Below are 72089 nucleotides of genomic sequence, written 5' to 3' on the forward strand. Positions count from 1 at the left end.
AATTATCCACCTAACTTCCATACATGTCACAACTTGATACACACCAGGGGGAGGGAATGCAGAGTTGCTCACATTTCTCCTTTTCTCACCGGGCTTATGGCTCCCTGCGAGCCTTTGTCACACGTTCAGTCTAACGTGTTGAGACCCTTCCCCAGCTGGTAGCACTTCAGTGCTGCTCTTTTGTGGTGACAACTTGAGTATGCCAGGGTGTGCTGCTGTAATCCTTTCATACAGACTTGTAACTGTTAGAAGCTCTTGTTCACTAGGCCATTAGTTATTTTTGGAGTCACACCGAGTTTACTTTATTTCCTTCTTGGTCGTGTACCTATGTGCAGTTTTCTACATGCAATAGCGTTCAGCAAAACCTTCAACGTGGGAAGAGTTATCAGAAAGGGCAACCTGATGCTTAATTCCAAAGATGGCTTGCCTGTGCCACAGGCAAATGATTCATCTTAATGGGTACCAGGTAACTGTCTTGAAAAAAAATATCCCCAAAACAACAACCCACAAACCTAACCAAAGTTAAATTAATGTAATTCTGTTCTAGGAACACACATTTTCCACTGAATTAAATTTATCAAAACAGATTATCAAAACTTTATAATTAACTTCCCAGCAAATAGGAATTAGCATATATTATATGAGTACTGTGCATTAATCAAATATTATTTAGTGAGGCACCCACCTATGCACGCCCAGGAATTACAAAGTTAATGAAAGACTGCAGCACATGAAACTGTAACTAATTAAGCAAGACACAAAAAATTCTGTAGCTGTTTGAATGTTAGATTTTGCTCATTATCATATTTACATGCTAAGTTTATTCCAGTACTTAAGTTTGGCAAACTGAGCTGTTTAAAGTGAACTTTCTGTCTGCTGTACAGATTTATACTGACTTGACTTCTTTATGTGTTTTTCAACCTCTGTATTTTAAGTCAGAAAGTGTAAACACCGAAAGGGTTTTGGCTGAAAAGGGGAGAATTAGAGTCAACAATGGAACTCCACACCAGTGGAATAGCACCGGTGCTATGCAGCTCCCTGAAGGGTTTGTAGCTGTGTGGCACACACCAGTTGTATTCCAGGGTCTCCAGTGCTGGTTCTGCAGCCCAGGAAGAGCCTCAGCAGCTCTGGAGCTGGGCAGTGCCAAGGACTTACTGGCTGGCCATGCCCAGTACTAAAGCTACATTCAGCCTGCTTTTCAGGCACCACACTGCAGTACCTGTGGAGCTTTTTGTTTGCTTTGGAGACAAAAAAACACATTGAGAGAAGGTATCACAAAGTGTTTAGACCCTGGGCAGGCTGAATTAGCTATTTCCATGGACTGCAGAAGGAAACACGCAGGCAGTTAAGTGCCTAACACCCAGGCTGCTAACAGGCTGCTGCAAGTGGGGTGGACTCAAAGAAGTGCCACGGCCCAGGGCCTAAAGTGTAATTGAAATTAATGGGCTCCACTTGGGAGCCTTTTAGTGATCATTCACTGATTGCATGTCATTTAACTGCTGTGATTCTACAATATAGCACTTTCCACTCTTACACAGGCATGCATACTTAGAAGTGAAGATGCAAATAATAATTCCCCTTTTTAGAGGAATAAACAAGGGGGGTACAAACATCTGGATGGTTTCTATAGCATTTTCCAGGGATAGAAAAGTGGTTGTTTCAGAGGTGCATGGAGTAAAGGAGATCTAATGTAGCTCTGCAAAACCAAAGCCTGGGTTGCAAAGATCTTGAACAATATTTTATTTTTTTTTTAAAAAGCAGTTCTGTAGCTATTAAAATGAGAAGCTACTCAAATTTGTATCTCTGTCTGTGGACTGAATTGTATTATACACTCCAGCATAAAAAAAGGGTGTAAGTTATGACCCTAGATTACCACTTTTTTGTGTGTGTGATGCTTTAAGTAGGCTTTAAGAGAATCATGTGAAACTATTAATAAAATATTTAAGACAAAGAGAGGCTGCTGTAAGCCTGCTCTAGAAAATGCATAAAGGAAAAAGAAAAACACAATTATATAGACAATTATCTGTGGTTATTAAACATAAATTCAGATGAAAAATCAGCATTGCTCGTATCCTTGTTTTTTCCTCACGATCTTCTCCATGAAATGCTCTGCCTGGTTTTAATTAAACCTGCAAACTGAAGACTGTTTGTTTCTTTTCTCTTCTTTTTCTTTAAAAAATAATTGTTGTTGATTATAGAACATATGTTGTTTATTTAGAATGCTAGCTCTTGCTGTTCTGATGTATGTGAGCTTGCTTTCTGTACACTCTGAGCTTGTGAGTGTTGAGGATTTTTTGTTCTCCTACTGAAATGTCTTTGGGAAGTGAAGCCTATCACTTGAAATGCATCTCTGCTGCTAATCCAGCAGAAGTGTGGTGAATAGCAGACTCCTGTGGTGGCACTGAGAAGGCTGGAACATCCCATCTGCCTCACCCACAGAACAAAACTGATTCATGGTCACATCACAGATTTGGGGGGAGAGGGGAGAGAGTGCTTTCAGTTTACTTTCCTGAGAGTTCTGCTTTTCAATCTGATTCTTAAACAAGCTGTTTCATCAACAGGACTGTCTGTGTGTGGGGAGGGGAGAAGACTTTCTAGAGCAGTTGGAAGCTCTACTAGAGTGACCTGATGGGGTAAGACTGTCTAAGGCAGATGGAAGCTCTACTTCAGTGACTCTTACTGGGAGTATTTTGTTTAGTTTTGTTTTGTTGGGAGTATTTTGGTTTTGTTTTAAGAGATCAGCTCTTTCTTATTTCTAAAATACCTAACTGGACTCCAAAAGAAATAGAAAGTTGACCAAAACCCAGCATGAGTTGTCCCCAAAGAAGTGCATGTCAAAAGTCTCCTCTTCAGTTGGAAGCTGAGTTTGGGGAGTGCAGTGTTAAGTGCAAGCAGAACTGAAGGCTGTGCTCACCAAGTGCATTTTTTTCTGAATGTATTTTAAATTACAAGAGGAAACTTCCAAGTGCTTTTATTTCCATATCTGTTTCATGTGTAGAACTTTCATTCCTATGGCTGGAACACGGTAAGTTTCTCACAAGAGAGGTCTGAGCACACAACTGTTTCCTGTCACCTGCTGGTTTATTTTTTCAAGCCTTGTGGAAGTTGGTGTGTGAAGTTTTCCTAAGATGCAACTGGAATCGTGCTTATGAAGGCTGACAGGGTCCAAAGAAAGGGCTCATCACTAATGTGACATCCCGACAGGAAATGATGAAAAGGTCAGTGAGTAACTTTCTGCCTGTTATATATTGCTTACTCTTAATAAATTCATTAAAATAATGACATAGGAAGTTAAGAAAAGCTCCCATACAAGGGTCTCCTCAAACACAGAAGGCAGATTAAATCCACAGCACAGGTACTGAGCAGAAGTTCTGTTCCCGTGACATTTAACACAATCCTCTCAGGCTACAGTATGTGTGCTGTGGATACAACCTCTACAGATTAATAAAACCCAATGAAATATTTACCCTAATTGCACTTCAGCCTCTTTCTTTTAATCATGTTTAATAGATCTAGCAGCAAGTATTGCTTCCCACTGGTGGTTTTCTCATTAGCACACTATTGGAAATAAAATCTGAAGACGAAGGTTAGCCACTAAAGCAGCAGAGAATTTAAGGTAATGTTTATTGGGCTTTTACATAGGACATTCACATAACCTGGGTAGGAAGAGCTCTACCAGAGAATCCCTGAGGTTGGCATAGACCTCTGCAGATTGTACAGTCCCTGCTCAGAGCAAGGGCAGCTACAGAACACTGTCCAGCTGGGTTTTGAATATCTCTGAGGACAGAGACTGCAACCTCTCTGGGTAACCTGCTCCAATGTTAGATGCCTCTCACCATAAATAAGTCTTTTCCTAATGTTTAAACAGAATTTTTTCCAGTTCAGTTTCTCGTATGAGAGGTGCTCCAAGTACCTAATCATCTTCATGGCCCTTTGCTGCATTCTCTCCAGCATGGCCATGTCTCCTTCCTACTTGGGAGCCCACAGCTGCACAGTGCAGCGCTATGGCCTCACCGGGGATGAGCAGACAGGAAGGACCACTACCCTTGACCCACTTGCCATGCTCTCATAGCTAAAACCAGAATGTTGTTCACTTGGGGGTTTTCTGTTGCAAGGGCACACTGATGGCTGGTGATCAGTTTGGTGTCTACCAGGATTCCCAGGGCCTTTTCTGCCAAGACATTTTCCAAGGGGTTGTCCCTGCAAAGTGTGCTGGTTCCTGTCTTCTAAAGGATCTCCTGGAATGGGGGATGTTTCACTTCAGTATAAAGTCTCTCTCCCAGCGTGGACAGAGTTGAAAGAACATTTTCATTTCCAGTAGCCCTTTGAAGGTTGTAATTGTATTGCCACAGGAGTTTTCATGCTGACCCAGTGCTGCCTTCTTGCTCCCTTCTATCTATAAAACAGAACCTCATAAAGTTTTTGAGTCACTTCACATCACTGGGGAGAGTCCATTCATGTTACTGTCTGCAAAGCAGAAGTGTAACACATTATCCTGGAACGTCTGACCAGGTCCTTCTAAGAGATGTCTGAATAGCTTTATTCTCACAGAAAGCAAGCAGGGAGGGTTTTTTTTCCTGAACTTCAAAGCCTCTCCTTTCCTTAATGTTTTGTATTCAGTGACAACCATACCACATTTGCTCCTGGACTTGGGAGATGTGCAGAAAGAATGAGCAAGTGACAAGGAGAAAAGTAAATTAGTATCTGGATTTGATTCAGTTGTCTCACAAGTGAAGTTGTAAACAAATGTGGAATTTAAAGGAGGATTAAACATTTGTTATTTATTCCATTCCTTGTGTTCAATATCAATAGCTTCATCCCAGAGAGAACAATGTAAATATGGGACAGATCAGGATTAGAACAGGATCAATATTCAGACCAGGAGACCAGCAGTATGCCCTTGCATTAACTCCCAGAATCCACTATTTGATGGTGCCATAGAAGTAATGAATTTTGACTGGATTTGTTTCTTTTTTTCCCCCCAGTGTGTGCGGACTGGGTGAAAAACTCACTGCTGCTATTGGGAGGTAAGAGGATATATCCTGAGTCGTGCGTATATGTATTTGTTTGTGTGTATATGCAATTTACAGGTTAGAAATGTGCATGAGGAGAGCCTCCAACAATACTTAAAAGTTTCCTTACCACAAATTCAAGACCTGTTTATCAGTTACCCATGGAGGTACAAAGGAGAGACTCAGCTGTACTGAATCACTTTTGGATATTATTCTTCATAGTGGCAAAATTTGGATGTCTGTTTTGACTCTTAGCTTACTTAGCAGCCAGTACCTCTGACTTCATCTTGTAACTTTCAAGGAAGAAAAGACACCAAGGAATTTAGTGAAACTTGTAGTGCTGCAGAAAGGTAAACTTCAGGCCAGGTTCATCTCTTGTTCTCAAATCCTCTCAGCATTAAAATTGATGAAGAGATGATTTATCAGGATGAGGAGTATTCAACCATGACATGCAGAAATTCAGAGCTCCATGTATGTCCTCGTTTGTCTTTGTCTTTAGTCATTCGTCATTTATGATCATTACAGTTTTATGCAGCAGGGGTTCAGGCTGTGTTTTGAAATAGCTCACATCCCACATTTGTAGAACCCCATTTAGAATCTCTGAAAGTAGGCATTTCTTTAAGACAGACACTTAATGAGGCTCTTTGTAGTCCCAAATTATGACTTACATTTGTGTGGGCATCCTGTCTTTATTTCTTCTTTCAGTGAAAGCCTTCTTTTCCCCTCCTCTTTTCTTCCCCCCCCCTCTTTTCCTAATTAGGAAAGCAAAATGCACTTTTTTGTCTCTTTCTTTGTCTTTGCCTTTTTTTTTGTCCCCGGAGAACAAAGTGCTTGAAAATAACTTGAATTGTCTACTGCTGTAAATTTTCATAGTACTTTTTATTAGGGTTAATCAGCTGATAAGAATCAATGCAGTTGATCATCTGATTAGCTGAACTAAATTGTAATTAGGTGCTAATGAAGATCATTTGTAAGCATAGGCATGCATATAATTCTTAAGTTTGATTTCTAAAGGCTTGACGGTCTGCTGTTTCTCTAATGTTTGTTTTCCTCTTTGTTTTAGTAACACAGGAGGGTTTGGAAGGGACCTTTAAAGGTCATTTGGCCCCAGCCCCCTTGTGTGAGCAGGGACGTCTCAAACTAGATTAGGTTGCTCAGAGTCCCATCCACTTGTGCTGGTATGGCTGAATGCTGTATTTCCTTCTTGGTTTTAAATAGCAGTAAGCAAAGATATCTGGGCTGGTTTGTAAGGATGCTGGGAAAGGGCTGTGGTTATCTAAAGATCTGTTTGAGATTTGTTTCACTCTCTGATGGATAAGGTGGGTAGAAAACTGGCTGCACCACTGGGTTTTCCAATGGCTATGATCAGGAGTGCAAACTCTAGCTGCCAGCTGGTCACTTGGAGTCTCTTTTAGGAATTTATACTGGGGCCAGAACTGCTCAATGTTACTGAGAGTGTGAATGTTGTGAGAGGGCCCTCTCAGCTACTTTGTGCTTGGCATCTGCTTGGAGGCCGTGTTTGGAAGGCAGGACTGCTGTCCAGAGGGACCATGATAAGCTGGGGAAAATGAGTGGCAAGAGTCTCATAAGTTGCAGCAAGAGAAAATGCAGTCTTGCCTCAGGGATGTGTAGAAAGCCATTTAGTTGCACCAGAGGTGGCTGTGCAACCGGCTGAAAAGGAGAAGCCAAAGTGAACATCTGAGCCATCATAATTTAGGCATTTTGCTCTCTTGTAGTCCCTAGTTCAAAGTAAGTAACATTTATATAGAGAGCTTTGTCAACAAAGAACTACAACAGTCTTGGGGCAATTTTATGTCATTTAGAAGCAAAATGATAGAACCAAATCAAGCCTAAAGAGAGAAAAGCCTCAAATCCCATTCAAATCCAATGCACTCTTATTTCACTCACACAAACAAGGTTTCTTGTGCTTAAAATTAAAGGTCATTAACATTGGTTTGCTTGCTTGTTTTTAATTTAAAATAATGATGTAGAAGTTTTAATTCTTCGCCATCCAACATTTGAGCCTTACAGAAATGCACACAAAAATCTCATTTGGCCCAGGATTGTCTGGTAATGGCTCCAATCAGAGACTTGCATTACGGTCTCATTAACTCCTGCAAAAACTTCTGCTTCTTTCACTTGCACCAATTGCTCTTTGTTAAGATAAAGGGGTGGGTTGCTGTAACTTCTTAATGGCTGTTTCTCACTGGGAAAACAATGAAGATATTGAATTGTTCTGTTCAGCATAGTTACAGTTCAGCAAAATTACTCTTAAACATAGTTCCTTGCTTTCAATAATTTGAAACTGCTTGAAAGCAACCCCACACCATTTCAGAGGATCCCACCCCTCCTTGGTATGGGTTGAGGTACTGCTCTGTCAATAAAGCAATAATAAAATAACTGGGAAAAGTAGCAAAGCAATTTTGCTATCATTACGAATGGTTCAGATCAACTGCCAGCTTAGGCATTGACCTTGGGAAGCACTTCCATAGGAATGTGGGGTGATTAGATACAACTTGCCAAACAAAACAATAGTTTATGATCTTAACAAATTAAATTGCCTCATTGTAACTGTAAAAGATGGACCACAAAAAAAAAATCAAGACAATAAATGCAAGTAGCTCTTCAGGTCATGTCTTTATTAATAGCATGTCATTAAGCAAACTAAGAAGCGTTAACTGTGCCATATTTAGAGATGAAGTGGGAGCAGAACCTCATTAGCTCTAACAGGAAATCTCGGGCAGAGGAGAGCAGGGCTGGGAGCACTTCACTAAGTACATCTGAATAGTCCATCCTTATTAAAGGGTCATGTAGAGAAACAAGGCACCTGAAGTACTGCAATGTATGGGGCTGGCTTAGAGCCTTGTAGAGGGACTACAGAGCTCCTTCCATCCTCCAGCTACCCCTTTGCCTGTGTGACTTGAAAAGGTCTAACGTTTGAAAGGCTGCAAGTAATTATTTGTCCAGGATGAACCTGGACTGCTCAAGAGAATAACTTCTGTGTGGGACAACCTTTGCGCCCTCCCTCTCTGGATCTGGTCTGGTATCCTCATCTCCCCACCCCCCTTTCTTAAATAGTGTCCTCTTCCAGTTTCTCGCTACATGATGCTCAGCCCTTGGATCATCTCTGTGGCCTCCTCTGGACTTGCTCCAACAGCTCTGTGTGCCTCTTATGCTGGGGACACCAGACCTGGATGCGATATTCGAGGTGGGGTCTCAGCAGAGCAGTGTAAATGTCAAGCTGCCCTACTTCTGCATGGGGCTATGAAAACCAGCAGGGTCCCAGCAGTTTGAAAAGTATGAATTCCACTAAAGTTGTGTCCCCCTTCCCCTCCTCTGAAATGTAAACAAGTCATTTAAACATTTAGAAATTATTATTTTAGCCTCACTTCAATGAGACACCAACCATAAAGGCAAGGAAAACGTGAGTATTTCTAAGGCAAAATACTCAGCTACTTAATTTATCACACACTGGCATATTTTAGTTCAGCTCTGTCTGACTACACATTGTCCTACCTATAAATAAAGTCGTTAGATTGCCCAGAGAGGCTTCCAAACGTGTCTATAATCAGCAGTGTTATAATCCTAACACTTTCTGTATTGGTAGTTTGATCTATACAAACACAAATACAATAGTAGAGGGATTTTAAAAGTCAAATAAATGTCACTGGAGTGCAGTAGTAAATGTGTCCAAGGAACGTGCTACCTTAATTGAAAATTCAAATTACTGAGCGTTGCTGCTTTTCAATAAAACATTCAGTGCTGCTGAATGAAAAATCAATAGCTGTTTTATAGAGCATTTTTCCTAAGCTGTAGGCAAGCACTCAATTCCCCTTCAAAAGATTTTCATTCTTCTATCTTTAGCATTTGCATCTCTTCCTCTCTCTGTCTCCGCGACAGAGCAGTCTTTGGTTCCTTTTGTAAACCAAAACGTTGCTGACTGGTGAGAAGCAGAGCATGTGGCATCCAAATTTGGTAGTCATTGTTGTGGTTTGCAGCCATTACAAAGTCAGGTGCCTGGATACTTCTATTTTTTCCAAGTGAACAATTAATTTAGACTGTGTCTGCTGAGGTTTCAGGAAATACTCCAGTTCATATTTGGGTAGGGTAGGATTTAATTTTAAGGCAGGAGCGCTGACATTCTTGGAGGATAACTCGGGATTTGCCCTTGTTACTCAGAGAGGAAAAACACTTTGAAAAAGGAACAAACATGCAAAGCTTCAACTGGAGATGGTAAAAATGTGCTGGAGATTTGTAGGCTGATCAGAAACTGCAGAGCTCTTACAGCAGAAGTCTTTGTGGATCGAAGTCTGTCCATGATGCTTGACAGAATCTGAGTGCACTCCTGTTTGCTTTGAGCTTTCACCTGTACATCTGACAGTCTTCCATCTGGGCAGGCTCTGGCAGCCAAGGACCAGCTCCGTGGCACTTTGCCCTTTCTGTTTCCACTCGCTTCTTTCAGGAGGCAGCATGGAAACCCCATCTTGGTGTTCTGCTGCACACAAAGCAGAAATGGTACCTGCTACCTTTTTGCCTTGTGCTGGCTACCTTCTGCCCCTAAACGAGGGGAGAGTTGGAGAGACAGTGACAGTGACGCTTGGTACCAATCAAACCTGCAGCTTTGAGGCTTGGTGAAAGGACATCCAGCACCTCTCAGGTGTTTCTGCCCCAGCTCTGTTTCAGCACTCTGTGCTCTGATTTCCAGCATGGAAGCTATTGCAACATTCTGTACCAAAGTGATGAGGAAAGCATTTCAGATTTGCCACACAACGTGCAGCAAGGAGAGCTGTCATGGTGCGGACCGCGATGGACATAGGCTGCTGGGGATGGGGGGCTGGGTCAAAATTATATTCATCTGAGGATAAGTATATAACAGGTCATTAAATTCCAGCATACAAATCACAGCTGTTGCCTGTAGCTGGTACTTGAATACCTAATGTCACTACATATGGCACAGCCTGAAGTTTGTGTATGTTGTACAGTCTTAAAGCTTTTAGAATCCATTCTAAGCAGCCATTGTTTTCCACAAGAGCAGAGAGCAATGACACTAAGTGTTGCTTAAAGTGCAGGCTCCCAGGGCAACCTGCCTTGCTAAAAGGCCAGGGAGGAGCTTTAATTTAAGTTTGCAGATTCAAATAATTCCTTGGAACATGGATGAAAATTGTGTATGCCAATACAGACTTGTTCATTTAAATGGAACTTGTCCTTTAGTAGCATTTCACTGATGTGACTTAGCAACAAGGATCATTAGCCTCTGAGCTAAAAATGAGAATGAGGAAAGAGCCAGATCAAAGTGTGCATTACAGCAGGAAAACCACTGCTGACATGTGTGCTGAACGGACTTTTGCTTCTCTATCTCAGCCTTGTCATCGTCCCCAGTACCACCAGCAGCTGCCCTTTATTTTGTTGATATTTTTTTCTTTCCAGCAGCTTGTCAAATTAACAAATGCTTGTTGAAAAGCATCTGCAGACTTAGAAAAATACCAAAGTGTTATGGTGATGTAGAGACTGGGCATGTGAGCTGATGCTGAAACTCTCCTCTGCCTAGTAAAGCACAAACAAACTACAACTAGTCACCTAGCTGCAGGATCTGATCTGTGTTTGTGATAAGACATTTAGATTCTGGAAGCTTTTTCAGTATCTCACAGAAGTTTGCCTTCAGCTGGCTGAAAATGTGAGCTTGATTTTTGTCTCATCAGTGAAAGTCAATGAGTGCTGAAAGCAGTGAGTCTGTTATTCTGTTCACTGCATAGCATCCCTGTCCTCAAGTGACTTCTGACTTTTTCAGTCAACACATGATGCTTCTCTATTTGATCTAAGCATATCCATGAGTGACAAGCAGAGACCAAATCAAGCACAGTCCTCATCTACCACACCTTTCCACCACAGACTGCTTTCAGCACAGTCTGTGTTGTCCATGTGCATCCTGGTTTGGTGCATGGCTCTTTGGACACTTACATGCCATGATAACCTTTCTGGTTCAACTATCAGAATCAGACAGAAGGAGTTCCGGTTACCTGGCTTCCTGCAGTCTTGGGCAAGTGTCCTTGCCATCTGACTATTGAGCATCCTGGTTTAAGTGTTGTGTTTAAACCAAAGAATGGGATGGACACAATCTGCAACATCCTGCAGTTCTAGTCCATTGCTGGCCTAGTGTAGGGGATTTGCAGCTGGTGTGCACTCAGACTTCTTAAGAGTTCTGCTTGGTGTCATTCATAAAGGAAGAGGAATGTGAGATGGGGAGGGCTCCAGGAGGCAGGGACATTATGAAGGGTTTGGTCTTACTGTGGCATGAAACTGGGATGTGACTGGAGCATCTTCTGAGAGCTGGGAGCTGTTCTAGCATCTCATAGTACAGACAGAACATTGTTCTCCTTTTCTGCATAGCTTGTTTCATTTCATAGCATTTCTGTAGCTCCTAATTCTGTTCTGAATGAGGATGTGTGACAAAAGTTATTTGGAAAAGCAGCACTTGAACAGAAGACTTTCTAGGTGGCCCAGGCTCCCAGGAGTTAGCAGTCATGACTGGGATGTGAATAGTTGGCAACAGTGAGGTAAAAATGGTTAAACCCCCAATTGAATTCAGAGTGGGTGCTGTTACCAGTGAGACAGGAGATGCTGTCTGGAGGGCTCTATTATTTATGGGTCGTCTTGGGACTTGGCTTAACCTTGAAGAATTTCACTGAAGTCAATGACTTTGTAATTTCAGTCTTTTTTCAAACATCTTTCAGAAGATGTTGCTGTGGAATAGCAAGAGATACAAAAATAACAGTAATGCCAGGCCTCCTCACAAAGGATTTAGTAAGTTTGGAGAAGGAACTAGCAGAAGAACATGAAAAAAAGTTAAATCAACATTTTATTGCTTTTCCTCCTCAGACAAAGGACCAAGAAATGTTAAGATTTCTCACATATTTTTTTTGAAGTTCCTAAAATCCAGATTTATTTTCTTTATCGTGCCATAGGTTTTGTCTATTTATGATGTCTGTCTCAAGCAGGGTAACTGAGAAATGTTAAAAGCCCAGATTGGTTAGAACATGTTCCCCCAGAGTGCCATAAATCCTGGCATTTGAATGCTCTATTCTGTTACCTTGCACTAAGCAGGGAAACGAATGGCTCCTGTGAATACAAAATCTTATTCTTAAACAATGCTGAACGGCTTCTTCAAAATTAATTTCAGGCAAGACAAATGATATTGAGGAGCCAAGCCAACCCCCCCATGACCTCCCCTGGAGGCTGTTTCCAAACTGCCACTGCTACTGCTTGTAAAGCAAATCATGGGATCTGTCAGAGAGCAAGCCAAATAGCCGAGGCAGAGAGCCAGATTCGGATGCTGGAGGCGTTCCAGATTTTGCTATCTCTGTCAGATGTTTACTGATAATCTTCCATGTGTGGATAGAAGGCTTCAGGAAAGAATTTCTGCCACAGCAAAGCTACCCAAATACGATGCTGGAGAGTATTGCCCTGTGTCAGGTGCCTTTCAAACCCCACACTCATATGTGCTGGCATGGCAGATTGAAGAGAGGGGCAAAGGAGAAGCCCCACTGCTGGATGTTAGTGGCCATGGATTCTGAGGTAAACAGCCACTCAGCAACTCAGGTGTGACTAAATTGGTTGCTTATTACTTTGGTACTTTCTGAGCCTTATGGAATAGGTTGATAGCTGTTTGTGTCCTTATTTTCTATTCTGTACCAAATATGGAAAGGGGAAGAAAGGAGCCTTGGTGGGTTTGTGACCTTGCCCATTCCAGGAGTTCTTTTATTCCCCGTTCTGCGGAGAAAAGGGGGCTCTACTCAATGCCACATAACCCTTGCACATTTCAGGGGAGGGAATAGTTTGATAAACCCAAATGTTCCTCCTCTCTGTTAAACAGTTATTTTTTTCTCTTTCACATTGAAGTATGTGAGGCATTACAGCTGATTTAAAAACCTGACCGTGGCTTTATTCTGCCTGATTTGAAAACAAACAGAACAAAACGTGCTAAAATGCGTTGTTAATGTCAGGGGTGTCACAGCAGACCACATGCAGCTTTTAATTAGACACATGCAATTCTCTTTAAGCTGGTTGGCCCACACAGAGTTAAATGAGAACAGAGTTTGACCTTCTGACTGCAGAGCGCTAAATGCTGCAGCACTCCAGACAGTGTAATACACGACACGCTGCTCACCTTCCCGCGGAATCCAGCCCATTGTCTCCGCTGCCAACTGGATCAAAGGAACATTTGGAAAGGTGTGTTAAACAGTAGCCAGCTCCCATTCTCTTAATTATGCAGCTTTCACCAGTATGCAGCTCTAAATCATCCTTGCCCAGGGGTGGTATAATTACTGCTGAATAGCCTCATGCTGAATAACTTAATATACTAGAGGCAATAATTATTCCCAGAATGTGTGTGTTCCACTTTGCTGTTTACTTGTGTTCTTCAGAAAAAAATTATCCCGTGACTTAAATACTCTTTAGGGCAGCTCTGGCTCTTGCCTTGAATATATTGGTCACAAGCTCAGCCCTTTGAGAGTAAGCTAAAAGACTTCCTTAGAAGAATGAAATGGTAATGGAATAAATATCTTCAGTAGCTCTGGAGAACATATTTTTAATTCTGTTACGGTCGTGCTGTTCATTTTAGTTTAATCTCTACTGCCAACACATTTCTTTTGAATTGCTGAAAACTCTTTCTTCTCAAAAAGAAGAAAGCTGAACTTACCAACCCCAGTAACCAAAGATCACTTTTATCTTTCATCTTTTAATAACCCATTATAGTTTACATCTGCAGCTAGAGAACTGTCATCAGATCCAGTGCTACACGTTGCCCCATTTTATTTCAGTCCCTGTTTGTGCCTGGTGCGAATGGGAGCAGTTGGTTGATGTTCTCCACCCCTCTCCATTTAACTGCTTTTATTCCACATGTGGGACACTGGTTGTAGAGAATGTGATGGGAAGTCTGGGAGGGGTCTGCTGCCATTTCTGCATTCCCAGACTTTTCACTCATGTATCTAAAAGGTTTTCCTAAAGAATATCCCTCAAAGGCTCCTGCAGGAATATTTCCTCCAGAAGAGGGATGTTAGCATTGCAGAGTGGTATTAATATTAACTCTCCTGAGGGTTTTGCAACTGAAAATCTTTGAAAATGCTAACTTACTATTTAACCTAATTTTAATTATTTAACATCTGTATCACAGCAAAGTGATTTGGAAAATGTTGCCTTCTCTGCATTGGGAATGGCCAGGTTTGAGCTGTAAAAAAAGTAGTATTGATCTGTCAGTTCTTATTTACCTGATAGTCTGGCCTCAGTGTCCTACACTGTTTATCTTGAGATGTAACCTTTGGGTCTCATGGTGAATGGATAATTAAATTGTGCTTAATTTTGTTTGCTGCTGTCTGGCTTCAGGATGTGAAAGAAACCTAGCTGACAGGAAAGGCTGGGAACAAAGAGTTAAGTCTATATGGGCTCAAGCTAAGCAATCTGAATGTGGCCCCTGTGATCTTCGCACTGCATATTTGCCCGAGGTGCAAAGCTCTTTGTGTATGATCGCAGGCTGCTTTTCCGTGCATGTTAAATGTTGCAGCAAACAGTTAAACTCCTGAGAATCAGTGGGGAACGAGTTATATTATTTCAGCAGGCACTCATTCTGAAACATATTTGCTTATAACCTTATCTGGAGGAAGGCTGCCCTGGTTCTGAAATCTCTAATGTTATTTTATTACCCTCACATTCAGACACGCATACAAATCTGACAAGCAGCAAATCCATTGGCTGAAAGCAACTTCCACTTTAGCAGCTGTATCTATTTTGGTGTATTGTCTTGGAGGCTATGTCAATGAGCCTCCCGATTCAAGTATTCAGTATTCAAGTGCTGAAGTGTTTTTGGTAGGGTTTTTTTGATTGGAAGCAGGCTAATATTAATCTTCAGTTATCAAAAAGTCTAATTCATAACCTATTTCCCCCAAGTCCCCAGTAAAAAGAACTTACTTCTTATAAGTCAGACAAAAATTCATTTTCACTTGCTGAAGTATGATTATTTTTTTTTCCCAGACAAAATTACTGCCCCCAGAAGAGGATATGAAACTAAAGAACTTAAGTGTCTGATGTTATGGTATGTGAAAACAAAATCACCCTCTGCACCTTGGAGACAAGACCTGCCAGATGAAAAATCAAATAAACTAATTAGTGCTGAGCAAAGGACATATTATATATTATGGCTCTCTGGGCTAATTTCTCCCCTTCTTTTACTACTCATTCTATAAAACTCCTTAAGTCAGTGGGACATAAGGCTCTGTACTCAGAGCAAGGTCAATGAAACCAGACTCTTTCAGGATATAATGAATGGAGACAGAATTCTCCAAGGGATCTTCCTAATGTATGTCAGGAGCACAAGAGATCACAGAGTAGTGATTATGAAATGGACCTGCAGGATTGTGGTTTTTTTCCTTCCCCCAGCTGCTGTTTCCATATTTGTTTCTTGTACATTTCTAACCCAAATATGAAGTTTTGATAGGAAGTGCTCATTATCTAGCTGCTTTTCCATAGGAAAAAGGTAAAGGTGAATAGACAGGAAAAAAATATGAATCAGGGATATGTTCCTGTTAGTGTAAAAGCTGGAAGTGATGAGCAGCTATGACTTGCATTATTCCTTACGTTACAGAGATCCATTGTTTGTTTTATCTGATTGCACAATGCCTCCAGGCAGGTGGTCTGAATGTACAGAAAGAGGGAGTCCAGCAGCACTCCTGGAACTCTGTTCTGAAAGCAGATGTTTGGCTACAGTTACTCACTGCAGAGTGCCTGCCTTCAGAAGTAGTGTTTTGTCAGCCTTTGTCTGCAGAGAGTTCTGGTGGAAGTCCTTCAGCTGCAGGTAAGTGTGTCTGGTACTGCTTAGAAATCCTGGGGTTCATTCCCACATGGAAATTACTGTAATGAAGCCTCCACTGAGCACAATTATTCTGAGATCTTGAATTGATAGGCTAAATACTGTGTGTTAATGGCATCACTAGACAGCAGTCTGAGTGCAATGGTTTAAAGAGTTTTGGTTTTCTTCTAGGTTGTCTGTGCCAAAAAGTTTTTATTGATCAATTTGTGGTGTGGGGAAGTAATCAAAACAAACAAACCACCACCTCACCCCCCCATTAAAAAAAGGATGAGTAGCACAAACCCCCAAAGCTAGGGCTTCAAGACTATTGCATATTTTCTCTTACAATCCATATAGAAACTCTCAGTGGCTGCATGTTTTGGGTGCATAAATGCTCATTGAGCCTGAAGGTTAAAGCCATGTAAAAGCAGGCAGGCAAACAGAGGTGTCTAGATCAGATTAATGCAGATTATCATTAGGTTTCAGAGATGTGCTTGACCCATCCAAATCTCATCACTCTCTAGAATTATTTTTATTCCTTTGGGTTTATTTCATGCATTAGAAGCATGACTCATCCGTCCTGAGCATGAGGAAGAGATCTGCTTTATTTATACAAAGCACAAAGTGGTAATCTGGAGGAAGCAAACATATTGGCTCTTCAGGAACATTTCTGATTTATGGCTGAAGACAAATCCAGCAACAAAAGGATGGAGCTTGCTGTTGGTGCTTGTGTAAGGGGATTAATACAGCACTGCTGGAGCTATTTTTTTGCATCTTTGTGCTTTCTATTTTGGTGAAGGGCAGGAGAACAAAATATTTGCTTTAGCATAACCTTGTCAGTGGTTTGCTGGGCTGCCGTCAGCCGCCAAGGCGTGCGAGCTACCACGCTGTAGTCTGTCTCTAATGATTTTTGATGTGGTTACCCTTAAGAAGCTATTTTTCTGTGAAGTGCTAGAAGATTTTATATCCCGAAGCATCTCTACTTTCCCCATTCATAACTAAGTTGGAGCACTCAATTTTGAAGTAATAGTTAGTGTGATTTATTATTTACCATGGCAGCAATGAAGAAATGTATTTGAAAAGGAGCCAGTAGCAAATTACAATCGATTTGCACAATATAACAAATAAAATGTTTTAGGGAGGCAGACTTGCTGCTCCAAGTGATGTGTGATCCATAATAATATCCCCAAGATGTCTGCTTCTTTATTTCTGTCCACAATTCATTAATCATCTTCCTAGAAAAGAAAAGGAAAAAAAACCAAGGCAACTGCACCATTCCCTCCCCCTCCCCCTCTCCAGTTCAGACATCTGAGAAAGTGCTGATTATGGTTCTGCAGTTTCTAGCCCTTCAGAATGCTGTTGTTTAGGTAAAATACACCTAAAGAACTTCAAGGAGTCCCTTCAGGTGCCCTTGGAATGAAAGCAGGTAAAATTACTTGTCCTGTGCTGGAATTGTAACAGTGATTATGATGATGGACTGCAGTTACCTGATGTGGTGAGTGGTGGCTGTCAACAAATACAGAAACTGAAGTGACTAATGACGCACAAATAATTAAATCCATCCTCAAATAATATGTGTTGTTAGAGATTCTTACAGCTGTAAGTCACTAGAGGCAGACATTCACGTTCGGTTTCCAAGGAGGTAAAGCAGTGTATTTTTATAACAACTGAAAAAACAGCTTGTATAGAATCTCTCTGCTGTGCTTCTCTTTGGTTTTCTACCCCAAAAGCTGTTATGTTTGCAGTTCAGTTAACACAGCATGACTGCTGTGTTCTGTGGGGTTTGGGGAAGGACACTGGGAAGAAGTGCCAGGAACGTTACAGCTACATCTTTTGAGTTAGTCCTTAATATCTTTATTCAGCTATGAGATCTTCTTATTCCCTTGCCTTGGTGTTTTCCTGGCTGCAGGTGTATTCCTGAGGAAGGAAAAATAGCAGAAACAAAAAATGCCTGAGCTACAAAATCTTTTTAGCCCAGAGATAATAATGTGCCTAAATGAGATGGGCAACTAAGTACTGAGTATCAAACTTTGTTGAATCCTCTGCTTCTCACTGTGTGATTTTCTCAGACTGTGCTGGACGTTTCTCTGCATCCCTTAGATAACATAGATGAATTGCAGAGGGATGAATGTTCTGCCTCTGGTAAAGTATAAATGAAAGATTAGATCTGCAAAGATGTTTAGGCATGTAAAGATGCAGATAAATGTTGACAGGATCATCAGGAATCCCATGTTTAGACAAGCGAGTTTATTCAGAATTAAGTGCATTATCCTTGTAATTCACTTCTGAAAATATCATCCATCAGCAGGCTGGGTGCTTAAATGTCACTGTAAATCTGGCCCAGGCTGTTCTCATTGGTTGTCTGAGGCCGAGGAAGCAGTGTGCAGAAGTTCCTGAATCCAGTGACAGAGTTACTGGCTTATTTTAGCCTAGAAGAAAGCACAGGCTTGTTCCCGAGCGTAGCTCTTTGCTGTAGAGATCACTCTGCCAAAAACACAGAGCAGTGCACTAAGTTATCTAAAAAGCCTCAGGAATTTCTTGACCAGACAGCACAATCTGTTAAGCTGGTTCTTTGATATGCTATCAGCAGACAGAGAGCAATCTGCTCGTGTCCATTGCCTCTATTACTCTCCCAGACTGTGGCTGGGTTGCTATTCCCTCAGTTAGTTTTCTATGCGTATCCATGCATCCAGTAATCCTTAATGGATTTCCCTTCCACCAGCTCGTGCAATCTATCCTGAAGCAGTGCAGAGTCGGTATGAAAATGCAGGGTTAGCACCCTTGCATCAATCAAACCCATCTGGAAACTGAACAATGTGACATTAGTGCCAATTAGTTAAACCAAAAGGCTTAACCACTTCTCCTTGCTGTATTGTGCTGCTTAAAGGATGAAAACACCGACCAGGCAGCACATCAAGACTATTAACTAGCAAGTAGAGTAAACCAAGATGCAGTCCAGCTGATGGAACAAATAAAAGCTCTGCCAAAGCCTGTAAGAATGGTTGCTGGAACAGGAGTGGATTCACAGTGGTTTTTTGTGATAAAAGTAAGCACAAGAATTATATATTAATATAATAGCTGCTATTTAGGGTCTTTATTAGAGGTGGTTCAGGAGAAACAATGTGGAAAGAAACCGCATCAAAGGGCACAAGACCACCGGAGCAATATCTCCCTAATCTTCTCAATGTCTTCCTAATTTTCTTAATCATTGAATTTCTGTTTGCATTAAAAACAATCTTTCCTAAGATGAAGGTCAGCACAGAATTTTTGTTATTTGCTTTTGGAGAACTTCTTTGCTTTTTTTTCCCAACTCTTTCATGTTGGAATTAAACTCTGCCACTTGGCCAAGGCAGGCAGGCAGCTAATTAGCCAAAAAATGGGCTTTGAGAGCTCTTGGGAAAAAAAATAATTCACACTTCTGTAACTAAAATGATTGCTGAGGATATGGTATTGATTTGATAGTTTTGCAGCTGAAAATGTTTGCTAATTGGAGAACCAATTCTGTGGGTTTATTCCCAGCACAGAAGCAAGAAATTTCTGGAGCAAGCATCAAGAGCTTACACTTACCGAAGGAAAAATGAATCAAATAAAACCCCAGGATGTGATACTGGATGAAGAAGCAACCTGGAAGGCACTCTGTGGGTACTCTAAAACTGCCCTATGCATGGACAGGTAGAAATAGTCATCACAATTAGTTAAATCATGAATAACAAGGAATGCTGGCAGGCAATTACAGCAGGCCAAGCTACTGTCTTCATCAGGATGGTCCATGGGGTATGATTGCTACAGTTGTTGGAATGCCTGACCTTCTGATGTGTTGCCCTTGCTCTCACAGAATCATCTCTTCTGGCAAATGGTTATGATAGAAAGGTAAAGGAGATGACTACAATTGTTAAATGTTTCCTTTTTAAACCTTAAAAGTTTCAACAAATTTCTGAGCAATAAGCTTAGATGATTCTTTTCAATGGGTGCCTCTTACTCAGCTCCTTCCAGATAGCTTCATTTGTTTCCCTGAGCAGTGTGAGCCCTGTGTTGATGTTATATTCATGTAGAAGAAACCACAGCTCCTCTCTTTCAGATGTCATCCCAACAGCAATAAGTGTTCAGTGATCTGCAGGAGCTGAGTACTTGCAGGCTGCTGTTAACTGCTGACAAATGACACCAACCCCTTCCTTACATGTGTGTGTGCCTGTCTTGGAATTTTCTTAGGGTTTTGGGGGGGTATATTTAAAAAAAAAAATAAATAATGAATTCCTCTCTGTTCCCAATCAGATGCTGACATTTCTGACAAAGTGCCAGCCACCCTCTCAGGTGTTGTCAATACGTAAGTGTCCAGCAGTACGAGGAGGAAAAAGAGCTATGGTAAATTCCCTAGGAACAATATGTTGCCAGCCCATCCCTTCCTTCCTTTAAAGAAAATCTGTGGAGCTGTGAGATGCTTACCAGGAAGAACACATACAACAGAGAAGCCTGAATAAGTAAGAGAGTGCTTGTTCCCTCCAGTGTCTGTGTCTTGTGCCATTTCATATTCTTTTCATGTTGTTCCCTCCATCCCTACTGCCTCCTTCCTTTCCTTAGTTGCTCTGACTTTTCTCCCCTTCCTTTTTCCTGGCCTTTCTTCTTCTGGAAGAGTGTAACTTCTGTTCTACTTGTTCACTTGTGCTCATTCATTTTTTCTTTCCTTCACTGTTTCTTGACCCTGTAGACCTTCTTTCCTCTACCCCAGAGATAGTTTCTCATTTCTCTGATTTCACCCCCCTCTGATCTATGTGCCCCTTCTTCTGTCTCTAATTCTTTCTATGTCTTTGACACATGCACTGTCTGACTGATCCCCTTCCTCTGTTCTCTGTTCTGCCTCTCTTCTTCCTTTTCCTGGCCTGATTAACTTCCTTCTATGGCCTCCAGACAACTGGTTTCATTCTTTTCTGTCTGCCAGAGCACAAAGCTGGCACATCCAGCCCCATCCCCTGCTCCCAGCTTTTGGACTTCTTCCCTTCCACTACCTCACTGGGCTGCACCTACAGCTGCTTTGGTTTATTCTAGTTAAAGGGCAAAAAGGAGACAGGGTCACTCCAAAGCACAGCCTCTCTCAGAGAAGGCTGCTCTGCTGAAGTACCACTGCTGCTCAGTGGGCTCTCCCTGTCCATCAGAGCATGCAGGGGCTGGCTGTGAGGGAGGGAGGATTCGGAGCTGGTGCCTGCTGTGCTCTGATTATCCTGCACTTCCCAGAGCTGTGAGAAGCAGAGCATAATTAGATCAGCAATGAAGCTTTTTACAGTTTGAAATCATTTGTTAGTCCCACTGATGGTTTTGTATAGTGGAGGGTTGGGTTTATGTAGAAAGTGAATTGTTGAATTATGATCTGTCAGTCATAATAATTAGCCCTAGTAGTTGAAATCTCACCTTCACAGGTAAAGCCCTCTCCAATGTGAAGTTCCATACTGGGTCCCAGGTGTCACTGCAATCTCTATGCCTCTGACACTGATGGACTGTGAAGCAGAATGGCTGTGTCTGTACCAGCCTGTGAGCACTCCTGTTCTTGCTGCTAAATTGTTAATTGCAGTGTTTGCAGCTCGTGAGGACTCAACCAGCATCCCTTCTTCAGGGACTAGCACAGGCCAGGAGCCACCCCTTGCTAGGCTGTTGGGATGGGACTAGCCTGCTCTGGGAACAGAATTTAGCTGAATGGAAACAAGCTGTGCCTGGCAGTTGGCCCAAGAGGCTGACAATGCTTCCCAGGTTATTTGCTGCACTGCTGTGTGTAGCCAAGTCTCATCTCTTAGTTTCTTAACCTTTTCATTCTAATATTTGTTGCTCCTATTTGTACCACAGCTGTACTGATTCACATCAAAGGCAGCTCTAACCCTGTGCCCTCTCTCTAGTAGTTACCACCCTGGACACTCAGAGCAGATGTCATTGACATGTTCCTCAAATAACCCTGGAGGTCTTCTCCAGGTGATTGACTGACCTTTGACTGAACTCACACAGGTTTTCTGTATGCACAACACCTTCCTGACTCTGTGAGATGCCTTAGTTCTTGTGTGCAAGAAGCAATAAGGGGTTGACTGCTGCCCATACTGTCATTTATGAATGTATTAAGGAGTGCAGACTGTTGGGGATGTCTACTCTTTATATCTGACTATTTCTGCTCATCTCTTAAACAGAAAATGTATGGATTTTTGATTTGAGTTTCACTGAATGCTGGTGATTGTGAAAAACTGAAAAAAGAGTGTGTTATTTTTAATCTGGTCAAGCCCATTCTGTAGCATTCTGTGGACTTGAACTCAGGCAGATCATTCATGAAGGCCATTGTGTGCCTGGAATTCCTGACTAGCAGAGAGAAGGATTTAAATAATCCAATAACCAGAGAATTTTCTAACAGCTGAATCAATTCCTCACTCACTTCACTGTAGCAGTGTAGTAGGAGGATCTATTACTTAATGTCATTTATGAGCTTTGTTAAATGGGTGGAGTAAGCAGCACTGCACCCATGTGAAACCTGTATAATGTGTATATATACCAAAGAGCTTTGTCTTTTTCCCTTGTAACAGTGAATGTGTAAATGGTTTTGTTTGGATGCTAGTTCACTTTGATCCCTCTCATCCATCTCACAGCAGTGAAATTCCATAAATGCTGTTAATTTACGTCAGCTCAGGTGGAAAAAAAGGCAATTGTAAGAAAGGCAAAAGGTTGGTTGCTTGGTTTTTTTAGTTCCTTACATAAAATCCAGGGGGGGTTGAGTAAGAATTCCCTCCTGCCCTCTGTTTCTTCATTGTGCCTTTGGAATGGGAAAGGCCTGTTGCTGACAGAGGGCTTTCCCACGTTCTTCTACAGGCAGGTTATAAATAGAGCCTATGTTCTTAGGTACTGAAATAAGAAGCTTGTTGTGTTTTGTTTTGTTGTATTTTTCCCTGAGGATAACATCAAGAAACTTAGTTTAATATGACTGGGGATGTTATTTTCCTTGCACATTACCAATTTTGCAGATGCTTGTACCAATGCTCTCTCTGAAACCTTTGCAGTCTAAGAAGGCATGTTGCTCTCTTTATCAGGAACACATCTGTGCATAGTGTGCTTATCCTTGACCCATCTCCTTCATCTTACCTGCAGGGAGATGAGTTATGCAAACTATTCATTTTGCTCAGAAGTTAGAAGAAGTTGCTTGGATGCATTGGTGCAATTCTATGTTCTGTGTATCTAAGGAGTTAAAAATTCAAGCTGACAATGTAAACCAGTTTGTTTTCTCAGCAATTATTTCAATTCTCCATATTCTTTAAGTCCTGCTTATTCTCTGAGGCAGATTCCCATGTGATCTTGCCTCTGAAGTAATTAATATGCTAGTGTTTAAGGCAGAAAGCATTTGCAGGCTGCTAACATACAAGATGATAATGTAGAAAATTATCAGCAGATCTTTACTCAATTTTTTGTTTCTGTGAGATTATTGTCAGAGTGCTCTGGTTACAAGGCTGTGGTTGAGAAGTCTTTATTCTAGCCTCAGTTGTCTGTTTGCTGGCAAGAACAAGTTTCTGACTTCTGCCCACCTACCTGCTCCCATTTTTGTAGCTCTAGGTGCTCTCTCACAATGCCTCCTACATAGCACAGCAGTAACAACTCCTCCCTGACAGGTTTACAAGGTGCTTCCAAGACCAACTTGCATTCCAAGCAGACAATTATAGACAAAGGTGGTAACTTTGTTTAATGCCTTATATTGGAACAGTCTTCAATGTTATAAGCTTGAATACAGGTTTATTGGTTTCCTCCGGGGAAATCAGGCACCTTGGCCACTTGGATTTTACTTTCCTTACAAGGAGCTGCATGGTAGTTTGAAAATATTTTGTGTAAACTCAGTGCAAATAATCCTATAATGGCTTAGGTTGGAAGGGACCTCAGAGATCATCTGCTCCAACCTCCCTGCCATGGGCAGGCACACCTCGCAACTCAATTTAGTTGCTCAAGGCTTCATCCAGCCTGGCCTTCAACACTCCCAGGCAGGAGGCATCCACAGCGTTCTTGGGCAGCCTGTTCCAGAGTCTCACCACCCCCCTACTGAAGAACTTCTTCCTCAGCTCCAGCCTAACCCTGCTGTCCCTCAGCTTCAAACCATTCCCCCTTGTCCTTTCTCTAGACACCCTGATGAAAAGTCTCTCTGCAGCCTTCCTGTAGGATCCCTTCAGGTACTGGAGGGTAGCTCTAAGGTCCCTCTGGAGTTTTCTCTTCTCCAGCCTGAACAACCCCCATTCCCTCAGCCTATCCTCATAGTAGAGGTGTTCTAGGCCCTGGATCATTTTTGTGGCCCTCCTTTGGACTCACTCCAGCAGCTCTGTGTCCTTCTCATGATGGGGACACCAGAACTGGAGGCAGGATTAGAGGTGAGGTTTCAGCAGAGCAGGGTCAAGGGGCAGAATCCCCTCTCTTGCCCCGTTGGCCATGCTCCTCTGGATGCAGCCTAGGATACAATTTGCCCTTTGTATGTTAAGTCTCTAAGCTGATGTCCAAGCTAATCACCATGAGGTGTGTGCATAACTCCCTGCATTCATATTTTAAATAACCTGTCATGGTTTATATCTCAGCCTGCACACACCTATTTAAGAAACATGATAATGTGCTAAGAGCCCATGTTTAAATAATATTCTAGATGTAATGGCAACAGAAGAAAAGCAGGGAAACAGAAATAAGGCTGCCACATCATTTTAATCTGCTCTGCAGTAAATTCCATTGAGATGTCAGATCAGGTCACAGTTACAAATGAGCTACAGAATCAGTGCATGGCAAATGAGTTAATGAAAGGCTGATAGTAGCTGATGCTTTTGTCACTTTTACCATAACTTAAATAAAGGGAGGTGAGCTTTTTTTAATTAAGAGAGACTTAATATGTTCTTATACATTTTCATTGTGTTGATTCTGATGTGCACTTCGTGGAGATGTAAATTCTGTCTTCTTTTGGTGGCAATTAAAGTGTTGGTCATCATTCCACGGAGAAGTCCAACTGCCAGATGGAGTGGCCTCTTTTCAGTGGAGCAGCAATCTATGCCTTTGTTCAAGAACTCCTATTACCTTCTGATCTTGGAGTTCACGTAGTAATTATCTTATTCTTAAGTTAAGCAGCATTTATTTTCTCTGGAGCAAACTGACCTGCAGTTCCAACTGTGCTAACAAAGGTCTGGCAGAACATTCTACACTTTCTTGTCTGAAGCACCTCAGACTTTTCACTTATGGAAGTCAGAAGTTTCTGATCCAAATTCACAGGAAAGGGACTGAGTCTAAAGTTTTTAGCTTCAGCTTCATCCAAATAAAACAGTTTTAGTAATCATTTTCTTTTAGGCCTTTTCCCTCCCCCTTTTTCCTGTGCAGTGCTGAGGTAATCAAACCCTTTTCACTAGATTCAAAGACACAGATTGCATTGGGTTGGAAGGGACCCTCCGAGGTCCAACCCCCCTGCAGTCAGCAGGGACACCTCCAACTAGATCAGGCTGCCTATGGCCACACTGAGTCTGATCTTAAATGTCTCCAGGGATGGGGCCTCAAACACATCCCTGGTCAGCCTGTTCCAGTAGATCTTTTACCTAAAAATAATATTAACATTTAAAAATTACTTCCATGGAGAACAGGAGCAACCTAGTCAGTAAAGCTCAATCCAATCTTGATCTTTAAACATCCATGAAGAGCACCCAAACAACTGTTGGTTGGGAACAACATTTGGAAAGAAAAAGGAGTTTCCAGGTTATTTTACCACCAAATTAATGCAGGCTTCAGGTCACACTTCTGCCATGAATTCATAAGAGAGGGGACAGGTACCTGAGCCCTTTAGAGAAGTGCAGACCTGACATCAGGAGTGCCTCTTTCTTCTTTGCTTGTGTAGCTCCAGTTCAGGTTCTGCTATGCCAGCCTCTCAGTGTCACAGGAACTGCTTGAAGAAGCCAATTTCTTACAACAGAAGCTTTCTGACAGACCTGGGAGTGAAAAAGAAAGAAGTTGGAGGGAGAGACCCCATTTATTTCTAGCACATAGGAAGACAGGGAAGACTTTCCTTAACATCTGAAGACCAATGAAAAATTAACCTTAAAGGTCCTCCCCAGGGAGGCAGGGAAAGAGCAGGACCATGGAGAACAGATGCTCAACAGGGCTGAAGTGTGGTTATTGTCTGAAACAGGATGAACCTTGCAAAGCCTGTGCCCCTTCAGATCCCTCAAAGAGCTAAGGGCTCTGAATATTTGTATTAATTTGTTTCCTTGCTATCCAGCTCACGTGCCCTTACTGATTGAGTTGTTTGAATCTTTGAGCTTGATTATCACTATTATATCAAAGGAACAGGAAGACATATGTGCCTAATATAAAATTAGAGGACATCACCTCTCTTCTGTGCTGAATAGATGTCACCTAGCCAGCACCAGATGGAGAAGCACCATCAATCCAGTCCTGGCTCACTCAAAAAAATAAGAATGTTTCCAGACACATTTTGTTTGAAATTCCAGGTCCTTCTCTTAGTCCTAAAAGCCCTCCTTGATCTTTGTCCAAGCTCCTGAAGATTCGAGAGGGTCCATATCCTCTTTGGCTTTAGCTGAAATTGTTCTTAGGCAGCTTTTCCTCACCAGCACTGAAACCTGCTATTCTGGATTAGTTTTGCAATTAGCAATTTGGCAACTTCCTTCATCTAAAGACGCCACAGATGCTGCAAACTCATTGAATCAGAACTAAAGATTCATTTTCTTTGTGCTTTGAACTGCTAATATATCATTTCAGTCCTTTATTGATGGTCCTACGAGTATATCTCTAGGTGATAACAAACACCACTATCAATTTCTACTGGATACTGTTTTATTTCTTGCTTTAGAAGTTGGACAGGTAGCAGACAGTTAATGTTTTGGGTTTTTTTTCAAATTGAAATTTTCATACATTTCATGATCTTCAAAGAAAAACCCCCCAAAACCCCTTTTTAAATCTATTTTGCAACAGTTAGCCTCTTCATGATTTATTGTAGTCATATGTAGGTTTTAAATCTTGCCAGAAGCAATCCCCAAAGCATTTGCTACTTGGTTCTAAGAATCATTTGCCAAACCCAGGCAGTGCTCAGAAGTCCCAGGAGCTTAATGAAAGACTCTGTGATGCTGCTACCAAAACTGTGTAGGAGGTTTGGCAGTTGCTGTTCACCTTAGCGATGAATCAACCGGTTTGTAGAGGGGGGGAAAAAACATGCATCCGTGCCTTTGAACTATGCCTTTGTTTCATAATCAGGGCTCTATACTGTGAACAATTTAGAATGTCTATATTGATTAAACCTTAGGAGTCATCACTTTAAATTCTGTCTGGTGTTCTGCAAGCTATAATGAACATTACCAAATGCACGGCGCCTTCTGGGAAACACCTTGAGATTATCAACTTTAATTTCCCCTAGGAAGTTCTTACAGCAGTGCAATCAAGTTAACTTTTACTCTCTGTAATAGAATAAGATTTAATCTACAGTTTTCCAACCACCACCATTTCCTAATTTTCCTCTTTTTCAAAAAGCAGGGGTTTTGCTCTGCTTTTTTCCCCACGGTGCAGCTAATGAGTGTCCTCTCCTTGTTAGCATGCTGACTGTGTAGAGAGCAGCTTAACCCCTATGGGTGGGAAGGAATTTATGTAAATATTGCAATTAATTTTTTTCCTCCATCATAACAGGTGACCTTTAATCTGGTGTCTACGGAGTCCCCTAATCTCTGAGATTGTAATTGTGTGATGAAGATGCAAGGCTTCATGAAAGAACAGCAGATCATAAGAAAATAGTAATTTGTGTGTGTGTGTAAACCATGATTTTCCAATTACTGCTCTCAGCTGGGACAGAAAAACATCTAGCTTGTGATATGTCCTGATCCAAAATTAATCCTTTTGTAACTGTGTCTTTTTTGATGAAAGACTACTTTTTCTTTCTTCCAGGCAAAATCCTCAACCCCCTGTGGTAATTTTAATGTCAGTTGTAGGTTGGGGTTTTTTTTCCCCTCTTTCCCAGCATATTATTAAAGTATAAACACATTGGCAAATGTAGTTGTGACTAATAGGGAAGAGTGTCTGGATAAATAATCATTAGCAGGATTTTATAAACATTGCTTTGAGAGTGAAGTGTATCTGGTACACACGAAAACACGAGTCCCTGAATAGAATGCAGCAGGTCCAGGAGTGGGCTGGAGCACTTCTGCTATGAGAACAGGCTGAGGGAGCTGGGGGTGTTCAGCCTGGAGAGGAGAAGATTCTGGGCAGACCTAATAGCAGCCTGCCCATACCTGAAGGGGGCTACAAGAAGCTATTGCTTTCTTCTGCTTATTTTAGCTTTCCTCTGGTTTTGCTTCCAATTCCTCAACACTTGCTTTTATTTCTCAACATTGTTAATAGTAGGAAAATGTGCTCCCCAGTTATGCTTTTTTATTGAAATAGTTTTCAGATGCTAATGCAGAGCAGTGTGAGTCTGGGATGCTGCTGGGTATTTTAAGCTTGCAATATCAGCAATGGAGAGCAGATATAGCCCTAACTTAAAATACTTCTGAAAGCAGGAGGTCAAAACTATTCTGCCAGTGGTCTATTAGTGCAATGGTACCTGGTAGGTTAGCTCTGTGTTTGCTGATCTGTGTGAAGCTCTCCTGAGAGCACAGTTCATCAGTGCTTTTGTCTTTCTGCTTACAGCAGTGGTCTCAGGAACCCTCCAGACAAAAGCAGACAAATGAAAACAGATGAAGGTAAGCACTGGATCCAGTTTCTCGATTAGTTCACACCTTTGCTCTGGAAGGAGTTTGTTCCCTTCTCCATGCTGCACCCTCAGAGCGACATTTACATTTTCAAGGCGTAAATCTTTCTGCTTTTCCAGGAAGCAGCATTCAGCCCCTGGTCAGTGCATTGCCTAACACCACTCATTTGCACAGGATGAAAAAACTATTCCCATTTCAGACTAGGGGAAAACCAAAGCAAATCTGAACTTTGCATGAAACAGAGCTTACAATTCTCTACTTGGGAGTTGCTTTTTATTTTGGGGTGTTAAATCTGGGCATTAAAGAACTACATTTTAAAAAATTGTAATCTACTTTCAACCTCTAAACATTTGAGTAGCTTCTGCTGTGCTACTATGAAACCTTTTAATTGAATCTAACAATTGAGTTTGAATCATTTTTTTTCTATCTTTGCAACAAAATTTCCTTGGCATTGATATGGTCTCATTGAACATGAAGAAAATAATTATGTACTGTTTGCTTTCTTAGTAAATTCCAAGGGGGAAATTCAGCTCAGAAAATGCCAAATGATCTTCTTTATTTCCTTGAAATCTAGTCTGCTAAGAAACTATAATTAAGACAAGAACAGCTCCTGTAAACTGTGAATGAGATCAGCTCACTTCCCACACTTAGAATTAGAAGGTAATCCTTTGAAAGGTTGACATATTCAGGCACTTTTCAATTTCCTTGGCGTGGGTTATGTCAAGAGAGGATAGCACAGGAATTGAAAGAAATCCATGTCGTTCCCACTCCTGAATGAAAGAAGAGTGAGAAATATCCTGTGAGGGATCAGCTGGAGATGTTTCAGGAGAACCAAGGGAGAAGAAAGACACAGAAGCAAAAAGAGGAAAAGACTTTAAGTAAACGAAATGTCACTAGCTGTTTAAGATGGCTGCGAGCTGAACGTGGAGGAGGAAAGAGAATTCATTCTCTATTCTCCTTCAAGGAGAGCAGTGGAGATTTAGATTGGTTTAGGTGGAGTGAAGGGAATGGGTACCTGTTGGGAGAGACACATCTGAAGACACCTTGTAAATAAAATGCTTTAATGAGTACAGAAATGAGATGTAGAGAAGAATTGAAAAAGTAAGTGACAACAAAAATATGGCAAAGAATCTGTTTAAAGATGAGTGGAGTTCTGCTTTCTTGTGTGGCAAAAGGGAAAGAACTGCAAAGGCAGCAGGAAGGTTGCTTTGCCCAGTTTCTCCATATTGACATAGCCAGGGAGAGATGGAAGCATAAAGATAACCAAAAGCAGTGGGAAGGTTGCTGGGTTTACAAGCCTGTGATTTAAATCCAGAGCTAAGAGTTGTGAATGTCCATTTAGGAAAGTGGCAGCAATGAAAAAGGACTCTCTAACACTGGAGGTGTAGCAGTCATCAGGCTACCACAAGCTGTGGTGGGTAGTCATTGGCAGCAAGGTGCAATAGGACAGCACCAGCCAAATGACACAGACACAGCTCCAAAAGTAGGAGGGAGACCTATTTGTAGGAGAGGGCAATTCAACAGGCAGAGCTCGTGCCTGGTTTGTGAGTGATAAAGGACTACTTTTCCTAGCACCAGCACAGAAATGGTCTACCAGGACCCCTCCCTTATGCAAAAGTTGATGTCTCTTGGTGGATACAGTCCAGAAGACTTCAGGTATGTACTTGCTGTCCTTGAGTAATTCTTTCCTGAAAATATTTGCTTCCTTGCTCTCCAGTCCTTGTAGCTGTTTGCTAAAAATAAAAGGACTTGCTGATGAATACGAGTTTCATAAATGTCAGGGCAGTTTTGCAGTATGAATTTAAAATGCAGCTTGAACTAAAATAATTGATCCTTGGTAGGTTGTTCGTGTTGTTTATGTAGGTCTCCAGTCACTTGAGGTACACTTAAGCTTTTTAACTGGTGCTTAGTCCATTCAAATGAGTAAATTAATCTCTTGGGTAGCAGCAATGCAGCATACCTGGGGTCACAGTGCATGGAGTTATTTTTTCACTGCTATCTACGGATTGTCTTGACACGCAGCATATACCCACAGGGTCAGAAGAATTGCCCTTTGATTACATGTACAATAATCTGGATCTCCCAAGGTATTCAAGTGGTTAATTAAATATCAAGTAATTGCTAAAACTACTAAGTGACATTTAATTAGTATGTTAATTGATATCAAATTTGCTCTCACTATCTTGTTTTATGTTAATAAAATCCCTAAACATTTCTTTGAAGTAGATTAGGAAACAATGTACTTGAAATGTACTAATGCAACAGAGCCTTAAGCATTACTTCTGCTCTTGGAGCACAGCTTTTGACTTAAATTTTTATCCCAGCTGTGTTACTTTTCCTATCTTTCTACTTTGTGCTAAGAGTATCTTATATTTAGTAGCATAGACCTTTATTGGAATGGATTTTGACTTCTCTAAGCCTCTAATCCCTTAGACATCTACCTAAAATGTGATAACTGTTAAAAGAAATCTAGGGCTGCCTCTCTTGCCTGCAGCACCCACTGAGCACAGCAAGGCACACGGGGAGTGCACAGCGCCTCCATCCGACCAATGTGAGTGATGGATTTCTGCAGTGCCTCCCCATGCGGCATGCAGAAATCTGTGCTTCATGTGTGATGCAAAATTGCCATTAAAATAGTCACTGACTGCTCACTCTGCAGCAGCAAAATGCTGCCTTAGCACTGGTTTGCACAAGGAAAGGTGTTCTCCTCCTCCTCTCCACGAACCTCCCCAGGAAACAGCCCTGCTTTACCTTTCAGCTGGAGCCTCCAAAATTTCCACTTCTTTCTTTGCCTGAAGAGTCCAATTACAATACAGAAAACAGATGTGTTAGGCTTTGGTCCAAAAAAAAGAGCGACTGAACTCCAGGCTGACAAGAGCCCAGAGCTTGTCCTTCCTTCCAAGCACCGAAGCATTCCCAATGGCCTCATCAAGAACAGGTGAACAGACCCAAGTTGAATCTACTAAGCAAAAAAGTTGTTTTCATAATGTTTAATTTGAGAGCAGGCTGAAAAAAAATCCTCCATGCATATTCATGTGAGTTTTCAAATGAGTTCCTTTCAGCTGTGCTCATGCCTTTTGTGTGTCAGCTTTCTGTGGAGCTCCTTTTGCGTTTCGGTGGTGCCAGCGCGCAGAAAGAGTTGGGTTTGCATTCAGGATCACAAAAAGCAAAGTCTAATTTATTCTCCACGAACATTCACACCCAGTTACTTCAGAAGAGTCCAGCTGGGGTCTGGAAACAACGATGTGTGGCCACACACAACTAAACTGCGTAGCTCTGATCCCGATCCTTCCCAAGTTCAAAATCTGGACTACCCATGTAAGCAATATAAACACTGCAAGGGGAAGTGGGTTGAAGAGGGACTGTCAGAGGACTTGGAATTACAAAGAGAGAAAATCGTGATCTGTTTATTCATGGATATGTCACAGGGAAAAAAGAAGACAAAAAAAAAAGAGTCAAAAATTGGCAAAATAAATTATTCATTACAAAGTAGTCAGCTCTGCTTGTGTGTCATCCAAATACTGCTGCAGGACTAAGAACGCAGGCAATTATCACAACAGGCAAAATGCAACACTGATTTTTCAACTGTTTATTGATATATTTATTTGCATTTCCATGGTTTCTTATGTATGACATTGGTTTAGTTGATTAATAGTTTCACACAAGATATTTTGACCACCACCTTGAAAAGAGAGACCTGGACATGCTGGAAGGTGTCCAGAGAAGGGCCATGAGGATGAGCAGAGGGTTGGAGCTGCTCTGTTGTGAGGACAGACTTAGAGAGTTGAGGTTGTGCAGTCTGGAGTGGAGAAGGCTCTGAGACCTTTTTGTGCCCTTCCAGTGTCTGAAGGAGGCTACAAGAAAGTTGGGGAAGGACTTTCTAGGGTGTCAAATAGTGATAGGACTGTGGGGAATGGAGCAAAACTAGAACTGGGTAGGTTCAGATTGGATGTTAGAAAGAAGTTGTTCCCCATGAGAGTGGTGAAAGACTGGCACAGGTTGCCCAGGGAGGTGGTGGAAGCCTCATCCCTGGGAGTTTTTAAGGCCAGGCTGGATGTGGCTCTGAGCAATCTGATCTGGTGTGAGGTGTCCCTGCCCATGGCAGGGGGGTTGGAACTGGATGATCCTTGAGGTCCCTTCCAACCCTGACAGTTCTAGGATTCTGTGATTTTCTTTTAAGTTTTCCCTTCCAATGTATTGTGATAATCCACATCAACTAATGTAAAGCTTTTAACAACACTGTAACATTTTAAACCTTCTATCATACAAAGTGTTACGTTGCTGTTATTTGCATTTGTGAGTAGCCTTTCTCTCAGTTCAGAACATCCTCTGCAAAGGCGAAGCTAGCGGTACAGCTCACATACACTGTAATGATGACACACCTGACTGCAAACATGAACAGTCCACGTGAAGAGCAGCGCATTTAGAAGTTGTGTAGACTTAAATTCTTGAAAAATAATGTACAGGTGGGGAAAAAATCAGAATGGACATATTTGGTCATAAAAATCTTCAAGCCAACTTGTCATTGTGGATAAAAGAATTGCTACCACTTTAAGCCCCTTTCTGCCTTGTCCTTTGGCCCTCTCAGACAGTCACCTCCAAAAGGATTTAAACATCTGCCCCAACTGCCCTAGTAGCAGATATAGCTGGTAGCAGTCTTTATCACCAGCAAACATTCTCTGATCTCCCAGCATCTGCATCGTATTTTCTTTTCTTTTGCTTTCCTTCTCATCTTATTCAATGTCTTGCCTTTGCCTCGAGCCCTTGTGGAGCTCCCTCAACCTCTCATGTCTCCATCCAGTTCCAGCGTGCCTGACAGCTGTCTTTCTGCCTCCATGCTTCCCAAGCACCGAGGGAGGCAATCTATCACAGTACACCAAGGCTCTTCTCTTTCAGACAAAGTGGTTCCAAGCCATTGACAAATCATTAGGCAAATGACTGCGTTTTGAACGCCCTGTAGGAATTCAGTGGAAGCTGCTGCTGCACACAAAAGTGAGGCACAGCTAATCAGCTGCTTACCACAAAGAAGCAGCTCCTGCTGACTGGGGACCTTGTGTGGTGCAATCAGCAGCAGCTCCTTGCAGCACACCCCAGGAGTTCCACAGAGCATGAGCCCAGAACCAGACCAGACAAGGGGCACAGGGCACCGAGGCCTCCTTTAGACAGCGTCTGTGACAGTGAGACCACAACAAAACCTGCTTCTGTGTGTGATGAGTGACCCTTTGCCTTCAGACAGGAGCCTGAAGCTCGTTGCTCACTAAGGCAAGAGGCACAGAGGGAATCTTGTTTCTGCATCAGGACCTGCTTCTGGCTGTTCAGCTGTTCAGCTCCATGCTCACTGTTCTTCTCTATCCACTTTGAAGCATTTTATGGCTGCATCTTCATGCTCTTGTAATTTCCAAACCTTATTAGATGCATTTTACCTATCATGCTCCCTACTGATTCAAAGCAGCATTATTGAGTGCTGCATATGCTTTTATGGGTAACAGAGCAAATAAGCATTGCAGTTACCAAAGCCTCCTGGTAACAAAAGGATGTGTTACTGTGACAGAGAGATAGCAGTTCTTCAATCCACATGTCATTATTTTATCCTTTGTAAAAGAATATAAGCCAGAGTTCACTTCATTCACTCAGGTTTGGATTTACTTTAAAAAAAACCCAAACTCCTTTTAGTCTTCCTCTAGAAAAGATTAATGATTGATTATGAATTTTGCATTCCTAAGTATTCTGATAAGGGCTGGAGTATGAGAAATGTCTGAGTTATGTTTGCTGGTTGCCTTGAGTATAGTTTTGGACATGCTTCTAGTAAACTACTTGCTTAAAGCTATGGGCTGCAACTGCTCCAGTGCTGGTGTCAATGCTCTACAGCATCAGTGGTGTTTCAATTCATGCAGCAGTAGAGAAGTGACCAGCTCTCCCCAAGAGCTCCAGTGCGGGTGTCAATGCTCTACAGCATCAGTGGTGTTTCAATTCATGCAGCAGTAGAGAAGTGACCAGCTCTCCCCAAGAGCTCCAGTGCTGGTGTCAATGCTCTACAGCATCAGTGGTGTTTCAATTCATGCAGCAGTAGAGAAGTGACCAGCTCTCCCCAAGAGCTCAGGCAGCGGTTTGCTTGTTTTCTGCATGGCTAATATGATTTCAGTTGTTTCAATTACATTTGCTCAGGCATGAAATGCATTAGAGATCATGCAGCTAATTAAGAAGGCATGTGCTTCTCTTGAGATATCTGCCCAGCAAGGTAAGTCTAAGCCCACCAGTTCAGAACTGGCAATGCTGAGAGGTGAAGTGCACAGCTGTGTGGTGACATTGGCCTTACCGCCCTGCCAGCAACACCACAGCTGTGACAGTGCCCAGCTGTGATGCATATGCTTGTGGGCAGGTGAGGGAAAGGCGTACAATGATTTTGAAAGGAGGGACACCACATTTTGAGTCACCTATGTCTGAAAAGATAACCAAAACTATCAGTTGCAGAGCTATGGATCTGCAGTGTATTACTGCTACAGCAGCCATGCCCAGGCAGAACTGTTGTCACCTGTGCTTTCACACGTAACGTGTGGTACCTTGTTTAGTCCATTAAATACAGAGAAATACTGAGTCTGGCAACCACTAAGCACTAGAGATAGAACTGGTTTATAAATGATGATTTTTTTATCTTCAGTGTGTCCTATAACTGTGTGTAATTAATAATATATTTTACTTACACCAAGTTCTGAGACATCTTAATAGTTTAGGAGATTCAATGCTTAGTTTATTCGGTACATGAATGTGCTGAGTGTCTCTCTCTGTGTAGATGTTTGTATAATCTTCTAATCTTTAGCTTTTCCTAATGTGCTCTTTTTTTTCCCCCAATGCATGCCTCTGCAAACTGCACAAATTTACATTTCACATCTACCCACATGAATAAGAGCAGTGACCTCCCCATGTACATAAATATATGTATGCACAAAAACTTGGGAGTGAAAAGTTGACATTCAAAGGTGGTAGAGTGGGAGTCTTCAGATGGGAAACTGTCATGTATGGCCAGTGAGGAGTGACCAAGTGACCCACCAAATTTAGAGAGAGCTCCTGAGAGTTGTTTTCATGGATGAGGTGAGTTATGGCTTCCCTTCTAGTTGTATACTTCCTTAAAAATTATAAATAATTGAAGAAATTTACCATCAAAATCTTCATGAAGCCAAATGAAAGGAAGATCTGACAGAATCACATCTCAGCATGTGTTAGAGGCATTCCCCTCAAGCATTTCAGTTACAGAAAGAGCAGATACCTGGCATTTGGCCTAAGAGAAGGCCTAACAATAAGGATGTTCCCCTGCACTTCTGAAAGTATCTGCACAGAAGCCTGGTTTCCCCTGCTGATCTCTCTCTGCTTTAAAAAAAGAATTGTCTGCTCTCTGGGGCTGCTAATCTGGTTTGTTTCATGGGCATCAGACTCCTGCTACAGAAAAAACACACAGCTTTGAGATGAGCCCTCCTGAGGTCCCAGCTAAACTACTGAGGAAACCTGAGCAAAGGGATGCTCTTTTGTACTGCTCTTTCACGTCTGCAAGCATTTCTGCTTTAATTCATTACCTTTACTTCTGCCGTGCTGAGTATTATTATAGTCTAGTGAGTTCCTGGAAGTGGGAAATGCCAAAGAAACAGGTGTCAGACTTCAAAAGAAGCATTTGTCAAGACTTAATGTTCTGAAGCTAAAGGTGACAGCTCCACCTAAATGAGCTCTTCTCAACAGGATTTGTTTCCTTAATAAAAAAATAATCATAGAAAGTAAAGTGCAAATCCAGTGGCCTAGGGAGTAGAAGTCTTCAAAAATGTTGAATCATTTGACATGATATCTTGATTTAAAGCCTCTTCCTGCTGCAGTGCTCAAAATCCAAGTTTGTTTGTGGATAAGATAATTTGTGACCTATAAAGGTGCAGGTCTGCAGCACAAAGCTGTCTGTGTATGTGCATGGGGCTGGTTGGCACTTGATTATCTTCTGGTAAGGGTAGAGTCTAGAATGAGAACACTACAGGAAGTGCCAGATATCAGTAGATAAACAATCCTAATACAAGCCAAACAATCGTAGAATGGTTTGGGTTGGAAGGGACCCCCAAAGGTCATCTAGTCCAACCTGTGGTCAGAAGGGACATCCTCCACTAGACCAGGTTGTTCAGACCATTGTCAAGCCTGACCCTGAATATCTCCAGGATGGAGCCTCAACTGCCTTCCTGGACGACCTGTGCCAATGTTCCAGCACCCTCATGCAGAGCTTGTTCCTAACATCCAACCTAAATCTGCTCTTCTCTCCTTTCAAACCATTGCCCCTTGTCTTATCACTGCAGGCCTTTGTGAACAGTCTCTCTGCAGCCTTCTTGTAGTCCCCTTCAGGTACAGGCAGGCTGCTATTAGGTCTCCCCAGAGCCTCTCTTCTCTTCTCCAGGCTGAACAACCCCAGCTCCATCAGCCTGTCCTTGTAGCAGAGGTTGTTCAGCCCCCTGGGCATCTTTTGTGGCACTCCTCTGGACCTGTTCCATCAGCCCTATGTCCTTCTTGTGTTGAGAGCTCCAGAGCTGTACACAGAACAAATATGTCATTTGTGTCCACCTCTCCATCCCCCCCAAAAAATTAAAATTTCAGGTAATAAATACTCTGATTGGGATGCTTCCTGAGGAACAGAGGTAAAAAGGAAGGCTATATGAGCCACACACCTGTGCACCCTACCTGTTAACTTTCTTGCCATGTTTATACTATGTGCATAAATAGCTTTGAAGCTGGAAGTTTATCCATCTGCTTCTTAGTGCATGGACACTGGGACTATGAAATTAGAGGCAAGAGATGTAAGTAGCATTATACAGTGTTCCAGAGAGCTGTTAGTGGATTAAAACTTAGTGCTTTTACTTCTGATTTAAAGTCTGTTAGCACAGTGAGTGGTGGCTGCTTTGCAGCTCCTGAAAGTCTGGTGGTGGAGAGTAGAGCTGTTCAACAGCAGTGTGTATTAGTGACACGAGGACATGGCCTTTTTATCATTGTGTCATTTTCTGTGCTCATTGATCAAAACAGAGAGTGAGCATCTTTGCTTGAAAGCAGTATTTTCTCCTTGTCTCTTCTTGACTAATTGCATGCACACAAGCTCTGTGAAGGGGAAGTCCAAGAGCAGCTGTGTGCTCCTCCATTCCTCTGTTTACTATTATTGCTTTTCAAATATCTGCTCCCATTAGTCTTATTTGTTAACCTTCAGCAATAGTTCCCTACCATACTTAGCTATATCCTTGGTCCTTTTACAAAGGGGAGAGTTAAAAAAAGTAACTTGTCTGGCTGTGACACCAATTTTACCTGAGATTATGGTATGGTGTTTTTTGGGTGTGCTTCATGCTGACATCTACTGCTGCTGTCATTCAACCCCATGCTTCTCAAATCTCTTCTCACTTTATTGTGGTTTTTGCAGGTTTACTTCTGAAGGATGTGCTTTACCTGTCTTCCATACAGTACTGGTTAGGAATATCAACACAGGGCTAAGTGTTTCCATCTCAGAGGAGCATTTTGTTCAGTCTTTCCCATGAGTGTTGTATGGGACTGGCCAGTCCACACGCAGGATGTAACAAAGGCAGTATTAGCAGATGAGGAGATCTGGCTCTGCTCCTTCAAGGAGAGAAGAAGAGATTGTGGCATCTTCCAACAAGCTGATTGCAGAGACTTGGCTGTTTGCTTTTCACTAATAGCAGCTGACATAGTATTTTATATTAGGGAGACCTATCTTTTCTATCAGCTCCAGCAAACACTGCTTTGTCTGTTCAGGCATCCGCTAATTAAAAGGCATTGAGTATGATGGAAACAGTCAAATGAAACGTGCTCACAGTGTGCATTTTCCCAGTATGTTTGGATTTATCCACCAGAAAAAAATAATCTAGTATGATTCTTTATCACCAGCAATTCAGTAATCAGCTGTGCATGCTGGTTCAGCCTGCAGTCTGTGTGTTTATCAGGATGACAGCTTTTCTAAGCAAAAATAAACCAGCTAAGCAGTGTCTGATCTGGCCATCAATGAACCTGCAGATTCTGAAGGCATGGCTGTACATATAGACACGTGAGAACACTCACTTGTGTTATTATTTTGTGGGCTTCTAGGATGCATAAGATCAGTCTTGTGGCTGGATGCAATGAAAGAAGCCTGGATCTGTGTGTAGTTGTGTAACAGAATGCTACATTAAAGAGCCTTTAAAAGTCAGGCTTTGAAGACCTGGGAATAAGGAACTGGAGATTATTATCATCATAATGAAAAGAGGAAAAGCAAAGCTAGCTGTGTGCACAAAGCATTCATGTGATGTGCTTGAATGTTTGCTTTGCAGAACAGCACAGTTCCATCTTCTGTCTCTGCACCCTTTGTGATGGATGGTGTGACTCGAGGTCCTCTATAGATTCTGGTGGAAAAGCAGCAGACAACAAAAATAGTTGAAATTTGCTGATCTTCACCCTTGAATGGCTCCTTTCCAGTTCTCTTCTCGTGTTTACATTCTGTACATGCACACCTTAGCAGAGGCAAGAAGTTTCTACCAGGATGAGCAAAGGATACATTTTTCTGCACGTGTTGTATTGATTCACACATTTTCTGTGCCTTCAGTGGACAGCTCTCTATGAAACATCTCTTCAGAGAATGTTGCTCCCTTTCCCTTTGCCTTATTGGTAACATAGATAAACATGGCAGAGCACAGTGTGTGTGCCAGAGACACCTGTGCTGTGTGCTGAGTTGCAAGGCTGATGGGCAGGGAAGTTCACCGGACTTGCACATTTAACTGTTAAGAATCAGCAGCTTCCTTTTTTGGGATTAAAGGATATACTCTTCAAACTGTGTCTCAGTGAATGTAGATATTGAGAGCCAGGAAGCAGAGGAGGAGCTTGGCTTTTTTTGGTTTTGGTTTGCTTGGTTTGCTTTTATATGACTGATCTGTCAAGAGAGTTGCCTTAGATCTGCTTTTAAATTGCAAACTCTGTGCCCGATGTCATTTTTGCCTCTCAGAGTGACAAAGTAATACAAGAATTGTGTTGTATTTAATTTGTCAGTGAGCCAGCTAAAAACACACAATGTTTAGCCATTCAGGTGCTACTTGCTTCCTGCTCAACTGCATTCTTGAAAACCTGGCTGAGGTTGTAAGCCTTGGATTCCAGGCACACACGGTCAGACAAAGTCTGTATTACCCAAAGGGAGCTACCTGCTTTGAAGTGTGAATGAAAACAGCAAATTAGCCACCTGAAAAGTAGAATGGGGAAAACATCTAAAGGAAAGGAGGTAAACGTTAGGCCAGACTGGTGCCACTGAAATGATGTAGCCTCTAGCTTCCAGCGTGCACACAGATGGATCTTTCTCATTGCCAACACCTTGCAAATCCACTGGCAGCAGCACCACTGTGCCTGGTGGTGTGATGTTCTGTTGGTTGGTAGCTCCTGGAATAAATTGGTTTGGTTTTGGTTTGTTTGTTTGTTTTTAATCCACCCTTATGATTTTACAATTCCTCTTCACCAAAACAGCCTTACATGTTTCTCAGGCCTGAGTGAGCTCTGGGTTGTGCTCAGCACAGAAAGTGCCCAAAAGGTATCAGGGAACTGAAGGTAAGACCAACAGTTGTGTGCAAATGGTGATATCTAGAGGTTTGTAGCTATGTCACATGTGATTGTCTTCTCATGTGGACAACCTTAGGAATCTCTTTCATTGCACTGCAATTCTTCCTGTCAAATTTCCCGTCCTGTTTCAAAGCAAGGGCCAGGGGACAACCTTGCATACATCCAGAAAGAAGTAATATAATCAGCTCAGGGTCACTGTTTCCTGTCTTCATTGCTGGAAACAGATCCACCTAGATTCTTCCATAAACCAAGGGAGAGGTTTGTGAAAGATCATTCCAGCTCCAGTATTTGTAAATTAACCATTACAAAGGAATCCAAGCCACGCTACACTGCTGACACTACATCCCTAACCGCAGAGGCCTGTCAGGCCCATTTGTAATACTTGCTAAAATCAATATAGTTAAAGATAAGGAAAGCAGAACTTATAAATGTAGAGTTGCAGTGAAGTAGTTCCCTGCATAATTGTTGCCTTACAAATGAACAATAGCATCTCATATCCTACCTTCTAATAGGAGTCAGTGTCAGAAGTTGTGTTCTATGGGCTTGCAAAGATGGAAATTGGATCTAAATTATGGATGTTTTCTATTGACCTGTATGTTAAATGATGAAGAATTATAGCAGCCTGATGCCATGGTCTGCTCTATGTATATTTAAAGAGAAGTGCATGAATTTTCAAAAGTGATTCTTTCTTCCATTGCAAAGAATAAAAAAAATAGAGTTCTGCTATCTATACAGAAAGCATTTCTCCCAAGGTCAGAGGGAGAGGTCAGAGCCAAGATAAAAATCCCTCCTGGGAGTGGTTTGCCACATGATCTTCTCTGTGTTTTGAAAGGTCAGAGTCTATAAGGGACAAATTTAATAAACAGATCCCAGAAGTACTCTATCTGATTTCTGAGGCCAGGTTGCAGAATGCTGGAATGGGGTTTAGTTACACTGAAATGCTCATTGTTTTGAGATGGTTTACCTTACAGTTATGAAGGTAGCTCAGCTCCAGCTGAATCATTGAGTGGTTTTGTCCCTTCGCAAAGGGAAAAAGAAAAGAAAAGGTGAAAACTGATATTAGACCTTGTTAAAAGTGGAAGCTTGGATCCGCTTTCTCCTGTGCTGTACCAAGCTTAACAAAAGTGAATGGTGCCAATAAGGAGGCTAACATTGTTAACCACCACCCTGCACCCTGCAGTTCAGAGTGCTCTGCACCTTTGCAGGCAGCACTGGATGGTCATTTCTGCTGCCTGCAGAAAATAAGCTGAGAAAAAGCTGAGAATCTCTGGGCCTTTCTAAATAAGAATCTAAGAAAACTGAACAGGAAGAACTGAGGCAGTATGCTTCGCCACCTCTGCCAAAGCCTCCCTTTGTAATATTTTGGTGATAACTCTTCATTTTATGTGTAGTTATTTCTAATATTCATATCTCTTTCTCTTCTTTTAGAAGACAGATGAATTTTCATCCTTGCAGCCTCTTCCTTAAAAAGCTCTTAGACAAGAATGTAGAAAAATACAACTGGCTGTAAAGAGATGACCATGAAGCATATTGCTCCCAGGAAGAAGCAAGAGATATTCACAATGACTCCAGCAAACAGTAATTACACTGACTCTGTAGGCACAATCTGGACTGCAATTGTGCACGCTGCTGGTTGGTGACAGGACAAATCACTGGGTGCTCTGCCTACTGGTGCATGCTTCTATTTTCAGTCCCTAGCAGTACAATGAAGGTGGCACAGGTCTGTGCAGTCAGCCCTCGCTTTCATTTGGTGTGGATAAGATCTTTATTTCATTCCTGCTGACTCTGCCTCAGTATCGATCACGTCACTCATTTCAATGGAGTGGGTTGTGATTTAAGCTGATAAAGGCAAAATCAGCCTTTGTGGTGATTACAGCTGAACACCATTTACTTTCTGGTAAATACACTAATTTTTTCTACTACATTTGCTACTTACTTTCCCAGCATGGCTCACCACTGGGTTTGCCTTTCTGTTTGCCACAGACTGGTTTCTTATCCTACAGGTGTTTGGGGGGCATTTATCATATAAGGCACAGTGTGTCCCAACCTGCCACGGTAATGAGAATAAATGAAAAGAAGAAAAATTACATGATGGTTCCTGTCCACATCTGATTAAGCAGAATTGTGTTATAACAAGGGCCATCCAGCCCAGTACCTCACCAGCTCTCTGCAGTATCTAGTACAGATCCTTAGGGGGTGGGGAAATCAGAACAAAGCAAATATAGCTTCCTCAGTGAGGGAACAGTTGGAGTCTGCAGACAATGTGGAGCATTACTTCAGAGGAGCAGAGCTAGGGCTTGGGACTGAAACCTAAAGGTAACAACTAAAGTTATTTTAGAGTTGTTCTTTCAGCAGAAACTTCCCAGAGGCCCTAAAAAGTTTTTATTCCATCCCTGGTGCCAGAAGCACCAATTCATTCCCACACAGGATTCAAATTCTGCAGCTGTTCTCTCAATAACTTCTACAATGCAGTTAGTTATTGCTAATACAAAAAAATCTATAGCCTGCTGTAAAGTGGAAATATAATACAATATATTTAATGGCTGGAGACCTCTATGAAGGCTTAAGGAAGCCATACAGAAACAGTTCAGCATTTGTATTGCAAATTTAAAGCTTGCTGATGGCAGTGTGTCAACAGAACTTGTTTTATGACATCTGCTTCCTCTTCACAGTGGGGGAAACCTGAAATGATGCAAGAAGGGAAACCAGCAACATGATATAGACCCAGTTTGCACCTGGAAACCCTGATTACCGTGCTCTGCATTGCTCACAATGGGACAAGGCTGCTGCGGACTCACCTGGGCTCCTTCTCAGCTTCTACAGCAGGAACAGTAGTAGCTAAAGATCACCCTGAGTATGGAAATGGAAACCACAGAAGATGTGCAATGCCAGTGTTTTAGGCTAGTTGCTGAGCTTCAGAATTTCCTTCAGCTGCTGTCAAATTGCTAGTTCAATGGGAACTTAAATATGTCAGTCTTACACATGATGAAGCATGAGAAGTTCTCTCTATCTATGAAGTTCTAAATGGTAGAAAAAGTAACTTCTCACTGCGAAACCTTCTTTCCTTTTCAGTTATTTGAAGTGAGATTCTTCTTTCTGAATGAACTTTGGGTTATGCCTTTATGTCACCCTAATGAATCACAGAGCAAAGCCTCTTATGGAGCATGGGGGAAAAAATGTACCACTGTATCTGCACCTACAAGCTCTACTCCTAATTGTTGCAACAGTTTAGGAACTTGCAGTACCCCAAATCCGTTACATTACATGTTGAAGCATTCTCCCCTGAAATACCTGGCACTGCCATTTCTTTGCCACTTCTTACAGTGATGTAAATTTTAAAAAGCAAAGCCAAGGAGAACTTTTCTTTTTCTTTTTGGGAAAGACATTGGCCTGTGTGTATTTCATGAACACGCACCTCCTCTCATTGCACTGGGATTAAAGAAACCAGCACACACTCACAAATCAGTCACAAAAGGCTCTGTTACATTTGAAATGTAGCTTGTCTTCATTTATTAGCTGAATGTGGGTTGGACTTTGTGGAAATAAAAGTTTGGAATTCAGAACCTTGATATATTTGACAGTTTGGTGCTAATTGTCAGCCTCCTTCGTCGCCGCTCTTTAATGAGTCCATATATTGTTCCATATTGTTCTTTGTCTTCCCATAAGGGAAAACCCAGAAGCCATTCTAACTTAATAACATGCTCTGTGCTAAGAATGTGTGGTGACAGATACTAAAGCCCAATATACCTCTCTGATTACAAGATGCTCTTTAGACGTGGGACAAATAGCTACAAGATGGCAATGTCAAAGCAAGGAACACTTCCACAATGAAATATTAATGAAGGTACACTGCACTTACATCTCAATGACATCTAAATGGGAATCAGTTATCAGATCTCCAGCGTTTGCAACAAATTTCTACTCTGGAAAGGAAAAAAGGAAAAAAAATAAAAAGTCCAATGAACTTTAAAAATGTCAGCCAGCAGGGCTTTCAAATGCATAATTTACTATTTTGTTGCCTTCCTATAAATGGGTAATAATAAACTCCTCGCTAAAAGCAAGCTCATAAATGCTGAATCAAAAACTGTGAGGAACACCATGAAATGATAAATGCGGAGCGGGATGGTAATTTTCTTCTAAGCAGAAAATGTAGCTGTGGTGGTAAAAAATATGAATGGAAATGTTGCCATTCTGCTTGTGCAGAGCAGGGTTCTCACAGGGAAGGATCTGCGCTGCCATTGGTTTCTGTAATGCTACGGCAAGGCGGTAACTACGCTGCTGGAAGTGCAGCTGAAGTCTGATGGACTTCCATATGCAATATATTTTCATAGTCTTCCTGGTGACACTTGCCTCTTTGATACACTTTCATACTCCTTTATTTAACTATATGAAAAATAGTCTGATATATTCATCAGAGGGCATAATAAATTCTCAGGGAAGTGTTTTAATCTTAATCAAAACCTGACCCATGTGTTATATTTTAAAAAGGCATATATTATTGAATGGTATTAATAGAACCTTGAACGCTAAAATATTTTAGAGCAGCCAGAATTAGATTCTATTTTAAGCTGGTGCTGTAGGTTGAATGACATTAAAAAATCCTCTTTTTTTTTTTTTTGGTCTGAATTTAATAGCAGAATTTAATACATTTGAAAGGTTCTGTTCTGCTGATCAGTGCTCTTCATGCTTCCTGACACGATGGTGTCCCCTTTATAGGACATGACCTCTCTTGCTGGGTGTATTCTATTAAATCAGTAGGTGTGACTCAACCTGGGCACACTGGTGAATGGAACAAAACCTGATGAGTCTATCAGGTCATGAAGCCTGTTAAATCTTTCATTTGGGTAAATTTGTCTGAGGCTATCAAATACCATTACACGGTCCCCTGCCATAGTGGATTTAGACTGCACATCTGAGCTACAACCTAAGAGATTCCTTTGCCCAGTCAGGAGCGGCTGAGAGGATCCACACAGGCTCTGACCAGCCCTTTGGAAGGAACCCTAGATCTATAACACAGTGATTTACAGCCTGACCACAGTTCTGGACAGGGTTACAGCAGGTGGCTGTAGTGCAAGCCACACTGTGGGACACCTTTGTATGGCCTGAATTCAATTAGAAGTGATTCAGGACTTCTGCAAATGTATTGTATTGCATCATAGCAAGCAAAGGCAAAAAAAGCTGAGTGTTTGATACAGGAGCATTTAGGTAAACTGCATTCATGTAGGATAAATCCAGAAGCTGTAAAACCAGTCAATAATTAGAGCTTTTGGGGGTTTTTTTGGCACATTTATATTTTAAAAATTAAGTCTTAAACCTTAGACATTTAGTCTTCTGTTATAAAAAGGACCTGTCTTCATTAAAGCACTGGTATAACAATGATTTAATTGGATTCCTTTTCTGTTCACATTAAAATCTTTGTCATAAGAATGAGCTACAACCTTGTGGAATATTAATATGGGATATATTCTTATTCACACTCATGGCAGACCTTCTATCAGCAAAAGAATGTTTCAGTTAATCTTTTTCCTTGTTTAGGAGAATATTCTTAGAATAATCATAAACCCCTTCCAACTTAACTTATCCTAGCTCTTTTTTATTGTTATTCAAGTCTCTAGCAGTCTGCTTAGGATGGCTCTGAAATTCTATGCACACACAAACTAGAAATTGTTTTATCTTTTATATTATGTTAGAGCCTAAAGCCTCTCCTCTAGATAAGGCCATAGAAGAGCAAACCAGCAAAATATGAAAAGTAAATATGAAATAAATGATGAGTCCAAAAGCAATCTTGGGACCCACCCTGCTTTCTCAAGCTAACTTCGACTTTCTCTTTGTCAGCAGCAGCACATTTGTTGCTAGCAGGTTGAGGGCAGTGATCCTTCCCCTCCACTCAGCATTGGTGAGGCCACATAGAGAGGACTGTGTCCAGTTCTGGGCTTTCCAGTACAAGAGAGACATGGCCATACTGGGAAGAGTGCAACGAGGGGCTGTGAAGATGACTAAGGGGCCAGAGTATCTCTCATCCAAGGAAAGGCTGAGAGAGCTGGTCCTGTCCAGCTTAGAGGAGAGAGGGCTTGGAGGAAATCTTGTCGGTGTACACGAATGGCTGAAAGGAGGGTGCCAGGAACAAGGAGCCAGGCTCCTTTCAGTGGTCCCCAGTTAGCTTCCATTACATCGTCACTTTTTGCATAGTGAGGGTAGCCAAGCACTGGCACAGGTTGTTTCATCCTTGGAGGTATTAAAAACCTGTCTGGACATGGTGCTGGCCAACTGACCCTAGGTGGCCTTGGGCTGAGATGACCACCTCCAGGGGTGCCTTTAAACTTCAGTTGTTCTGCAATTCTGTGACAGCCATTGCCCATCTGAAACACTACATAATGTGGTCCTTGGGGATCAGTGCAGGATAAAAAAGTGCAAGTTGTCCCCAGGATGGTTTCCTAGCAGGGCTGCATTTTTGGAGAAGAGTTCCCTTCCCTGACCATAGCATCCACTGCTTCCTGAAGCCCTTTTGGCAAGCTAAGCTAAATGGAACTGCTAGCATAGTTCACGAGAAATTTCTTACCTGCTTATTTGGTTTTGTGAAATGATGAATTGTCAAATACATCTTCTTAATGTGGCATAAGTAAGCTTTCAGAAGGCACCTGGATCTGCTTTTCTCCTGTTACTTTTTTCTTTCTAAGTGGAAAAACAAAACAAAAGTATTTGTGTAGGCATCATTAGGCAATTCATTCTATTCCCCACCAAGATCCCCCACAGTTTACCCACAGCATTATTGATTCTTCTGAACTGTCTCATACACTGCACCCAGGCAGTCAATAGGGTGATGATGGCAATCAATAGAAAGTATAATAAAATAATAAACTTGGCTGAGAATAGCAGCTCTGCACTTAGACCTCAGAATTTAACCTGTGAAATACATTTGCATTTGACAGGCCCTCTCGCTGTCAGAGCTTACTCCACTGGGTTTGGGACTGGCTTTGGATTTAGTTTATATTTTCTAGTTCCTCCCAGGATCTGCATTCTGTATTTCCCTTTGCTGAGCTCCAACCAATGGCTCTGAAATGGGAACATTTAAATCCCACTAATGAGATATCAGCATTGATGTTGTTCTGAGTTACAGCATACACCACTTGCATGAGACTATATTTGGGGGCTGGTCTTGTGTCATGTAAATTACCTCCATCAGTCTCTGCCAAATGACTCCCCAAAAATAATTCTCACAGGTAGACATGTGACAAAATCTGAAACAAAGCCTGCATGCTTTTCATCCACTATAAAGTCCTGTAAAACACAATTTACATCAGATAATAGCTCTTCATTATAGCAGTCCCTGGCTGGTTTCCTACTACTAAGAGTATTTCCATGTGCTGCAGCTATTTTAAAGTCATTTATACCTTTAACAGTGTTGTGCAGCCTCTCAGCCTAGAGGGAAAGGACTGGTAGTGGTGCAGAGTTGTACAGAATATGACAGCAACTGTTTACAAGTTTGCTTCAGCAGAGGCAATGATCGAGGAGCAGTCAGAGCTGCTGTTTTCTAGAGTAAGATGTTATGCAATGCCTTTTATGGTGTTTAAGATGCTTTCTTCTGTTATTCTGTTGTATCCTTCTTTTTTCTTCCTCTGGCTTTCTGCTATCAGCCACATAATTGTCCCATGAGCTTTGTGAATTGAGTGCCTTGGCATAATGTACAAATTACTGCCCTTGAGCTGCAGGCTGAATCTTGCAGCAAATGTAAACAACTGAATTGGTAACACCGGTGTGAAAAAGCTCTGCTAGGGTTCTGCATACCAGCACCCTTTGTATCCCTGGGTAGCTCACAATGAAGAAGACTAGGGACAGCTGTGCTATAGGCAAGAAAAGCTTTAAAAACAAGGCAGTGCCTGAACTTCAGCACACAGGAACACTTCCCAGCTTCTGACTTCAGCTTTCACCTGCATCCCAACATTACTCTGGGAGAAGACCCAAGTTTGGGCCAAATTTCAGACTCAAACCCTCGAATTTTTTTCTGGGCATGAAACAGCCTCCCTAGCCGCAGGGCAAGGAAAGAAGCTTCCCAGGTGATTAGGAAACCTCGGCCAGAGAGCGTGCCCAGAAGCTCTGTGCCTCTTTAAATGCAGCTGGGCTCAGTTGTGCTTACCGAGAGGTGGACCTGCAACGGCTCTGTGGTGGTGTGGGAGCAACGTGTAAAGGTCAGTGAAGCTATTTTATTTCCATAGACTGATATATACATGAGGAAAATCTATAGTAGATTCCCCTGGAGCTTTAGATGCCAGTAATTATTGACTATGGTGTGGTACAGCTGTAGTTTTACTGCATCATTAGGAGAACATCTTCCACTCCGGTGCTTCCAGAGCCATTTCCAGTCAGGTTCCAGGGTGTTTGTGGTATGCATTAGAAGATATGGCAATCTGGTGAAGTCTTTGCTGGCTGGAAAGGGGGAAACCTCCCTGGAGATGTTTGAGGCCAGGCTGGACAAGTACTTGAGCAACACGGTCTGGTAGAAAGTGTCCCTGCCCATGGCTGGGGCATTGGAAATAGATGATGCTTAAGGTCTCTTCTAACCTAAACCATTCTGTGAATATGTTGTGTGAGTTCTTGCCTTCTTGGAAGCAAAATGGCTTGTGTATCTTGAAGTCCTTGTAACTAGCATGAGCATACAGGCAGGTTAACTCAGTGTGTGTGGATGGAGAGCAGGCTATGTTAATGTAACTCAGGCATCTCTGCAGTGTGCAGTGCCTCAACCCTTGTGATATGGGCTTATCTACAGGTGTGTAAAAACACATATGCAGGCAGCAGCAGTCACTTGCCATTGAAATGGAGCCAGCTCTTGGGGCAGATCTGGTGACTGGCAGGTAGTGGACACAAATATTGGATGAATGGAATGTGAAGGGGAAAAGGAGAACACAGCAAGTTGCGTGCAAAAGGGTTTAGTTGGGGTCTATCATGATGACCTGCATTGTCTTTGCCTGAAACACATGAGCCTTATACACCTGTGGTGGTAGAAATGGTAGTGAACATTTAACACAAGGCTCAACTTGTACATTGCCATGTTTCATCTTCAGTATATCTTTCTAAGTGTGTTGTTTGTCCTACCAAAAGTGGTATAAACAAATCCTGCTCTGCAGGCTGCTCTTTACTCTCTAAGTGGCATTTTAAGAGCAAACCTCCCTTCTTTGACATACCACAGTGACAAATTACAGCTAATACTTCTACAACCAATAGGAAAATGGGAAGGGAACATAGCAGTGCTAAGGATTTATACAGCAGAGAGGCATGTGGCATAGGTAACTGGCTGGCAGTTTTAGTGCCCTGCCTTGATTTGAGACAGCTTTGGTAATACATAACCTTTGTTCTTGTTTAAAGATTGATATTTTTGTTTGTTTTGGTTGTTTTTGTTTCCTGTCTCTGATTTGTAAACTCAGGAAAGCCTCAAATGATGTCTGTATAGCAAATCATGGGACATCTTCATGTTTCAGTAAAGAAAAGCATGAAGTAGTGATGGAAAATATGAATGAGGAAAAAGATGATAAATGATATTTCATCATACCCAGTTATGTTTCTTTAAAAGCTATCAAGGATCTATATGCTCAATACCAGGCAGTTTGCTCATTAGGAAATGATTATATTCCTCTCAGGCTGCCTTTCAAAGGCATTGAAGTGTCCTAATTTAAATTTTTGGGGGGCCCATCATCCAAATTTGCTCTTCACCCCAGCACAATAGCATCAGATAACTTACTAAAAGAAGTGGCCTCACAGAAAACAAAGACAACTTGTGAGTCTTAGATCTGGTTTTGCAAAGAATGAAAGTGTGGTTTTACTCAAGTGCAGCCTTTGTGATCCCTCTCCAAGGTGCAGCTGAGGAGGATTCTGATAATAAGTCCATTAAGATCAGCTGGGGCACTTGCAGAAAAAGAGCTCTACTGCCTTTGAGGAGTGAAGGGCATCAAAATGTGATAGGACAAAGGCAAGTTTTACTCGGAGGTGTACTACCTTGTTCCTCTGCCTTCCCCCAGCACCTCTGTCTTCAAACAGATAAGGAAAACCCTTTTAATGTTGTGCTTATGTCTTAAGCTATATTTTGAGCAGTGTGCAGAAATGCACAGGCTGCTGTCAGCAGGTGTCCTGTGTCTTTAGACAAAGACAGGCTCTCAGAGGCTGAAGCAGCCACCAGCTTTCAGAACAGCAGTTGGGGTTTAAGTGTGGCTTAGACTTTTGAGGAGTTCCTTCCAAGTTTTGATAGCTGCTGTTATTGCTGTTGGACTGAAGGCTTCTCCTGCATGTTTGTCATCATTTAGTCAGCTGTGTCCTGATTGACTGCAATGGTTTTGGTTTGGTCTTGCTTGCTGGGTGGGGTTTCTTTGGGTGCTTTTTGTTTGGGATTTTCTGTTTGTGGTTTTTCTTGTTGTTAGTGTTTGAGGGCTTTTGTGGTCTGTTGGTTGGTTTGTTACTCAGCTGGCTTTTTTCCTCACTTTAGAAAACTAAAGGCAATCTAGTTTGTTTGAAATCAGTCATATGGCATCCTGCTTCTGAACTGATAAATACTTGTTTTTACCATATCAGTACTTGCAGTTGGCAATGGTGAATGCTCTCCTTGCTTCTCTCCAGTACCATCAATATGATCTATTTCTGTGCTTGTAGCAGTTATCTCTTTAAAATAAGGCAAACAAAAAGAGAGATTTAAAAAAGGGTAAATACCACCTATCAAACTCCATTTAAATTTTATTCTTGGGCAAATCCAAGTTAGGAGTCCTCAGAGATGATGATGACCACACTGTAAGGGTGGAAGGACTTTCCATAGTTCACCTTTTCCCACTGATGATGAGAGTTTATGAAGCTAGCATGTCAGCTGTGAAATGCCCAAACCATCATTCAAAATTCCTGTGCATTTCTTAGTGTGAGCTGGAAAGGGCATTCTGCAAAGGCACATCTCAGTTTTCAAACTGTCCTGTGCTTCCTCTGGTAAATGTTGAGATTAGTTTGCCTGTCTTCACCTGTTTGACCCAAGCCAGCAAAACAACACCCAAAGCCATATGAGACAGAAAGGAACAAATGCAGCATGAGTGATTCTCCTCATTAAAATTAACTTTCAGTCAAAGGTACCGGAAAAGGTAATTAAAATCTCTTTCTGCTTACAGTTGCTACCCAGATACGCAGCCTGATTCAGCAATAAGCCTCTCTCATGTTCGACAAGCTATTCTGGAATGTAAGAATGCTTCTGAGCTTTTCTGTTGATGGGAATTGCAATCAAGTATTTAAATCTTTTCCAACATGGCATTGCCCTAGAACACTTACCTGGTTTTTCACTTGAAACAGTTCTTTTTCTTTTCCCTGTCCTTACATTCACAAAGACAGAAAAGCTTTTGAAATCTGTGGGATTTTCTTTCAGTATTTTTTTTCTTCCCTCCAGAGAAGCCATTCCTTTAATGCTGTGTTTGAAAACAGAGTGTGGTGGGTTTTTTCTTTCAGTGCTTTACTGATATCCTGTTATTTGAATGTCTAGCAGCCCTTTGTGCTTGGCAAGTGGTGCATTAGAGCAGAAGGAAACTTTGGGTAGTCAAAGTATACTCTTAAATTATGTATGATTATTTATTTGGAGGTTGGAAGTAAATAAATGAATACATAACACTGAAAAGAAACAAAGGGAAGTAACCCTTTTCTTGTCTTTTTTTACTGGACTCTCCTTGTTTAAATTTCTGTGGGGACTTTCTGTAACCTTTATATTCCTGGATTATTTTTTTAGGAAGTTGCTAACTGCATGTTGAACAACACTGAACATCCTTCTGCAGCTTAACAAAGGCTGCTTTGCACATTCAGCGTTGCTCACACACAGAGTTCAGAGAGCTGTGCAGAAACTGCTGGGTGACCTGATCCTTGCTTGGACACATTTTTCCAACAAACATCTATAGTTTTACTTCCTGAAAATATTTTCCATTAAAAATTCATTTGGACTCTCTTCCAGTGTTGATAGGGCCTATTTCTACCCCATGGAAATGATGACATCTTATGATGATATCCTGTTTTGGCTTGGAAGTTCTACATTTCATTCTTGTTGTCACCATGGCAAGCTTTACCTCTTTGTTGTGCAAAGGATGCACTGAGCACCCTTCCCAAGGAAAGGTTTCTTGTCAAGTGACTTAATTCAATCTGTGAGATGCCTTCACCAGTAGTTACAGTCTTGCTGCCCTTTTGCTCTTCCCAGTGTGGCTGGAGGATGCTACAGAGTAAGCAGAATTTCTGTCCTTATGCTAAGGACTCTACTCTCTTACTGACTGCTCTAGATCACCAAGCATGCCAGCACTGAATTCATGTTTCTTGTTGCACTGCTTTTAATTTTGCACTATCTACATTGAATATAGATAATAACACTCTAGTGAATACCCCTGCAAGTCTTTAAAGCAAAATTCCCCAACTTCAGAGATTCGTTGGATCAGCTCATCCCTTTCTCATGAGCTACCAGTTAGATGTTGATTTCATTCCTTACATTATTTGAACTTTGTTTGAGCTGCCCAGTTACAAGGAAGAAATGAGACACTGATAGGATGCCAGACCAAGAACTTCTGGTGATTGCCACTAGGATACAAGGTATTTGGGCATTTCACTTCTGAGCTTAGTGAGCAGGAATTAGCATCACAAAAGCAAATACATGCATCATTTTCATCCAACATATGACCTGGTTTACTGGCATGCTATTGATCTGACATCCCCCACCATGGCTCCTTGCTGTCTTCAGTTTATGAATGAGGTTTTCTAGTTCCTATGGCTCTGCAGTGTTTCATGAACATCCAGCAGTGTTCCAGTAACACTTGGTCACTGAATTGCACATGAAAGCTTCTGGAACTGTTTCATTATTGAAACTAGAATACAACTTTGCTCATATTTAATGGAGAGAAAAAAAAAAGTATAGAAAACTCAGGAAGAAGCAAAAGCTCTGAGCTTTTTAAGAAGTACTCAGAAGAGCCTTCAATTAAGGTGAAAGCTCCTTCCTGAGCATCTCCTTTTGAAGCTGAATATGCTTTAGGTCATTGAAGATTCCCAGCACTTTGAAGCACCTGATCATGCTGATTACTCCTGAAGATGTTGGCTAAACAAACCTGCACAACACATCACTTTGAGAAGAGACAGCTTTAGCTTGCAATCAAGCCTGTGTGATTTGTTCCCTTCTCCCTGGCTTTGCCCATCATTACCTGTTCATTAAGTAATAATTGTCATTGATCGACAGGCTTGTGTATGGCTGATGGTAAAAGAAACAGGGCTGCTAAAACTTCTCTGGGTAGAACAAGGGCATGCCACAACCAACAAGGTAGATTAATGAGAAGAATTGAACTAAAGATAGCAATGCTTTGTACCACTTCCTTTTCGTTTTATTTATGATTAGAGGCAAGCATATGATATCTTAGCTCTTCAGAAATAAAAGTATAACAGCATGAAATAGAACCACGGCCAGGTGCTTTGACCCTCAGCAGCTGCTGGGCATAACCTGCTCCAATAATGAAATTGGTTTTGTGGTTTTCAGATGGTTTTCATAAATGGTGTGTAAATTGGCTAAGCAACAGGACAAGAGTTCATCACAGAAACATTCAAAGCCAAATCAAGTTTCTAATGAATCATTTGTGGGTAAAGCCCTGTAGAAATAAATACTTAAAAAATCAGAAAGGCCTAATTCTGCATCATTTGGGGAGGCTTGTAAACTCATGAGCTTGTAAATGATGCCTTTTTAAAATTATTATACACATTTTTCTCTTATTGTCAGAATCCCCTCATTTGATCAGCCAGTGTCCCATCAGGTGAGGATGTGTTAAACCCTCCTGAAGAGCTGTGTGCCTCTAGACACAAGATGCTGTTGCTTAGGGAACATATTCATCTTTAGGTGTATTGGTGCCCATAGTTCTATGTATTGAAACATCTTGGACTGCTTTATCCAGTAGGGCTCTAGTTGCCACCTAGAATCTCTATTTTAGTAGCTTTTCTCAGCTGTCCATTCATATCTAAATGGAATGATTGAAATTGTTCTCCCCCAGTGCATGTATTTCTTCTTAATTGATAGCATTTTTTTGTGCTCCTTCAGCTTATTTTGCTTTGTTGCATCTTTAAACCAGGTATGTAGCACTGTTACTCTGGGGCCAAATGTCTTTGGCTGTCTAAAAACTTGATGTGTTTTGAGCATAGATTATTTCTCCTTTTCATCGTGGTCCCAGGCCTCCTGCAATCAATCTTTTAATAAAAAAAGGAAATGCCTTTTGTTGATTTTTACAGACTGAAAGGTCAGGCCAACACTTAATGAGAACAAAAGAAGGAGCGAAAACAGCATGAAAAATCCTTTGGGGAAATGGGAGAGGGTTAATTAAGTGTACTGATTGCAGTCATTTTATGGTTCCAGAAAGCATTGTCCTGTGTTGGTGCTTTAGAAACGCAGCTTTAATTATTATGCTAGGTAAGAAAACTACCTTAGGAGAGGCTGTGCTGGTGCTTTCCCATTGATTGCTGCAGAAATCTAATACTGCAGTGTTTTCTCTGCCGCTGCTGCCAGGACTGGCTCAGAATGTCTACTGTAACTGCTTATAATTCAGAAGCAGTATGAACTCTGAAGCAAAAGTTTCCAGTCTGCATCTCAATCCAAAACCAGTGCTGATGAAAAGCTGGATAATTATTTTCAAGTTATAAGCATGGCAAATAATAAAAAGTTAAAAAATAAATCAAGTGTCACTCTCTGAAGACAATCCTATGGCTATATTCAATCACTTTTAATGCAGGCAAAACCACTTATGTCCCTTGTAGCCCACCTAGAAAAGGAGTTAGCCCAGCCAGCTCTCATCTGAATTTGTCTGAACATGAGATGAATAACAGCAGAGAGAGCAGTATTACCTGCAGAAAGCGTCTGAAACTTTTGCTTCTGATCTTTCAAAGCACTATCCTTGGCCTACTGTGAGTTACAGCAATAGATGTTTGGGTTTTGTAAAGGATAATGAAGACACACACACTCACACTTTCCTTCAGAGACCCAGTTACACCAGAATTTTAGGGGACATAGGAGAGAGTATGAAATTGTTGACAATGACACAGGAACCACATCATCCCCTTGCACATGGAAGAAATAAAAAAGCCTCCAAATCAGAAAGGTTTAGACTGTAGAAGAAAATATTCAAGGTGTAATAAACAATAAGCAAAGACCTATCTGAGTTCCAGGAGGTTTACAGGCAGGATGGCAGGAACAGATCAAACCAAGCAAACTCCTACATAACCATACCAGCAGAACGTGACAGACTAGATTCAGAGAATCAGAATGGCTCAGGTTGGAAGGGACCTCAGATCCCCTCCAACCTCCCCACCTCTCAACTAGACTCAGCCTGGCCTTGAATACCCTCAAAAAGACCTTAACCTGGATAGGTTCCTTCCATCCTTGACTCGTTTTCCAAGAGGATGTAAAATGTATGTTGTTTAATGAATTTTAACCTGTTCTCTGTGGAAGAAATGAGAGGGATAACATTATCTGCAAATATTGGGAGATAAATTAGTTTCTCAATCTGGTGTGAGGAATTCAAGTTTGCAATTAGCTATAAAATATTTGTTCTCCTCACAGCTGTTATTAAGCTATACAGTTTTCTAATATAAGATCGGGGTATTAAATTATGGATATGTGTAAGTGATAGCTCAATCATTTTTGGAGAAAAATTAATCTCTCCTGCAGGAGAAGGGATGAGGAAATGCTATCAGAATTTCCTGGGGAAGATAGAATAAGGTCTGTCTTGGGTATACAGACTTCAAGAAAAAATACTTCAAGTTCCAGACAGCTACAGAGGTAATCTTTAATTTAGTTTTTGCTCCAACATTTGACTATTTAGAAACTAAACTCTGTGTTTGGAGTTACTTAAATCCCAGTATCCATTTGTCTTACCTAGGTCTTCTGGCATGACTTGCTTGATTTGGATGAGCAAAGAGAAGTCATTTCTAGTCTGTCTTCCTCATTATCACATCTGCCAGAGCTTGTAAGCTCAGCTTCTCTGGATTTGCTTACTGACAAACACTTGCCCAGGGTTTTACTTTGTTTTCAATTTCAATCAAGGAATTAAAATCAGTTCTAATTAGCCTCATGTTGACCTTTACTAGCAAACCTGCTTATGAAACTGGCAAAGTTCAACACCTTTTTCCCATTCCTGGAAACAACTTTGTCTGCTGAGCAGCCCCAAAGGGCACTGCTGCAATTGCCTACTTTTGTTTGTGTTTGGTAACAGCTCACGGGCCTGGGACAGCTCAGAACTCTTTCCTGCCTACTTCTTTGCCATGAATAGCAAATAATGAATTACCCTGAGGACAATGCTGTGCTTGGTCCTGGTAGTACCTCCTTTTCCCCCAAAGCATTACATGGCATGCTCATAATTAATCTTTTAATACCTTGCTGGAAGGCTGTGAAGTGGAATGTTGTGTTAAACTCTGGAAACATCTTCTTCAAAACTGTATTTTACCTGTCTTTGGCAGGAGAGGCAAAACCTCTCCACTTAACCACTACCTTACAAGCCATTATTTTCTTTTTAATTACTCTGCTTTTTATATTTCCTGGAGTGGCCAGAGTCTACTATAGACTAAGTAGGATTTATGTCCCTACGATCATAGAATCACCTGGGTTGGAAGGGAGCTCTAAAGGTCATGTAGTCCAACCCTCCTGCAGTGAGCAGGGACATCCTCAGCTAGATCAGGACTGTATTCTCCTGCTGCCTGTTCTAAATCACCAGACATGTTAACACTTTATGTCTGATGCCACACTGCTGCTTATTTTGAATTGCCTGTGCTGAAGGCATGTGTACACACATGACTATTTAAAGCAAACCCCCTCAAACTTCATGGCTGATCCAAAAGATCTGATTTTTTTGTTTGGTTTTTGACACTGTTTCCTTGGTTACATGATATCTAAGCCAATTCATTTTCAACACAGATATTTCATGGAAAAGCTGTTTTTAGAGTGCATTGGTATAGTAAGTCCACTAAACCTTACTGTATTGGTTTTCAGCTACAGAGCTAACTCTTTTAAGATGTCACTGGGAAGATGTAGATAGGGAATGTAGTCAGAAATGAGTGCAGTTCTGTGCCTTGTCCCTTAGGTACAGCTTTGGGAATAATAAAGAAGATCTGGAAGGAGGGAATAAAACCAGAGATTCCACTAATGTGCACATGCTCTTGTCCTGCTCTGTTTAAAGAAGCTAAGCCAGCTCTTCTTCCTGCTAAAACCCTTCCCACCAAGGCACTGGAGTCGTGTAGCTCATGATAGCTGGTCTGGAGGCTGAAGAGCTGTATACTCCAGCTGGACAGATGTTCTAAACCCTGAAATAAGGTTTTTTTTGCCCTTTGCTGTAGAAGCTGAAAGCTTTCAATGTATGTAGACAGAATAAAGCACAATTAAATTATTTGGCAGTATCCTACATCAACAGAAGAGCTGCAGCTGACCTAGTGACTTGTGGCTCACAATATGGTGAGCATGCTGTGAAGAGGCAGTAAGGGAGCTGTAGAAACCTTGCAGTGCTTTTCAACAGGACTTTTAAAAGCACTTTCATAATTTCAGCATACACAGAATTATTGTTCTTCTATTATTTATACCTAAACCCATTATTCTAACAATATCATGCATATTAATAGACTCTTGTAAGGTTTTATCCATAATTGAGAATAGATTTCATGTTTGGATGCATATTTAACACGGAACCAAACTTCTCTGATTTAAAGGCAATGAAAAATGATTACTTCCTATTTATTTATTGTAGCAGCTCTCCCTAGCATCTGAGCCATGGTGTTACGTGGCTTCCAAAGATGCATGAATAGATGGGTCTTACTCTACAAGACATGCTGAAAAAAGGGGAAATTTGGCAGGCCTTGTAGCTAGAGAAGAGAGAGACAGAGGTTAGTGACTTTTGGAGAAATGTTAAATTACTTTTCTAGTCCCTGAGTCCCACCTTCCTGAATGTCTGCCCACAACTGTCACTGCCAGACCAACCTTTTCATTTTCTTCTGTCCTCAGAACACAGAAATGCTCTCTCTGAGCTGGCAAAGCTGGTGTAAGGTTTGTATCTGAGGAAATGGTGGTGGTAGAATTGATGTGACCACAGTTAACCTGCTGCTCTTTCAGGGTTAGATTCTGTTACTTTCTTTCCTTTTTAATTTATGTATTTTCATCTGTCATCCCATTCTCAGCAAACCATTAGGACAAACACATTCATTCTATAACTCAGAAGTAAAAAAATAAAATAGACTCTAAACTTGATCCTCAGGGAGGAGGCATCCACAACCTCCCTGGGCAACCTGCTCCAGTGTCTCACCACCTTCACGGTAAAAAAAGGTCTTCCTAATCTCCAGTCTCCATCTCCCCTCTGGCCTGACAGCTCTCAGAAAAGATCACCAGTCAGTGATGCTGTGGTGCCTGTCAGGGTTTTGAGGGCCTTGATTCTATGCTTCCAAGTACACAGGTATGACCCTGATCAACACTGATGATTTCAGTGAGTCTCTAGGATTTCTTGTATGTAGTTTTGCTTCTATACATGCTAGGAAGTATTTTAGCCTCCGCAGCCCTGAGCAGATCAGTTCTTACCTTAACTCGAAGCCTCACAGGGATTAAAAACTTGGACGACTCTGTCCTTACCACACTGAATGTTTTATATATTGCATTAAGTATTCAGTAGAACAGGGAATAGAATTTGTATCTATTCCTCTCCAGGGGAATGCCATAACCATTGGCTATTGGGTCACTTTAGCAGTGTATTTCTGGCCTAGATTGCACTTAATTGTTTGGGGAAAGATTCAATGTGAAGGACTGAGAAGCAGCTCCACTGATTTCCCCTTTGATAATATCTTCTGAGAAACAGAGGCAAGTGGAGGGACAGCCTGCTCTGCCCTGGTGAGGCAGACTCCTGGGCTCCTGAAATGCTTTGTTCTCCAGGCTGCTTGGGTTGGTTGGTTTGGGTTTGGTTTGGCTGCCTTTTTAGGGGGGGAGTGGGGTGTTTTGTTTGTTTTGTAGCATGTATATGCCTAGATATCATCATCATCAATACTGTGGTTCCATTTATTAATTTATGATTGCATTAAATAGCATTTAGTTAAACAAAGAGTAAAACAGGTAGAGAAACAAACACAAAGTATACAAAGCCTCAAATACTCAATACCTGTCTAAACACAGAATTGTGATATTTCACTCCAAAATCAGTTAAGGGCTTTTAATTCTGTTTTTCAGTCATTATGGCTACAGAATGGGGTTTGGGTCTTTATTATTATTTGTAAATTCGTAAGGCTGTAATATTTTCATCTTAGTTTACTTTTTTATGTCATTGTCAAATGCCTGCATGTGGCTCTGCTAGGAAATCAGTTAATGCTTCTGTCCGATTCCCTCTTCACAGCTCTAGCTTGCTAAGTATCTATCCACTCCATGACTACAAAGAGTAACCTGCAGAAAATAGGCTGTGACAGTTTGATTATTGATTACAAATAAATTGGGAAGATGATGATAATGAAGGTTAGTTTACTATTGTCAGTGTCCTTCATGGATCTGTGACAAAACTGGTTTAACTCAAATCATAGGAAAATCCAGTGGAGAGCTTCAGTGCAGTTTCCATGAGTGTGATATGATTTGATCCTACAGCTGCATTCACAAAACACCTGAGCCACGACACTAATGATTGCATCCTCTGCCCGTTCATGCTAATGCGCGTTAATGATTCCCCCTCCCTCTGATCACTGCTCTGCACAGAATAAAGATATCAGATTTTCTCACATGAGGCTGGTTTTAAAAAGAATAAAATTGCATACAGACTTTGTTAAAGCATTCATATTTCTGTTACCAGCCATATACCTCTCAGTAACTACCAGAAATGCCTCTGTGTGCTCTGTAATGAGACCATCTTTTAGAAGAGGAGTTGCACACAAAATGTGTGCCTGCATTCTGATGAGTTTTCTACCAGCCATGTGTCTTGGCAGCTAACGTCCATGCCCTTTCACTTCTATATTTTATGTTTAGAGTTTCTTTTTCTTGGAGCTCAGGTATGAACCTGTCCTTAATCTGTGAAGGGGGGGGGGGAAGGCAAACTAAATAAATAAGAATTACACTTTGAACTTTTGCTCTTTGTGAAGTGTGTGTGCTGCATAAGGAGGAAACTGACAGCCTGCCTCAGAAAAGGCCAAAGCCTGCATAAACTCCCAGATAAAAATGTCTATCACATTCAGCTCAGGTGGTCATTTGAGATGAAGAGGGAAACTACATCAGCATAATAGTGTGAGGAAGCCCACCTGCCGTTTGTGTGTCTGCACGGTGCTGATTGAGACGCTGGGGAGCTGAAAGTCATTCAGACACAAACACTGAGATTCATCAATTAAATATAAACCATTCAAACAAATGTAAAGAAAACAAAGCTTTACCTGGCTAGATCCACATTGCGCTCTGCTTTCTCCATGATTGCTTCTCTTTGCTGCAAGGAATAAGAACTTAGGAAAACTTGGAGCTGGAAAAAAATATTTGGGGAGCGTTTTCCTATTGGAATTCATGCTGCTGTCTGTCAGCCGTGCAGAGATAGCACCCAAACAAAACAGACTTGTATCCACTCCGATGCTTTATTGAATACTGCAGCTGAAGGGGCTAAGGAAGCACTAACAAATTACAGAGTATTTGGCAGCTGATGGGACCAATACATGATTAAAACCAGTCAGAATATTTCCACTGTATTCATTGTCCTAATAATATGACTAGCTCCATATTTACATTACTTTCATTACTGGCTTACATTTCAGTAATGTGAAAAGCATGTTTGAGGCTGCTTCTCACATTGCAGACACGTCTAAGCACTGTCACAGATATTTTCCTGTAATCATTATTTACGGCAAATGGAAGCAATTACTAATAGGGATGTGGATAGGACTGGAGCGCTTGGAAATGAAGATTGTTTGGCCAAAGTGATGCTTTTAAAAGTGTTTTGCCTGCCATAAACCAATGTAATTCTTCTGTATATAAACCAAATGACTACTCTTCAATTGTCTTTGCTGCTTTCTCAGCCTCTGCCGTAATTGTATTAGTTTGTGACACGTTTCTACCAGGATAGCACCAGATGGATCTGAATATATGATGGGTTTCTAACAATAGTGTATCATCAGTGTCTGTTCCTCTAAGTGCTCTTTCCTTCATTCAAAAGTTAAATGGACTCTTAAAGCATGAGGAAGAATACATCTGCAACTGTTATTATATGAGCATTATTAAGATAGAAGTTGCTAGGAATGGGATATCTGGCAGTAAATCACATGAACACAGTTGCTTGCTTAAATCCAAGAGGACACAGATTTCTTTTTAATGCACTGTGGACATCTGCCCACACTCTGGCAGGATTCTTTACTCCTTTTCTGTCATGGGCAGTTTTTGCCCTTGTGCTTAGCAGCAGCGAATAGCCACAGTAGTTGTTTCACTGTGCATTAAACTATCTGTCATACATGGAAGCTGGCAATTCATCCACCTGAACCAAAGAATTGCTGGCCCCTCTGCACAGATGTGCATGCAGAAGAAGCTATCTTCATGTACTGAGCTTGCTCTCCTACCAGAAGGAGAGTGGGCTTTGCCAAGTCAGAAAGGAAAATGAATTTCAGGGCTCCAGTACAGATAACTTCCCTCCCTTTTGTCTCCAATTCTGTCAGCAGAAATACCCACTAATATATCTGAGTTGAAGCCCAGAAAGGCCACCTGCTTAAACATGGATTTTTGATACAATCAATGCAGTGCACTTTGAAGATACTGAGATTGCACGTAGAACACGCTGCTGGCTGAACACCTTGCCTGTCTCCTCCTGCTTTCCTGCTCCCAGAGGCAGCAGTATTTCTGCCTACACAGGCAATGCTAAACAGTTTATCAAAATGCAAGGAGCAGGTGCAGTACCTGGTGGCATCGTTTTTCAGGAGAAATAAATAGTGCTCTGAAATGATTTAACTTATCCCATCAGGCCCCACTATCTAATATCTACAGCTGACTTCTTTTCCAAAGGATATATTGCCTCATGCTAAAGAATCTTCTTATTTAAAGACACCTACAGAGATGCAAGGAATATTTTAGAGTAGGCATTTACTGCAATGAGCACTGGGACAGGGTTAGAAGGACAGACTCTTCTTTACACAAGAATAAACTGACTCCCTTGTTATTTAAAAATATGCTCCTTCCCAGACTGTGCCTTTCTGGTACCCTGGAGGTAGCTCACAGGAGTATACAAAATCCTTGTTTGCTGTTTCTTTAGTCTAAGGCAAATGCAGATCTGCTGTGGATGTGTACCTTAGGACTGCAGTTGGGCTAGAAGCATCAACTGGTATCATTCCCCAACACAGCTCAGTCCATAGAAGTATATCCGGCTGGTCTGTGTGGTTTGTAGTGAGCCAATTTGATTAGTTTGGGGTTTGTGTTCCCTCCCACAGTATAGCTCTAATTAATAAAACAATGCTCACCTCTGCAGATTCTCTCTGGTCCATTCAAAAACCACCACACAAACCCAGCCTGTTTTGGTTGGAGGAGCTATGAAGCCAAAGCCATAAAACAATCTCTTAGCCCTCACAAAATCTCACCAAAGGCTTCCCCCTGAATTAGTCTGGAAAATCAGATGAACCTCAAAGTATGGTCTGGCTTTGGAATAAATTTTCTGTTCACCATCCCAGAATCAAAATTAATTAGTGCAAACCAATTTGTAGTCTGGTAAAAGTCAGGAGTCATCACCTACCAACTGACTGAGCCCATTCTCACCTAATACTGCTTTCCAACAAGATGTTTCCTGCTCTACCAAGGAGAGAACCCACCTGGGCAGTAGTTAGTAATGTAGTGTAGCCTGGATTGCTCTTCTCTGTAGCCTGACAGTTGTGGAGTACTCTAAGCAATTTCTGAAATACATCCAACACGCAAAAGTGATAAGAAAAAGGAGCCTTGACTTGGAACACATTTTGATCTGACTTATAACAGCGCTTGAAGAACTATGAGAGGAGTCTAAAGTGGGTTGATGTAAATCTCTATTGGAAAGTATTGACAGCTGGACTTGATTTTCTGTTGGAGGATTTTTTTTTCCATCATTGGATTTTACTCCCATTGCACTGTTGCCTTTGATCCAAGATATTCAGTGCTGAATGTCTCTGAATATGTAATTTAAATTTTAAAATAATAAGACTGTCAAGTCTGGAAGAATTCTCTTGCAGAGTATCTTAAATGTGACGGTTTATGAGAATTACTTGTATGGAAGTGACAGATAATAAATGACTTGTGCTGTATTTTTATTAGGCTTTAAGCAGCTGAAATATATCACTAGCTCAAAGTATTTCTTACAACTACAGGGTGAGCAGGTCCATTTACTGTGCTGGAAATGCACTGCATTGCCACACTTGGGAGAGCTGGGAACTGACCTTGGGATTCTCACACAGCTCTCCACAGAGAGCCAGCTCTGTGCTATGTGCCACCATGGTTTTTACATCAGATTTATGGACAGGTTAATAAAACCTAAGTACTCTTGGTGTAATATACTGGCTATAGTTGTGTGAATGAAGGCCACACAGACCAGTAGGAGTCTTCTTGCACTGAATTATCTTCAGTGCTTAGAAGTCATAAGCTACATGCGAAGATTATGAAGCTGAGAGAGGAGAGGCTTTGGATTTGTGTGCTGCAAAAGAAGAGTCACAGAATGGTAGAGGTTGGAAGGGACCCTGTGGTAGGTTGAGAGAGGGCTTAGCTCTCCCTCCTCCACAGAGTAAGAAACCACAGCTAACTCAGTCGAAGAGCAAAAGCTATATATTTACAAGCATATATGGAAAGCAGGTTATATATAACACAATATATATAGGTATTTACAATATATACACAGAAATACACAGCAAAGACAAATAACACAACAAAAATCCCTCCCTCAGGGAGGGATCCCCTCTTTGGAACCCCCTCTCTCCCCCCCTTACCTCCCTTTTTCCCCAAAAAGGGGTTAGAGAGAGAGAAAGGCAAGTTACTAAGGAAAAGAGTTGTTAGCAAGCTTCAAAAGCCCATGCAGGATTAGTGTTTGCTTATCTGAAGGCCAAGTCCAGCAGTTGGCAGAAGAAGCAGGCAGGGAGAACAGGCTGAAACACCAAACTCCCCCAACTCCCAAACCGAACTGAACTGAGGAAAAAATTTTCCAACCGCTTCACAATCTAAAGCTGAATTTTTGTTTATCAACCAATGAAATTCGTTTAGAATATCAGAATGTTTTGGTTCTAGTACCAAAAACATTAGCCAGTGTGTTCCAGCAGTGTTTGTTCTTAAAGGCACAGCCTCAAACGACCACAGTCCACCCCTTTCTAAACAATTTCATTGGCTGTTCGTACTGTCCATCCAATCGGAAACAATATTTACAGTTTGTAAGTCAAGTTCATAGTCCATTCCGGCTATACTCAGATGTAGATGATTCAGAAGTCCAAGAAAATCCAAAATCAAGAAAATGGAAAACAGTTTGTCTCTCCGCAGACGAAGCGAAGAAAAAGAGAAACAGGGACTCAGGGACTCTCAGTTGACTCAGGGCTCTCAGGGTTCTCAGGGTTCGTGCACCGTAGATTCCTCAGGGACTCTTTCCTTTGGACGCGCTGTAGCTGTACAACATTCTGAAATTAAACTCTCTCAGCTAAAGTTAAATCTCTTTGTGGAATACACTGAATTTCACCATTCTCTTGCATTACCCAATAAGTGTGACCCGGACCTTCTGCTGAAACCACCCCTCGGACAGGTTTAGCCTCTCCTGAGGGCGAAAATACCCAAACAGTTTTACCTAACAGATTCTTTTCCCTAACAACAGGAACTCTATCACCTTCTACTTTCTGTAGCAGATCAGAATGTGCAGGTCCAGCTCGGTTCACTGAACCTCTACTGTTCACCAGCCAGGTTGCTTGTGCTAAATGTTTCTCCCAGTTTTTCAAAGATCCACCTCCCATGGCTTTGAGAGTGGTCTTCAACAAACCGTTGTAGCGTTCAATCTTCCCTGCAGCTGGTGCATAGTAAGGAATATGGAAAATCCACTCAATACCGTGCTCTTTTGCCCAGCTCTTTACAAGGTTGTTCTTGAAGTGAGTTCCGTTGTCTGACTCAATCCTCTCTGGAGTTCCGTGTCTCCACAGGATCTGTCTCTCCAGACCGAGAATGGTGTTGCGTGCAGTTGCATGTGGGACTGCGTAAGTTTCCAGCCATCCAGTGTTTGCCTCTACCATAGTAAGCACGTACTGCTTACCAGAACGAGAACGTGGTAGAGTGATGTAGTCAATCTGCCAAGCTTCACCATACCTGTATTTGGACCATCTGTCACCATACCACAAGGGCTTAATTCTCTTTGCCTGCTTAATAGCAGCACAAATGTCACAGTCATGGATGACTTGTGTGATGGCATCCATGGAAATGTCTATGGATCTGTCACGAGCCCATTGGTATGTTGCATCTCTGCCTTGATGTCCTGACGAATCGTGAGCCCACCGAGCTAAGAATATCTCACCTCGGTGTTTCCAGTCGAGATCAAGTTCAGAGTCCTTGTCTACTTGAGAAACTCTTGCAGCTAGATCTGCCTGATGGTTGTGCTGCTGTTCCTCAGTAGCTTTGCTCTTGGGAATGTGAGCATCAATGTGTCTCACTTTCACTGGAATTCTCTCGATTCGATCAGCAATGTCTTGCCACAGTTCAGCTGCCCAGATGGGTTTTCCTTTCCTCTGCCAGCCATTCTTTTTCCAGTTCTTTAGCCAACCCCATAGAGCATTGGCTACCATCCATGAGTCGGTGTAGAGATAAAGCTTTGGCCATCTCTCACGTTCAGCCACGTCGAGAGCTAGTTGGACAGCTTTTACCTCTGCAAACTGACTGGATTCTCCTTCTCCATCCTTCGCCTCTGCAACTCGGCGTGTTGGACTCCACACGGCAGACTTCCACCTTCGCTTGTTCCCGACGAGACGACAGGAACCGTCTGTGAACAAAGCATATTTCTTCTCATCATCTGAAAGGTCATTGTAAGGAGGAGCTTCCTCAGCACGAGTTACTCTCTCCTCTGGAGGTTTAGCACAGTTGGTATCTTCAGGCCAACTTGAGATCACCTCCACCAGACCAGGTCTTTCAAGATTTCCCATTCGAGCTCTCTGTGTTATCAGGGCCATCCACTTAGACCAGGTGGAATCTGTGGCATGATGTGGTGTGGAACCTTTGCCTTTGAACATCCAATTCAAAACTGGCAATCTGGGAGCTAAGAGAAGTTGTGACTCAGTTCCAATTACTTCAGAAGCTGCTTTCACTCCTTCATAGGCAGCTAGAATCTCTTTCTCTGTTGGAGTGTAATTAGCCTCTGAACCTCTGTAACCTCGACTCCAGAAACCAAGAGGTCGTCCACGTGTCTCACCTGGAGCTTTTTGCCACAAGCACCAGGTTGGACCATTGTCACCTGCAGCCGTGTACAAAATGTTCTTAATGTCTGGACCATCTCGCACAGGTCCCAGACCCACTGCTTGGACTACTTCTTGCTTTATCTGGTCAAAGGCTGCTTGTTGTTCAGGTCCCCAGTGGAAACTGTTCCTCTTTCGAGTCACATCATACAGAGGTTTCACAATCTGACTGTATCCAGGAATGTGTAGTCTCCAAAATCCCACTATCCCCAAGAAACGTAGAGTTTCTTGCTTGTTCGTGGGATTTGCCATGGTAGAGACTCTATTTACCACATCCACTGGAATGTGTCGGCGTCCGTCCTGCCACTGCACTCCCAGAAACTGGATCTCTGTGGTAGGACCTTTCACTTTGTCTCTCTTGATGGCAAAACCTGCATTCAGGAGAATGTCCATGATTTTGTTACCTTTCTCGAAGACTTCCTCAGCAGTTTTACCCCAGACGATGATATCATCGATGAACTGGATGTGTTCTGGAGCACCACCTTCCTCCAGAGCATCATGGATTACTGCATGACAGATGCTGGAGCTGTGGATCCAGCCCATTGGCAGTCTGTTGAAAGTGTACTGGATTCCTCTCCAGGTGAAAGCAAACTGAGGCCTGCATTCCTCTGCTATGGGAATAGAGAAGAAGGCATTAGCAATGTCTATGGTAGCATACCATTTGGCCTCTTTGGATTCCAGCTCATACTGGAGTTCCATCATGTCTGGTACTGCTGCACTCATAGGCGGAGTTACTTCATTCAGGGCTCGGTAGTCCACTGTCAGACGCCAGTCTCCATTCGGCTTTCGCACAGGCCACACTGGACTGTTGAAAGGTGAATGAGTTTTGCTGATGACTTTCTGACTCTCCAACTGACGAATCAGATTCTGAATGGGCAACAAAGAGTCACGGTTGGTTCTGTATTGTCTGTGATGCACAGTCCGAGAAGCAACCGGCAACTTAATGTCCTGAATCTTGTGTTGTCCCACAACTGCAGATTCATCAGAGAGTTCAGGTCTAGCAGACAGCTTCAGCTTTTGTCCATCAATTTCTACAGAAGCTACTCCAAAAGCCCATTTGTAACCTTTAGGGTCTTTGAAACGCCCTTCTCTCAGAAAATCAATTCCCAAAATACAAGGTGCATCAGGTCCGGTCACAACTGTATGCTTTTTCCATTGTTTACCAGTTAAGCTTATATTAACCTCCACTTTACTTAACTCTTGAGATCCACCAGTGACTCCCAGAATAGTTATGGACTCTGATCCCTGATAATTTGATGGCAATATGGTGCACTGAGCTCCTGTGTCAACCAAGGCCCTGTACTTCTGAAAGTGTGAAGTGCCAGGCCACTGGATGTACACATCCCAATAGATTCTGTTATCTGTATTACCCCTCTCCTCCCCCTGGCGGGAGGCAGGGCACCCCTAGTTATGGGGAACATGTCCACAGGTGCAACGAGCACACTGTGCAGTGTTAGAACTGGAGCCACTGTTGGAGCTACTAGAGTTGTCCTGGGGAACTGTAGAAGTAACAGCTACCCTTCTGGTATTGCTACCTCGGGTTCTGCCACTTTGCAGTTCTCTCAGTCTCCTGAAAAGATTAGAAGTTGGTTGACCATCCCACCTGTTCATGTTCTCACCAAACTGATCACGCAGGGTAATCCAAATAGTCCTACGTGACTGCCTTGGTGGTCTGTTTTGGTTTGATCTGTTTTGGAATGACCTCCTTGGAGGATGTCTATTCCTCACAGATGAAACCTGTACCCACCTGGAGGAAGAATTGGAATCATCTCTTTGTGCCAATTGGGAGATGGTGTTTTTAAATTCATCCTTCAGCTCTTTCATGCAATTCTCCAGTTTTCCAGACAGAGTTTCAATGGCTGAAACCAAAGAAACACGTGTCATGCTATCATCCAATTGTCTCAATTGATCAGTGAATTGGCCAACCGTAAGAGGAGCTCCACCATAATTTCTTGCTACAATTCTGCTTGCCAGAATGTTTGCATAATTGGAAGGAGCAAGCTTGATGAGCTTTTTAGTAAGACCATTTCCTACAGGAACATCATCAGGATTCAGAGATTCATGTTCACCATAGAGTACCTCTCTAACAGCAAATTCTCTCAGACGCTTGATTCCCTCATCTATGGTAGTCCAGGGCTTAGGATTCCATGGAAGATCATCTCGGGAAGGGTATCTCATGAGAACCGCCATTAGAAGGCGTATCCACAGATTAACCTTACCGAGAGCCTTGCCTAGATGTCTATCTATTCCATTATCCTTTGAGAGAGTTCCTAGCTGGGCTGCTGACTTGTCTCCAACCATTAGAGCTGGAGCACCTGTATCATAGCATCTACCAAGCCAAGCGAGAACTGGCTCCTTATCTGCTCTGAGATAGTCTTTTCTTACATTTCTAAGCTCCTCACGTGGTGAAGAGCAGTCGGTTATGTCATCTTGTTCTTGCTCCTCTGCCTCCTGTTCCTCAACTTGTGGTCCCAACAACCTTTCTGTCACTCTCTCAAGGATCCCTTTAAGCTGAGAGGCACCACCACTAGCTGCTGTCCTACCAAGAGATGCATCTCGATCCTCTGATGATCTCAATAACTCAGCTATATTTTTAAGACAGATTTTCTCTTCCTCCCCAGCAGAAGAACCTTGCTGTGCATCCCCGTCAGCTCCTGAATCAGCTTTAGTCTTACCCTTCCTTGTTGTTAAAACTGCTACTTGCTTTACTGGAGCTGTGTTTGGGTTTCCAGCTGCCTTATTATCAGAAGCTGATAAGCTTTGAGACAGATTAGCTGCTTTGGAGGACGCTTCCGCTCCTGCCATGGAAGAAGGAGGAAATGACTTTGCCTCGTTAATGGTGGCTGCCTGGGACACAGGAGCCGCCATGTTTGGGGCTACTGTAGCCCCTGGCTGCTTGCCAGAATCATCACCATTGCTATTCAGAGCTGCCTTGCCGATTGACTTTTTAGCTTTATCTTTAATTGACACAGATTCTCCATTATCATCCTCACTGGATGTTCCTGAAACAGAGCTAGGGTGGCGTTTTCGTCTCTTAACCCTCCGTTTTATAACAAAACATGCCTTGGACACTTTTTTCTCCCGGTACAGTGCTACCAACAAATACACATTAATTATCATCATCAGCAGGACTACACACATCAAGAAAATCAGCTTTGGATCCCAGCCATCACTTAAAATTACCCTTTCACCGAGCGGAATCTTAAACTCTTTTATCTCAATAGGGAGTGTGCTAGATGTAACATTCCTGTACTTTTTAACATAAAAGAATTCCAGGCACTGATCATACAGAAGCCGAATCTTGTACTTAAACCACAAATATAATTTTTGCATTATATATTTACCTATCTTATCGATAATCATACCCAGGCAATACTTGTAGATCAATACACCAAAGACCGAGAAGAACAGACGCTCAAAAAGCCAAAACACCTTCATGTTTGCTCGTTCGACTTAAGCAAGCAATAAATCAAACTAATTTGTCAGCAAGCCCCCAGTTGGGCAGCCAATAAATGTGGTAGGTTGAGAGAGGGCTTAGCTCTCCCTCCTCCACAGAGTAAGAAACCACAGCTAACTCAGTCGAAGAGCAAAAGCTATATATTTACAAGCATATATGGAAAGCAGGTTATATATAACACAATATATATAGGTATTTACAATATATACACAGAAATACACAGCAAAGACAAATAACACAACAAAAATCCCTCCCTCAGGGAGGGATCCCCTCTTTGGAACCCCCTCTCTCCCCCCCTTACCTCCCTTTTTCCCCAAAAAGGGGTTAGAGAGAGAGAAAGGCAAGTTACTAAGGAAAAGAGTTGTTAGCAAGCTTCAAAAGCCCATGCAGGATTAGTGTTTGCTTATCTGAAGGCCAAGTCCAGCAGTTGGCAGAAGAAGCAGGCAGGGAGAACAGGCTGAAACACCAAACTCCCCCAACTCCCAAACCGAACTGAACTGAGGAAAAAATTTTCCAACCGCTTCACAATCTAAAGCTGAATTTTTGTTTATCAACCAATGAAATTCGTTTAGAATATCAGAATGTTTTGGTTCTAGTACCAAAAACATTAGCCAGTGTGTTCCAGCAGTGTTTGTTCTTAAAGGCACAGCCTCAAACGACCACAGACCCCCAGAGATCATGGAGTCCAACCCCCCTTAAACACACATTTCACAGCCTCTAAAGCTCCTTTGTTTTCATAGACTTAGTTCAAATGGTCTGGTGGTAGCAATACCATGAGAGATAACCAACAACCTTCAAGAGCAAACAGCAGTTAAGATAAAAGGCAATTTAGAAAAGCTTGAGAGCATTGCTTAAATAACTAATGCTGCTTCTTTTGAGGTCTGGGTGGTTTCCCTATTTCCTACTGGTTTTCATAGAGCCACATAGGTGCACTCTATTCACTGAAATATTTCCCACACTAGTGTCAAAACTCTAATTTCCCATTGAAAATAGCACATTAGTATGCACTAATTAGCAACACCAGGCAATCACAAACAACATGTTAATTAAATTTCAAAAAAAACCCCAAAACAAACTCAAACTTTTGCAGATAATTGGTAAAATAAGAGGTTTCATTAATCAAAACTGTGAAGGGTTCACTTAGGTCTACAGCTCTGTATGTGACCACGTTCTTTGCAGAGAAATAGGAGTCTCATCCTTCAAAGGCCATCAGGCAAGCAGTTGGTGAGAAGTTTAACTTAATTACTTATTAAAACAATGCTCAAAAACTCTTTTAGGAAAAAATAATATTCTGAAGTCAACTGTTGGTCTCTTCTTTCTGATTCCAGTCACTGGTGGCATGTCACTATAAAAATCCCCATCTCTTAATCTGCTGCCTTTTTGTGTTCAGTTTCACAGCCCATCACACTATTTTCTTCACTGTTAGTCAGCCCAGATAAGAAAAATTGGCTTCCATCCCTTATTGATTCTGCATTAATACAACACTAGGAATGCCCTTGGCACTTTTACAGTTTGGCCTTCTGTTATTGCCAGCAATCACATAAACTCAGCCCCTGAAATGTTATCAATATTTATCTTGTACTTATTTTCATCTCTTGCTTTCATAATTCACATTGTTTTCTCAACACTTATTTTTCTGGTGTTTTGCAATAATTCTCTCGTGATGTCAACACAACTGTAAATGGCAATGTGACAAGAGCCATATCCAACCTCATGTATCCAGGAAGAACTGGGAATGAGTATTAGGGGGTGAACCTTGTCAGTTTTAATCTTTCTAATGGAATCTGTTGAATGCTAAGGCTTGTGTACCATGACCTATAATGGCCATTGAATCAGAGCTCTTTACCTGATTCATTATTAGCAATTGAGGATCAGGAGGAAATGATACCTTCTAGACGTGTGAGATTATCCTGGAATAAACAAGGTCATGACTTCTCCAAAGCACCTTAAGGGATTGACTAGACAAACCAACTGAGGAGCAGTTGCAAATGGAAGGATATTTGTATCATCCTCAAAGAACAGAATGGATCCTCTGCTATGTATTTCTACCCTTACCACAGTGTGAC

General features: G+C 41.8%; 2 long non-coding RNA genes across 2 annotated transcripts; both read left to right on the forward strand.

Annotated features, from left to right (window-relative positions):
* The first annotated feature begins 13149 nt into the window (after positions 1-13149).
* LOC128898092 (uncharacterized) lies at positions 13150-19439 on the forward strand. The gene is made up of 4 exons (XR_008462695.1): positions 13150-13238; positions 15036-15096; positions 15646-15855; positions 19369-19439. It is a non-coding gene; the product is annotated as an uncharacterized LOC128898092 (long non-coding RNA).
* A 796-nt stretch (positions 19440-20235) lies between these two features.
* On the forward strand, positions 20236-43470 carry LOC128898101 (uncharacterized). Its single transcript, XR_008462705.1, has 3 exons — positions 20236-20327; positions 41589-42057; positions 42833-43470. It is a non-coding gene; the product is annotated as an uncharacterized LOC128898101 (long non-coding RNA).
* The last annotated feature ends 28619 nt before the right edge of the window (positions 43471-72089 follow it).

The sequence above is a fragment of the Dryobates pubescens genome, chromosome 18 (assembly GCF_014839835.1).
Source record: "Dryobates pubescens isolate bDryPub1 chromosome 18, bDryPub1.pri, whole genome shotgun sequence".
NCBI classification, from domain to species: domain Eukaryota; kingdom Metazoa; phylum Chordata; class Aves; order Piciformes; family Picidae; genus Dryobates; species Dryobates pubescens.